Raw genomic sequence first — 72,089 nt, 5'->3', positions numbered from 1 at the left:
GCAAACGGCAGATGTCCTTACCAAGGGCCTACACCGTCCAGCATTCGAAGACTTGATTGGCAAGTTGGGAATGATCAATATTTACCTCCCAACTTGAGGGGGAGTGTAGAAAATTAGAATTCAAACATGTTTCCGTTTTTATTTCCTATTAATTAGGATTGATTATGATTGATTAGGATTGATTATGATTGATTAGGATTGATTATGATTGATTAGGATTAATTGTGATTGATTAGAATTGATTGTGATTAGGATTGTGATAGGATTGATTAGTCATCGCTTAGTCATTCTTAGCGATTCTTTCTTGTATAAATACTCACTCATGTAATTTATTCAATATCAATATACAAAAACTTCTTTTCAATAATATCAAAATAATTATTGACCAGAAGTTACCTCATTACGTGCTTCCATGCCTTCAGGATTGTCAGCTCGAAAAAAATCAGCAGACTGCATAGAAGAACACATGGACTGAGAATAAGACCAACATTTATGGCAAGAAATCAAGTGCCCCATGATGATCACATGATGTAGCTCAATTTAAAAATTGATGACCTTGCAAAGTACAAGAGATTACATTTAAACATTGATGATGCTACATTTAACAAATTCATTCTTAGGGTCAAGCCCCAGTTCTCTTTGATTGGAATAGAGTTCAACACTAGCCACCTCCCATCTTATTACTATTCAGTGCGTAATAGTTTTAAGTTCAGTACAAGGAAACAGTAACCCGATGCATTCTTCACATTTCCAGCCCAATAGGCTGTAAGTTGAAGAGATGTATTGGAATTATAAAAACATTTTGGTTGCAAAACTTAATAGCATGAGCTTTTGGATCAAGTGGCTCATATGTGGATCCTCATGAGTACCATTTTAATAAGGATGAACAAATTGAATTATTGAGTATTTTCAGCCATGAAAAGTTTTGACAGCTGTTTAAATAACTCATACTGTATTGCAAACATTAGAGAACACCAAAAGCCCAAGCCTCTGGCATCATGCACATAATTTCAACCATTGCCCTTAAGAAATAAAAAAAGTCATGAAAATCAGCAACATATCTAAAATCAATATAAAGTTCACAAGAGCATCAACAACTGTGGACCTTCTCAACACTGTAAATTCCCTTGCCTTTCAAACCAGTATTATTCCTCCCTTCAGATCAATTTTTTTAGAAGAGTGAGCTACAAACCATTTTAGGAACAAAATTCACACCCCTGCACAGTATTCCTTTTGATGATAAAATGTGTCAAATCAAAGTCTTGTGCAAGTAATACTCTTTGATAATCAAATGTATCATATCAAAGCCGTGTGTCAAATATTAAGAGATTGTGTCAAATCTAACAGCTAGGAATGGGGTATGTCTTGGGTGTTGATGTGTGTGGCATTACGTGTCCAGTTGAAAAGACACAATCACAAAGAGTCCATCCCTAGATGTCACTCACTGAACTTAACCAAATATCTTCTTTTTATGTTTTTGACTCCAAGTATTCTCGTCGCATCATCATAATCAACTATGAGAATCCATACCTAGGTGTCACTCATTGAACTTTAGAAAAATAACAATCTTCAGATGAGGAATTCTTACACTGGAATTATTTCTTTCTTTATCTCTACTTCTTTCCTTTATTTCACTTTCTTCCCTCTCTCTTTGTCTTCTCTTATTAATTGATTTTTTTTTTTATCTCTCTATTACTTTTTTCTCTCTCATGTTATTTTCTTTCTTATGTATCTTTATTTTCACTTTATTTTATTTTTTTATTATTATAATTATTATTTTTGTACTTATCATTTGGGTTTACCTGTCACCCATCCCAACTAGTTTGGGATAAAGGTGATGTTGATGTTGTTGACCATATAGTCTGCAGTTTGCACTAACATGAACCATGTCTACTCTTATGATAAACAGTATATACAGTACATCACGCAATAAGGGATATATGAAACAAACATTAAAAAAAGAAAAAGAAAAAAGATGCACAACATATATAGTAATAGTACAGAGAACAAGTTTCTAGACTTATGAGAACTTTTGTGTCAATACAGTCTATAGAATGTAGATAATCAGCAAATGAGAATGCATAAACTATTCCATAGATTCATATACATTAAGTTTACCTGATTAGTTCCATGCTTAAGGCGACGGTACTGCGATATCAAAATGTAAGTGTGTTAACTTCATACTTGACATATTTCCAGTCTGCCATTAGGTACACAAGACTACTGATTGCAAAGAAGAATCAAGTCAAGAATGTGAACAACCTTACCAACATTGAAGTGTTTGGTATCATGGCCTAACCAACGAAGATATCTTGTAAGTTTAGCTGCAGTAAAAGTTTTACCTCGAGCTGGTAGACTCACCTAAATAAAAGAAATTAGTTATAATGATTCATTTTGAAGATATATTCTTTCATTTTGAATCTCAATTAATTTACAATTAAAACTCCAAATTGAAGAAAAAAAAGGTGATAAAAAAGAGTAGCTTAAAAAAGTTAAATGAGTAATTATTCCTTGAGCTAGAATAATACCATGACAATTGCCAAACGTCTATCCTGCTTGGGATCCAGCATCTGATCAGCAATGGCAGCAGCTGCAACAGCTCCAGCAGCTGCTGGAATAGAATTCTATTGGGGGGAGGAGGTAGAAACAACTGTTTGTGAACAACCTCAATTGACAGTTTGACACAATATAAATGCGTCCATTGGAAAAAAAAGAATAATAAACAAGAAATGGAAATCATTTGAACAAACCTCCGTATCAGTATCAAAATTAAGATCCGTAGAGAAAGTACTTGAACTATAAGATTTTATAAGTCTATGAGATCCAACACCCCTATCAACAAAAAGTCCCCTTTCACCATCTTCCTTTTGCAGAAGCGAAATTGTTCCCGCTGACCAAGACTTAACAATTCCAGGACTTTGATTCACCTTAGATGGGTCTGTGGCACTAACTTCCATTTCCTAGTTGGAACATTAACATAGCCTATTAGATGTGATAGATTGCATAATCAAGAATCAACATTACCCATTAGCTTACTTTCTTTTTTCCTCTTAGCCTCAAGTGGCTTTTTGCATTTTGAATATCATATGTACTGCTATTTCTTACTTATACTTGAAAAGGGAGAAGAGATTTCTGAACTACTTGAGGAAATACTCTACATGATTTACAATCTCTGATGTAAGTGTTAGATTATCTAGAAGATATCACATAATATCTTGATTATATCTTAAAACAGTTTAGATGGTTTCTTAGGAACAATTTCATGATTTGTTTCCTTATTTTAGGAATCCCCACTTTAGCATAAATGGGATTATTACTTTGTCTTTTATATCACAACACAGTTCATAACAATACTAAAATCTAATCAAATATGTTGAACACTAAAATCTACTTCCCCATCTAATTGAAGTCTCTAACGTAAGTACAACTACAGATCCATCACAGCTGCTGGTTCTGGTAAAAAATTTCTGAAATGTTGTGAATAAGAACAACAATTTATTAAAATGATGACAGAATGACCCTTGACTGATTTTACAAGCTTTATTTTTTGTACTAGTCACCCATTTAGAAAGTATAATCATAAATTTGAAATGCCGAAATTGAAAGTTAAACCTTTACTGTTGCAGGTTGCTCAATAGGTTCATCACTATCTCTGATGGAATATGAATTGCTGCCAGACCCACTACTAAGTGATTTGGGATTCTCTGTCAAGTTAGCGGCATATGCAAGAGCTGAATTTGCAGAAGTTGAGGGAGCTGGGACAACATAATGCTCAAGATCAAGTTCCAAAATTGCAGAAGAGGCATTCTGAACAAAAAAATTAAAATTAAGCATAAGGTCCATAGTAATGGTTCATAAAAAACTGTTTCATAGACATAGTAATGTAATCATAAGTTGGAATAAGAAAAAAGCGGGAGCACATCAAGGCCACCAGTTAAGATACATAATTGGACAAGTTGCGGTACATGACATAGTAATGTAAGAGACACACAAGCACTTCAATGAGAAACTATTGTGTTTTACCAGACCAATCACTTGATCCTTGACAATAACCATTTTGCACTATCAGATTAGAAAAATACTACGGAACAAACTACAGGTCCATGAAGAGAATGACAGCTAAAATTGGCTTGCATTAAAGAAAAATTCCGAGTACTGATCACTGCCCACACAACTAAACGAGAAATTAATTAACTATTCATTAAAAAAAGGAGAAATTAGTTGTACTATCACATCGACCATGGTTAGAAACTAATTCAATTTGGCACTAAAAGCAGAAATATATTCATTATAACAAAGTTTGCTGTATGATTAGGCATAGGGAAAAGCATATTAAAATTGTAGAACACGAAAAATGAGTAAAACAACTATATGAAATATGCAAGCCACTTGTTTCTATATATTCTAAAGAATGAATATATTTTCCAAGTTTAAGCAGCTGTACACTAATTACAATATGTAACTATCTTAAGACTTGCACAAGAGTAACACTTTGTTCTACAGCTACAAGCAGGGAAGCAAAGTCAAAGGGACATCGGGAATCCCACGTACAGCTGAAAGATGGAAATGCTTCTGATAAGCCCTCCAACTAGCAGCAAGGTCAAAGGGACAAACTCTGCTTGCTTCAACAAATACTCGACACTCAATAACTTGATCATTATCAAGCCTAAACAAAGCAAGCCTTGCACCATCTTGCAATGCTCCCCCAGTGACTAGGCGACTTGGACCCTCCTCCACAAAACAAGGTGCATCGATGTACTTGGGCTTTAGGAGGAATTTGAAATCCAAAGCCTCTGAAAATCCCAAACAAAATCAACACATCTGGTTAGAAATGTAGTCTACACCCCCCTTTCATTTCAGTGAGACAATTACCAAAAAGTAAACTTCAAAAAAACCTTAATATCATAATCCCTGCTAGTGGTGAAGTCAATAAAGCTATTTCTCAATGCTAAGAACAACACTACGCATTTTTTTTTCTTCTTAAAAAACATTTTTACCTGTTTCTTTACCTCTGAAACTCAAGACATTATTATGTAATGTTTTACATAAATTTTACAACTTAAAAAGGCAAAGCAAACATAAAGCAAGTAAGAAAGCATTACCATGATTAGGCGGAACAACAAAGCTCAACTCCCACATTGAAGAAGATTCTCGTTCCATGGAAAGCTAAAAAATTTGCACGAAAAACAATAATAAGAATAAGAACTAATAAGAAGGACCCAGAATGATAGGAATGAAATGATGAAGTGGGTATGAATAAAAATTACAGCTTTGGAAGGATCCCAGGAAGAACCAAGAGGGGAGGAGCCATAGACGTGAGGGATGAGGTCCCCAGTGAGAGGAGTGAGGTTATGGTTCTCCATCTTCACCGAAACATAGAGCAATCCCGGGATTGGGAACGTTGTTTCCTCAAAGCTATCTCGCTCCGTCCCCATTTCTTGTGTAACAGTGTGTTTGCAGTTGCAGCAGCAACTGAAATAGAATAGAAGCGTTAATGTTATGAGAACAATGTACGTGCGTAAGAACAATCCTTATCCAAGTGTGTTACTGTTCCTAGTTGTTTGTGTGTGTGTGTGTGATGTAGATAGAGAAAAGAGAGAGAGAGAGAGAGGATAGAAGTGTATTATACTATTATTATCCTAAGACTACGTGTTTGGGATTTTTGAGGATTTTTAAGAAAGAGAGGGCGATAATGTGGGGTTTAGTGCGAGTGAAGCGGATCATTTGGAAAATGTAAACATTTTCATGCAAAAAATGACTTTATTAAAATGAATGAATTGCACTGACCGTTTCACTTCAGGCCACCACCGCCAATCGCCGAATCACTACTAAAGGGTTTTTTTATTGGATAGGGACCTATTGTATTTTTATTTTTATTTTGATAAACCATGTGTATATTTTAATAGAGATAATCTTATTTGGAGTGGGTCAATTTTAAATCTCTTCCAAAAAATAATATTGGAAAAGATCAAACGCATGCCTTCGTTGATGCACTTACAGTTAACCAATTGTACATGGCTCGATCGTTGATTCAAGAAGATCGTAGTCGACTAGAGTTTTTGTCTACTAAGTATGACCAAATTATTGAAAAGATAACAATAATTTGAAATATAACAAATTACAATCAAATTCAAGTCCCAATAAAGCAGCAGATGTGATTATGATTTGTTTGGGAAGAAAAAGAAAGCAACACATTTGACGTGATTTGAGATTAAATATTTGGGACGTATTTTGAATGATTTAATTGTAATTATTTATTTATTTTTAGAATCTAATTACTGTTATATTTATTTTAGGAAGTTTTCTTATTTTTAGAATTTTTAAATTTTTGAATTTTGAATCAATTTGTAATTAGTCTATAAAATAGTGCTTATGACCCTTATTTTAGGAGTGAAATTTTGTTATTTTGGTAACTATAGATGGTTACTCTTATGTGAAATCCTAATTTTCTGTTTAACCACTTTTCTATAAGCTCTCGGCATCATTTGGCATCAGAGCACTAAGTTGCTTTCAACCAATTGTTGGACAGGTGACTTCAATACTCAAAAGGGGGGGTGAATTGAGTTTTACAAAATCTTTTCGCAGAGTACCTCCTTTGATGTTTTAAAGACTATTTCTTCAATAAAGTGATTTAATAAGGAAATGTCTAATTGTAAAAGCAAGTGTAATGATCAACAAAGTAAGCAAGCGTATATATAAAGACAATCTAAGATGCATTTTAATACTTAAATAAAGAGATTAAGGTTAGAGAAATTGCAAACTAGATGTATCCTGGTTCGGTCACCACCACCGTGACCTACGTCCAGACTGAAGCCGCTCGATCAATTCTTTTCACTAACTATCAAGCTTGAGAGTGCTTGACAAACCACTATAACTTTTCAAGACTTCGGGCTCTTGATGCCTTACACTTTTTCACTCCAAATTTTCTTAGGAATTTGGTAACCTCTCAAATATAGGGTTCACTCCCCTCTCAAATCAAGAAGTAATATTGAGGTGATTAGAAGTGGCTAAGTACTCTCAAAGTACAGATTGAACAAATTGAAGAACTAAGAGATGTATAACTTCAAAGGAAAGATGAGCTCAAGTGTATGCAATGATTAAAATGAGTAATTAATGAGCAATAAATGGCTAGCAAGAGTAATAAAGCTTCAATAAATGATCTAGGGTCGTGTATTGTTCATCCCAGCTGATGTGGGTATTTATAATGACACCTCCTAGGAAAACTAGCCGTTTCTAGTCGTTTATAGCCGTTGTAATCCGTACATATCCGGATATTTGTCGGGCACATATCCGGATATTGGATATCTGGATATTCTTGGTTCCATATGCGGATATTGGATATCCGGATATTTCATAACAGCAGCCTTTTTGTACGAGTTCTGAGTTTCTACTTTTTCCAAATGATTTTTATGACGTGTAATGCATGTTATTGGTTATGGAAATTATCTAGAAAAGTTTGTATCACATAGGTACTTCTTCCAAACCAATATTGTACATGTGAAACCATTTGTCTTGACATTTCTTTTAAGGATGCATGCTTTTGAAATATATGATTGATGAATGACCATGAGCTCATGCAATGCTTTGTATCTATACATCTTTACATTTTTATCCTAAGTCCTAAATAAGTATACCATTTGAGATTCTGGACTTGGATTGATGCTTGAGACTTGGTGCATGTTTTCACATTTGCTTTTTGGATATTGCTTCGTCTTTGAATCATTCCTCTTTGTTATCATCAAAACCATGTTGTCGTGGAATCATCAAGTATACGTTGTATCCACATCATCACTTGGATTCATCACCAATGGCTGAACAGAATCATGAAGGTGGACGACGGCGGAGTCACGAAGGTAGGGAACGTGGATTCGTTTATGAAGAATATAGACAACTGCGTCAGATTGACCGCGAGATATAAAAAATGAAGAGCTCAGAAGGCAAATCCAGGATTTAAAGTAACAACTTGAGCAAGCGTTGGACAAATAAAACCAAGTTTTGGAGCGACTATTTGTGTGGGCGCAGAGAAAGAATTCAAGATTTGGAGACGGCTTGCGTGGACAAAGTTGGACATTCAATCCGAAGAAGAAATGGAATTAGATGACGCATAAAGAAGAGGACATCAATCCCTTGGGGATTCTAAACTAGGGACGTAATTGGAAAGCATGACCTGGAAATCAGTCCACTTTTCAAGATATCGGGTTGCAAATCAGGATTCCATAATCCAGTTTATGACGATTATCGGAACTATGATGATTATCCGATTGTTGATAATTATCCCATTTATGATGATTATCCATCTTATGATGAAGATTCAGTTTATGATGATAATCCAGTCTATAATAATTCTGATGGAGAATCAGATTATGAAGATCTAATAGAGGAAGATTTATCATTTGAGTTTTTGTCTAAAAAAATTGAGATAAGTGAAGATAAACAAGATTTGTCTAATACAGTTCGCCCATTGTACATGGCCCAACCATTGATTCAAGAAGCTCGTAGTAGACTAAAAAAAAAGTTGTGGCATAATAAGTATAACCAATTATTGAAAAAGACAATGATTTAAAATATAACAAATTACAATCAAATCCAAGTCCCAATAAAGCAACAGATGTGATTGTGATTTGTTTGGGAAGAAAATAAAAGCAACACAATTGGCGTGATTTGATATTAAAAATTTGGGATGTATTTTGAATGATTTAATTATAATTAATTATTTATTTTTAGAATCTAATTATTGTTATATTTATTTTAGGAATTTTTCTTATTTTTAGGATTTTTAAATTTTTGAATTTTTAATCAATTTTTAATTAGTCTATAAAAAGGTACTTATGACCTTTATTCTAGGAGTGAAATTTTGTTATTTTGTTAATTATAATTGAGAAACAGATGGTTACTCTTTAGTGAAATCCTAACTTTTTGTTTAACCATTTTTCTATGCGCTTTCGGCATCACTCATCCTTACATGTTCAGCTCTCATACGTCAACTACTGAACTATCATCATTTGATGACTATTGTATTTTTATTTTATTTTATTTTTGGTAAAGATGACCTATTGTATTTCTATCCATCTTAGGTACACTCATTTGGAAAAACAAAAAACGAAAATTAAGAGTTTAATTTTGATGTATTTATTGATTGTGTGAAAAAATTTATAAATAAAGCATTATTACATTGTTTAATAAGTTTTATAATTTATGTTATAAAACTTATTAAATAACATTACAACATAACATTTAATGATAATATAAAAATAATTTTATACTACCCGTCTATATAAATTTAATTCAGAAATTAATTAGTAATTCTTAATCTAACAATTAACTATCCAAATATGTTAACAAAAAATAAAAATAACTTTTAAGATAACAGTTTCATTTCAAATAATTAATCGAAACTAAAATGCGCAGAGAGAGTTTGAATTTGACTTGTATTGATAAGCATTCACTTGAACTTATTGTGATATATGGTGATCTTATATTCTTTCTTCATTTTTTTCTTGATAATCAGATCTTATATTCTTTATTTTGAAGAAGAAAGTGCTTCTTATACATAAATTTTTGTTATGCCAAATTATATCAAATAGTTAGTAGCACGTACGTGTAAATATACGAGCTTTTTTTTAGGTTTAATAATGTGTGTTTAATTATTATTTAATTTTTTTTAAAAGTATTATTTTATTTTAGATCGAATGAAAATATTATATATAATAACATATATATATATTTTTGGAAATAAAAGAAAAATTAAACAAAACAACTAAAGATACAATCTGGGCATAGCCACGCCAACAACATCATCCCTCAAAACGGATTCGCAATAATTTGGAGAAGCTGTAAATTCTTGCAAATCCCAACCAAAGGAATGAGCATGACCAGCTAGAGCATCCGCAAGACGATTTCCTTCCCTGTAAACATGAGAAACATGAACAAGTCAGTCATTTTGCATGTAATGACGAATCTGATGAACCAAAGTAGCCAGAGGGTGTTCCTGATTACAGTCTTTGTTGATAAAATCAATAGCGACCACCGAGTATCCTTCCAACCACACTCTACGATAATTTCTTCTCCAAGCTATCTGAAGTCCTAGAAGGCAACCCCAAAGTTCTGCTGTAAGAGAATTACCCCAACCAAAGTATTTTGAGAAGCCAACAATCCAACTTCCAGTATCATCCCTAAGAACACCTCCACACCCATTACGCATTCCTCCCTAATAACATATATTTTATACACGTATTCCATTGCTTTAGTTAGTGAATGAAAGAAGGTCTCTGTGCAAATAAGGAGAAAATGCGTACGTGAAGATAGAGATATAAAGGTTTATTTGTAGTTGGGCCGATTGGTAACTAGGCCACATTATGGGTCCAGTACACAGCCCAAAAAAAGAAAATACGTGTGATTATAAAATAAACAATGTATGTACCTCATTCTTAAAAGTAAAAATTCAAATTTGTATATAACCAAAAAAAAGAATTTCAAAATTGTTATATATAGTAGTGGATAATTTTTTAATCAACTTTATAGTGCGGACTTTATAATAGTAAATTTAGAATAATTAACTGATATAAACTTAAAGGTGATCAAAATACGGCACATACTTAAACATTTAGTAAATCTTCTCGAGTTCAAATTAATTTTAACGAAAATTTGAATGCATTCATTTAAAAACACAATGCTAGTAAGTATCACACATATGTACCATCTTGTATATATATTTCCAAAATATATCTGCTCAAAATACAGTCCAATTTTGTTGTAACTCTCATTTAGTAATGATACATGCACAAATTTATATTTAATTCTCTTTTATATATTTTTACGTAAATTATCAAATAACACCTCAGTCCCATGATAATATTTTTTAAATAATTTTAAACTGTATGCATATCTCTCGTATAATATGTATAAATATCTGTTATCTTTATTATTATTTGCCTATACTTAAAATATGTCATACATAATGTACCAACTGGTGATAACTCCTGTAATTAATTATTAACCTAACTAGCGAGTTAGCATTTTCTTGATCAATTGCAGGAACCTTATTAATAATTTTGATAGAAGAAGAAACCCAAGTAGCAGCAGTAAAAATTTCTAGTTGCAGCTATATATGGCTCAAGATTCCCATGCCACTTGATTTTATTTCATTTTTTATGTTTTTAATTATTAGGCTAATACGTGCCACATTATGGTGAGATTGGTTATTTCCTTTGTAAGATTTGGTAATCATCTGCCTGCAAATCCATTAAGGATCGATTTGGATGACCTTTTAGAAAAAGCAAGATCTATTTTATGCGAGTCTTGTGCAATCTATACCTTGGTTTGAATGTTGACTCCAATGAAAGTAGTGCAATCTAAAATATTTCTTTCACTAGTCCTTTGTTGCCAACCATTTTCTAGTATTTTGAGGAACAATATTTTAAGCACAAAAACTCTAATGAGGATTTTGTAAGATAAATTGGATCTAAGTGGAAGCGATCTCTCACAAACTCACAAGGCATACCTTTTGTAGCGCAGATCTATGAGGATCTCCTTACGTGTGAACTCCCTTCATTAACTAATCTCCTTTATATTGCAGCACAAAAGATCTCCTTATAGAAGCATTCTCTTATTTTCAGAAAGATGACCTTACCTCAACAAAACAACAGAATGATTGATGACTAGAAAAGAAGAATATATATGGGTTTCAAAAAACCCTAGCCTTAAATTGCTTGGACTCTTCTTACACACTGAGCCCAATTAGGTCTTAAGTGAAAGAGTATAAACCCAACGGGTTTATCTCACGACGTGTACTTATATAATTAGAAAAACATATTACTTACTTGCCAATAGTAGGCAATGGATTAAGAAATGTCATAAATAGGGAAGCATATACATGTTTGTCAATTACGCTGCTGATGTGTGCACAATGACATCAAATAATCATGGGAAGACAATTTATGTTAAGATACAGGTTTTTAGAAAATTTTAACAAGTTTGGAGCATTTGATCAGATTGCTATAGCTTGGAATAGCACAACCAATCTTCTTCAATTCTTGAAATGCTTGTATGGTCTCTGGATCAAAGCCACCTGCAAACTGAATATCTTGATGGCTTATGAATTGGATAAAAGGAAAAATTAACTTTGGGAAGTCTGAGGAGTATGCTCTACCTGGTGTACTCTGAATGCAAACTTAACTCCTTGTACCAAGAGGTTATCTTCCTGCAAAGCTTCATAAGACTCCAATTCCTTGGTTACCCGTTTCATAAATTCCTTTGCCAGCCTCAGTGAACTGAGCTTCATCTGCATTCAACAACGAGATAAAGCCTTTCGATTGGATTTTATGGTAATAACAAGATAAGCCTTCAAACAAATGTATCACTAACTAAAATATGGAACATTGTTTTTGAAAGCTTAATAAAGAGGTGGTGTTTTCTAGTACCTGACCAATGAGGCCTGTTTCCAGCATCCACTCCCAAGGGATATGAAAATTCCTATATCTCTTGCTTGTGCTCTCTCTCGTCCTCTCTTTAGTGCTTACACTTCTCTCCAATCTGCAGATTTGAAAGTGGATCTTTTAATTGATTTAAAGCATTGCTCAAAAACTTTAGTTAGTGAATTCTAATTTTTGTACATGCTTGCCTGTCTTGCAGTGCTTGTATCCTTTTTAAAGCCTGAGCCAAGGGCTCTTTGGGATTGTCCTCAAATGAAGAAACTTCGGATTCAAGGTTCTTTAGATCTCTGTAGTTACAAGCAGCTTCTCGGAGTGCATCTACTTTTTGTTCTGGCCAATGAGGAAAATGCTTTAGTACTGACCGTTCATCCACCAATGAAGATAGTTCCCCATCTAGCCATTTGACAAATGCTTCCACCTCAGAAATATCTGCAAATGAGGCAGACTCTACCTCTTTAACTAAGAAACTGATAAATTCCCCTTGTGTTTGAACTTCTGATTTTATCTGTCCAGGAATGTGCATTGTATAAATGAAAGGGTGTTCTTTGTTTGATAGGTAAATATATATCAAAATTAGAAAAATTGACAGCTAAATATGACAAATGTGGAACTAAACTTACAGCTGAGAGATAAGTTGAGCGATTTTCAATTTCCTCAATCATGTTTCTGGTAAATGCTACTGCGGGAATTCCATTGGTATGTGTTCTGTTTTCCATGTTGGCATCCTTTCTTGTAAGGGAACGATACAGTTCTATTACTTCTGGCACACGGCGCACGGCTTTTAACCCAGTTGATGATGATTTTGATGGTGTTGGAGGTGCTGGTGGTGCTATTGTTGTTAGCACTTCAATTCCTTTCTCATTTTTATGTGAAGGAAGAGGGGTGGAAGCAGGCATTGGTGGAGGAGTTGGTACTATTTGGGGTCTGTCCTTTCTATGTGCTGAGTCTTGGAAATCTGGATTTGTATGCGCATTCTTGTTTTCTGAACTCTTTTCTGACATGATTACCTGAACTGCTGCTTTATGTTGATGTACATCTGAATTGTTGTCATCTATGGATTTCTGTATCTTCTTCCAAAGTACTGATTTCCTCTCCACATTGTGTGCTTTAAGTGAAATTATCTGTGACTTTAAACGAGTTACTTCTTCTCTGAGTTCCTGGTTTTCTCTCTGTAGTAACTCATTCCTTGCTATGTGTACTCTCAAGATCTCAGACTCATTATTTTCCTGTAGCATTTTTCTCTCCTTCACTCATCAGGAGGATGGTTATAAGATGGTTATCAATTTGATATCTTGTTTCATTTTTCTTCTATATTTGGTCTTGCTTGTGAAGAAAGGTCGGTATGTCTATGAGTTAAATATGCAAGAATGCCCCCAAAGATGCTTGCAATGGCTTTATGGACATGCTGGGAACAATAGTCTTGACAAGGATGCTTTGGACATTTCACACAACTTCAATGCTCTTTGCTAAAAGGATTCATTATGATGCCTTTGTAACAAATTTTATCGGGGAATGGAAAGATAATTACTTGGGCTTGCTGGCAGCACTAGTACGTGATAGCTGCATTTAGAGTGCCATGTTAGGTACAACCCTAAATCCTTTGGTCACATCAACTCTAATGCTTTTGTTATTAGATTAATCTTTGCTTTCTAATCTGTTACGGTGCCATATCTTTGAGGGTTAGTGATACATCTACACTGCAAAAGTTTGATTAGTGAGGTCATTAGGCCTAAGTGAGTATATGTTTGTCTCATTTCTATTTTTTGAATCCTGTTCCCTCTTCTTCAATTCAATTTGACTTTATTAGAGTTTCACATTTTTTGTACACGTGGCCAAAAACACCAGTTAGTATACCGAACTGATAACACCTAATATACCTATATGGAACTCTCTTTACGAATCTCTCATGTCCAAGTGTAATTTGTAGAATGGTAGTGGCACTGTGATGGTTGCCTTTTCATTTCATCTTTTGAGACTCAGAGCCCTTATTGTAGTTGAATGGCATTTGGCTATTCTTTGCTTGTGAAGGAGGAAAAGACAAAAGAGGTAGGAAAATGAATCCCATATAGTGAGGTATCGGGAAGGGTAAAAAATTTCACTAGAAAAGGAAAGGTGTTGATTACTGCAACATACCAAATGAGATCCCTATAATATCTACATTGTTTTTTAATTTATGATGTTGTCTCAAAGCCCCTTATGAACAGTAACCTTTATTTTGCTCCCTTTCTTCCTTCCTACTCCATCCACAAACTTCAATCACCACCCTTTCTCCCCATTCCACAACCGAAAGTGTGAAGTGATGTAGATTGGTTTTCTGTGATTGTTGAGGCTAAGCTGCTGTAATTTAGTTGAAGAACGTGAGAGTAGTCAGAGACACATAGGGTAGTTCCAAGAAGTGAATGTATAAAGCTACAAATAATAAGTTATTGCATTACATTGACTTGAAGTCATTCTCTTGACCGGCACTGCAATTCTTTTTTCTTCTCTTTTCTTTTTTGTTTGTTTCACTTTCAACTTTTCTTTTAGGTGCAATTTCTGGGGCCTAGATTAGAGATTTGGTTTCACACATTACTCTTGACAAAGTTGTTTACTTATTGGCCTTAATAAGGAAAGAAAAGAAGTATATTCTCAAACAAGAGAAAACACAAAATTGGAAACATAGCATCAGCGGGTTGCATAACATAAAAGTAATAAATAGTCGTACGCTTTGGGGTGTCTAGCTGGAGCTTTACTTCGAAGTAAATTGTGGGTTTTTGCTATTGGATTTTTACTCCTATATAATGTGCTTCAATGCCTAAATGGGTATGTTCAGTCCCTCAAATTCAAGGTGTGGGATAGGGAATAATATTTAGTTTTATTGAGTAGGTAGCTTGTCTTTTCTTTCCTTTTCTTCCTTTTCTTTCTAACTCGAAAAAAGGAAAAAAAAAGGTATAGAGCGAACACCCTACAAAATTTGCATTAATTAAAATATAGTGTCGACATAAAGAAATAAGAAATAATGTAAATTGAAATGTAGATGCCCTTAATATGAGGGAAGAAATCTGCACCTCATGCAAAATTTGTGACTTTTTTTATGAAGTTTGTTTGACAGAACAGCTATGATTCTCTATTAACATTTATTGTGCAGTTGGAGCTGTATAGTTGGTTAGAATGTATACATTGAATGCTGGTTTAACACATCCATGACTGAGATATTAGATGGGGTTGCTACAGAGATTAATATGAACATGCATAACCTTTACCTGTGTCTATTGTCCCATTATCCAGCCTTCTTGTTTTTCCACAGCCTGTTCTAGCATTGAACTTGAGCAATCATATTTTTCACCCTAAATTTTTTCCTGTGGAAAAAAAAAATGAATTGATAAAAAGAGAGTAAGGAACCTTATTAGTTCCCCTCCCCACAAAAACAACCAAAAAAACGTTAGTTCTGAATAAAAAGAAAGATGGAAAAAAAAGCTTAATGAGAAGCTAACTCGTTTTTTGTATGGATAATCTAATTTTACCAACCAAAACAATTCAAAAAATTATAAGATAAAAAAATTCTTAAGTAATTTAAGTTCAAGAGAATTTTGTTCTATAACATCAAATATATATGGGAAATGTAAGAGTTATGTAACATAAAGGAAAATTAATTTCTTACATACACAACTTTATGGGACCCATGAATTTAAAAAAAAAACTCTGTTATCGATAAGACTTGTGAGTACAGGGAAAAAAAAAATTCCTTCGTCTTACATTTGCCAATATATACACCACATTAGCAAAGAGAATCATTATTATTTCATATTTTAATTACATTTTTTAATACTGAAGCGTTATTTTCGATCACAGGTAAAGATTTATCTAGGGGACAAACTGCAGCGTCATGATTAGCACAAAAATATACAGATAACAAAATGGATTTTGACTGATGTACATATCCGGTGAGGTAGGTCGGGCTTCTAATTTAGTAGCCCATTTACCAACCAGGCATTTGGACCAGGCCCTAATAAAAAAAAGCTGAACCTGGATAGGGCTGGCCCACATAAAACTGCTATCCTCAGCAGCATAGTATAATTCTTCACAAAATCATTGTATTTAAATTAAGGAAAAAGTGTATATCATTCTAAAGGATATAAAGTTGTATTATTTTAAGTGAGAAGAAAAGATAGATAAAAGAGAAGAGAGTGGACAAAAAAATATAAAAATATGAATCTCACTTCTTTGTGAGAATAAAATAACACAAATTGTGTTATTTTAAAAAACAAATATTTTTTCCTTAAATTAATCATGACTCTTCCTCGTATATAGTATGGTTGCAATATTTGTGGATTTTGTTGACTTCTGTGCTAAAATATTATAAGCTAAAATATTCTTCTTTTAGTTTGTTATAATATTTTTTTAAGAATATCATCTCTAATTATCTCTTCGAGAATGTTATAATACTAGAGTTGATAAACCCTAAGTAGGTATATCAACCCTAATTAGGTATATTCTTGTTTTAGTCTGTTATAATATTTTTTTAGGTATTTCTCCACAAATTTTTTTTTTTGGTATAACCTGGAAGGTATCCCAATTCAATCTTCTCTGGTCACTCTGTCCTCGAAGTACGATCCAAAAGTTACTTCTTATTAAAACAGCGGGTACATTAAGCTTCGCTACCGGATGAAGAATGAGACTAATTCTATCACTTTCACAAATTTTAACTCTGTGTCAGTTACAATATTTTGAAATTTTGCATAACAAAATTCTAACTAGTTTGTAAAACTTTATGCATTACTTCATTCAAAATAAATATTTTTTTGACAAGTTAAAATATGTTTTTAGTCGCTATTTATAACAGTTATTTACAATTTAATTTTTACATGAATTTTTGTGGGTTTAATATTTCTCATGTTATAGAGAATAAATTTTATCTTATATACATATATAAAAATGTGTGAGGCCTATATTTTTCATTCTCTCTTTTTCTCACATTGACCCACATATATTTCATATACTTTTATGTGTGTAAGAGATATGATAGAGAAACATAAAAGCCTTTTTTAATTTAGTCTTTATATGTATAATCATTTTCCATGTCATTTCTATCGTCTATTGTTGTTATAACACTGTGAGATTAACATAAAGTTATGATGAAGTATAGGGCATAAATTGAGAATGACTATCACCTACGAGGACTATAAGTATAATTCTTTTGGCAACCCTCATTTTTAATTTAATTTTTATATTTCATTACATTTATCTGGGTTTATCAACTCTAATCTCAATTAATTTAAGATAAAGATGATGAGAATGTTGATGTTCTACACTTCATTGTATTATAACTTCAATAAACAATTTTATAATAGTAATAGAAGATGAGTATCATGTTTGAGAACAAAAACATATTTTCACCTTTTAAAGTTTAGTAGAATGGCAAGGATTTTGGGGAGTTCAACAAGAAAGATGTTAAGTAGAAAAGAGAAAAGCGAAAACCTATTCCTTTTCTTTTTGTTGATATTAGTAGGAAATTGGATTTGCAAGGGACATCAACAAGAAAGAATTGTTAAAAAAATAAAAATAAAAACTAAAGATACTTGATAAGTCAAAATCCCTCGTAAATCATTTTTATTTGAAGAAAAGACTGCATTGGTTGGAGAAAGATGAGAAAATGGATATGAAGGATCATTTGGATGCTTTGTATAATAGTCCAGCTTAATTAATTAGTAAATCAAGTGTGATTAATTAATTAAGCATGTAGTAGTGAGGAAAATTAAGTATAAGTCTTAATTAATTGAGATGGGGTCAATTCTGAGTTAAAAAGTGTACTCAGTGAAAATTAAGGGTATAAATGGGTACAGGCAAAGTGCCCAAAATATAAAAATAAAAATGAAAATATTCCTAGAATAATATTCCAGACTTTTGGGTAAAATTTGGTAATTAATGGAGTTGAATAGATAAATGAACCAATACCCACTTGATTCCACTTAACCTATGTTAAGTCATAAAACAACTAAAAGAGCCCCATTTCCCACCCAAAACCGTCGAGCACCAGAAAGAAAAGAAGGAGAAAGAAGAAGAAGGAGAAAGGAGGGAGAAAGGAGGGAGGAAGAGAAAGAGAGAGTTATTCTCAACCGATTGGAGCGATTCAAAAGCTTAAACCACTCTAAATCTTCTTCTCTTTCATAATTCTAGCTTGGTTTTGAGTGGGAGTCCTTGTGGAGAGAGATATTGCCCCCCAAAGATTCGCCCCTTTTGAAAAGTGTGGGGTTTTGGGAGTTTCTACCTCCATGGAAGCTTGAGGAACGCTCATTCCTCTATTGTGTGATCATTGGTGGTAAGTTTCCACTCTTTTTCACATGATTCTTGGAGATTTGCATGAGTTTAGGGTTTATGAATAGTGAATTGGGGTTTTTTATGAAATGTGATTAAATTAGCTATGTTCTAGGAAGAATGGAGCTTAGTGTATGTTATGAGAAATGCTAGGAATGATGATTAATCGGTGAAAATGAGCTTAGATAGTTATATGACTATACTTTGAATATTGCAAGAATATGATACTTGGTTGTGAGTTTTCTTGCAATCATGATCAATGGTTTGGCTTGGTTGATTGATGATTGTGTCCTTGTGATGTCTAGGATTGAGACATTTGGACCAACCGTGAGTGATCAACCATTGGAGCAAGCTATGGAGCTTGATTAGCTCTTTGGAATAGGTGAGCTCATGTTAAGTTAATATGTAGAGTTGATGTGGTAGTAATGGATATAAGTAAATATTCATTGGATAGTATGATTGATGTTATGGCACCTTGGTGTAGGTGTGTTACTTGTAAGTCATTGTTGAAACCAAAGTTGATTGGTTGCTGAACCTGTTGGTGGTGAACAAAGGTTGAACGGAAGCTTTGAGGTAAGCCTTCGGACCTTGGGTGTAATTCCCTTGATTGTTTCACCAAGCCCTGAAAGGGTAGTGGTAATTATAGTGTATATAAATGCAATGAAATAGTGTAATGCTTTGTTATACGTATGTGTATGCATTTGGTGTGGCATAGGATGGTGTTTCCCTATGTGGTATGTTGCATGACGATGCGTAAATCATACTTGGTAGTTTAGCTGGCCAATAGGACTATTTGCATCTGAGTTTCCTTAGGACAGCTTGAGAGCTCGAGGGATTTCTCCTGGAGATGTTATTGCACTTTGCATAGATATGTATTTACTGCATTATTATTGTTATTGTTATTACACTGATATGGAACTGTGGGGTGGAGAGATGCTCCAAGGACCCCTGGTTTACTGGATATATTCGTATATCTCACTCCGTGTTATGGGGACCCCCTTTCAGGTAAGGATGCTGCAGGAGCCACCAGTGGCAAGTGGCCATACTTGGACTAGTAGTGATGCATGAGGATCCTGTATTTTGATATTATACATGTTGTTTTGTAGCTCACATGTATAGGATTGTAATTAATAGACAATTGATAGATGTATGTTCTGTTTATTTGGAATGGACTTAGCCTATGCTCATGCCTTTGGTTATCACTTTGTTGATGGGAGCCAATGGAGTGATCATATTGTTTTGTAAGCTAAGTTCCATGAATTGTAATGAACATGATTTGTAATTGATGATTACTTTAATTTCAATATATGTATGCTCATTAAGTATTGGATTGTTGAACTGGAAACTAAATTAGGTACCTAGTGCTAAATTGGGAAATGTTGAGAAAACAAAGACATCCTGTCCGGTTGACCAATTTTCATACCCAATGTGACGGAATTGGACTTTGATGTCTCTATGGAAGTTGTAGACATTTCTCTTAGCTTTCCATAGAGACCAAAATGGTGTAATTTGAGTGAGTATAGCTCAAGTTATGAGTGGAAAACCATAGGTAGGTTAAATGACCTTGTTTTGGGTCACCCAGCCCTGTGGATGGCGCCTAGGGCGCCAGATTCACGCTTGGTGCGCCAAATTACAAAACCAGACAGTAGCATCCACGCTGAGGGCGCCACTCCCACGCTAGGGGCGCCAACTTTCTGTTTTCCCACGCTCTGGGCGTGGATCCCACGCTACGGGCGCGGGGTTCTGGAGATTTTGCACCCATTTTCTTAGAAAATGCATAACTTTGGCTACGGTGCTCCGATTTGAGCGCGGTTTGAACCTAAGTGTAGCTAATGAAAAATCCTATAACATAGTAGAAGATGGAAATCATAAAAGAAGTGTAGAATTAATTTGATAATTAAAGAGATGAAGACATTCAACGACGTTTTGTCTAATATACGGGGAATATAATATTAAGTTTAGTCTCATTATTCCGCAAAGCAAATATGGTTATGATCACACACTTGGTTATATTAAATTTGGCACGTTTTAAAAGGAAAAATTTATCCGGAATTTAATTGAACCATGTGATTGTAACTGCGCTTAATGTCGTACGCAATGATAACAATCTGGTTCTAGAACGGGGTGTTACACTTTGAAAAGTTGATTTCTTAAAGAGACAAATATGAAGGGTTTTGTTGGGCAAGTCGCTTATTACACAGGACGCTTACGGAACACCTAGAGGGGGGGTGAATAGGTGTTCTAAACTTTTTTAAAATCTTTTTGAATTCAGTAAACAATTACACAATTTTTCTTCAATCCCTATATGCCCAAAATAGTTTTTCGCAATGCTAAGAACAATGTAGTAACAGAAAGCGTACCTTAGCAATTTATAGAGTATAAACGCAGCAATTATAATAGAATTAGTGTAATTGTCAGTCTCTAAACAAAATAATCAGAAATTAAATGAGAGACAAGAGACACACGATATATCCTGGTTCACACCCACTAAGCCTAAGTAGGGTGCTACGTCCAGACTGAAGTAGCTGCAGATATTTTATTTATCACAAGTGTACCAGTTTTACAAACACGCGTCACACATGAAATCAAACAAGATATCAAAAATCTTCCTAGTGCCTACACTGCTCCAAGCTCTGAGAATACTCTCAAGCCGAACCTACGAAGTTCACCAACTCCTCTCACACAAGACCTCCACTCTCCCTAGTGGATTCTTGAGGCTCCAGGCCTTGAGACACACTCTCAAGCCAAGCACAAGGTCGCCAACCCACATGGTTGCACCCACACACCTAAGACAGATTTACAGCAGGCAACTACTCCACTTTAACAATCAATACAGAATTTTCAGAATTGTAACAAGTGAAATAAACCAAAATTACAGTGTCCTATCACACCAAATATATCACAGTAATATCAAACTAAGCTCCACAAATTTATGCCATATGCAGAAAATTAATCCAATGACATATGTATTAAAATCTCTAAAATTAATGCACAAAGGAGCTTGGATATTACACAATTATTTTTCTAATCAATGGACACCAAGAAATCTGATTTAGAAAGAATATCACAATTATAACCAGAAAAATCAGATTTGAAATTTATCTCAAAATTTCACATAAAATTCAGTATTAATTCTAGATAAATCTTTTAATAATAAACCAAAAGAAATCTGAATTTTAATCACAATATACTTCAATTAAAACAGAAAATTCAGATTTAATATTCCAACAATAAAATTTCTAGAACAATTAAAGATTAGGTTTCTAAACAATAAATCCCAAACAAAAATCTGAATTAACACAATGTATACCAAGGTGTAAAGATAAATTCAGATTTAATATTTTTAATCAATATTTCACAAAAATTAGAAACACAAATCTTACACAAAGAGCATCAAGATTTCTAAGATATTCTCATAAAATCAAAACAGAAAAATCAAGATGCAAAAATCAGATTCCAAATTTTAACAGTAAATTTTTATACTAATGAACAACTCAAGAATTTAATATTCAGATTAAACAACTCAAAATCCCTAAAGCATATGAAATAACAGATCTGAAAATTTCAGATAAAATGCTTCAAACAAAGATTCACAAAGGATTTGAGTTGATTAAAAAATACCACAATGAAGACCTAAATTCTTTATCAAAGATCCCCAAATTCTTCTCCAAGAAAATATGCAGCCACAACAGTTGAAGAGTAACTGCAAGACAGAGGAAGCGAGGAAAAAAAATTTGCTATTCTTTTTCTTTTGTTGTGCCTTCAAATTGATTAACCGAGAGAATGTGTTTCGCTTCTGTGTGCAGGTAGAGATTTCTCCAAGAAGATTTTCCATAAAAAAAGACGGTGGTTTTTGGTGGTTTCCGTATATATGAGAGAGAGAAACTTTCTTTCAGTTTTTTTTTCAATCGGATTATCTATGTAAAAAAAAATGAGGTGCAGCATTTATATGAATTAAAAGTAATACCCCTTTTGTTTCTTAAACCCACTTGAAACTTTTGACTTTTCCTATTATTCAAATCAAAACCACGTGACCTGATAGTTTTTTTTTTCTTTTGAATTTATTAATATTATCTTATATGCAATTAAAAGCTAAACCACGTGAAGCTTAAAAAAAACAATGTAAACCTGATAGCTTTATCAAAAAGCTATTTAAAATAGTTTTATTATAGTAAAACCAATCAACGTAACATTGAAAAGAACGCTGTACAAATTTTTAATATATATATATATTTTTTATTAAAACAGATTTTTAACATGAAATTAAATGCATGAAATGCAATGGTATATATTGTATTGGCATGCAATGGAGCTTAGGTAGATACTAAATGATATAATATAATGTGTAACATAATTTCTAAAAATACCTAATCACTTGTATCTTCATAACTCCAACTTCAATTTGAGACTTTTTGTAAACCCTTTGTCATCATCAAAATATATATTCCATATTCCATAATGCATAGGAGGATGATCTGGAGACTGTGCTTTGCTTCTTGGATTTCCACCCAACTAGTGAAGAACCAAGAAAAATACAAAACCCAGTGATGGAGCGCCTAGTGTCTGGACATGTTGCCCAATCGGAGTCTGCAAAGGCACTAAGTTTGAGCTTAGTGTCAGCAGAAAAAAAAAAGGCCACGACCAGGAGTTCCCTTAAGATATTTAAGAACTCTGAGTGCAGCTTGCATATGGAGATATGTAGGACAACTGACATATTGGCTTAATTGTTGGACGACATGACAAATATCAGGTCTAGTTGTTGTCAGGTACAACAATCTTCCCACTAGACGTCTGTAGCTTGCAGCATCCAAGCAAGGTTCTCCTTTATCTCGTTCCAATTTAATCCCTGAATCCATAGGAGTTGAGACTGGCTTAGCTCCCAAAAGGCCACCATCAGTTATTAATTCCAAAGCATACTTCCTTTGATTCATTACCAAGCCTTCTTTGGAACGACTGATTTCTAAACCAAGGAAATAGTGTAGTTCCCCTAAATCCTTGATGTGAAATCGACTATTAAGAAATTGTTTGACAGATATGATCTCCTGCATGTCATTACCAGCCAATACTACATCATCAACATAAATCAAAAGGGCAAATGAATCTTGCCTCTTTTTAATCAGAAGTGAGTGATCCGCTTCAGACTGCTTGTAGCCAATGGACAGCAACGCAGAGGTGAGCTTGGAATACCATTGTGTACTAGCTTGTTTTAATCCATATAAGGATTTTTGCAATTTGGAAACCTGATTAGGCTTTGAACAACTAATACCAGGTGGTAAAGACATGTAAATTTCCTCATTCAAATCACCATGAAGGAAAGCATTGTTAACATCCAACTGCTCCAAGATCCACCCCTTCGATGCAGCAACACCAAGGAGTGTACGAATGGTTGTGATTTTTGCAACAGGTGAGAATGTGTCCAGGAAGTCTACCCCTTCGAGTTGAGTATAGCCCTTTGCAACTAGACGGACCTTGTAACGCTCAACACTTCCATCAGCATGATATTTGACTTTATATACCCACTTACATCCTATAGGATGCTTACCAAGAGGTAAATCAGTGAGGGACCATGTACTGTTTTGTTCTAAAGCTGAAATTTCAGCTTGCATTGCATCACGCCAGCATTGCTCTTTCACTGCTTCTGCGAATGACTGAGGTTCAACTATGGAATGAAGATTGAAACATAATGTCTGATGTTGAGAGGAACAATTGTCATAACTCAAAACTGAGGATAAAGGATATGCTGAGTGGGAACTAAGGGAGCTAAGGGAGCAATGGAAATCTTTTAGGTAAGTTGGAGGTTGTCTAGTTCGGCTAGATTTTCTTGGTATGTGTGTTGTGTTAGGTGTGTGTTATGGGAAAGGATGGGCAGCTGATGGAGATGTTGTATCAGGTACTGTAAAGTATGGTAAGGGTGGGGCACTATGAGGTACTGTGAGGTCACGGTTAAGTTCATTAGGTGAAATGAGAGAGGTTGTCGTGCATTCAGTATTGTGAAAGGATAGGTTTGGTGAAGTAGATGGTGAATTAGGTGGTCTGACATCTGAGTTTACAATGAGGAATGGGTCATCAGCTAAATTGTTAGGAGCCATAGGAACAGATGAGGTGGTGTCAGATACAGTCACATGCGTGGAAAATGGAAAAGTGTTTTCATGGAAAATCACATTTCTAGATATGAATACCTCCCTAGAAGTCAAATCATATAGTACATATCCCTTTGTTTCTTCTCTGTGACCAAGAAGAATGCATTTTCTAGCATGAGGACTGAATTTTTGCCTGTTGGATACAAGGGTGCTAGCAAAACAAAGGCAGCCAAATACCCTTAAGTGAATCATAATGGGAGGCATACTATACAGCAGTTCGTAAGGAGAACTATTCTGCAATGTGGGGCTGCTCAACCTATTAATCAGATGTACAGCATGCAGTACTGCAAATGACCAAAATTGGAGAGGCAAATTGGATTGAAACATTAATGCCCTGGCTGTGTTAAGAAGATGCTGGTGTTTCCTCTCCACTACACCATTTTGTTGTGGACATTCTACACAAGAGGTTTGATGGATGATTCCTTTGTGAGAATAAAATTCAGGCATTAAAAATTCAGCACCATTGTCACTTCTGATTATTTTGACATGTGTATCAAACTGATTTTCAACCATTGCCACAAAATTTTTCAAGTGGCCTCGAGCTTCTCCCTTATTTTTCATCAAAAGTATCCAAGTAAACTTTGAAAAATCATCTACTACAGTCAGAAAGTACCTATGACCAGTAAAGGAAGTGGTTGAAAATGGACCCCAAATGTCCACGTGAATAAGATCAAATGCTTTAGAAGAAACAGTATTACTCAAATCATATGGAAGTCTCTTTTGTCTTGCCATGTGGCATACATCACAGGGAGCACATTGTTTATTTTGGGGAATGAAAGGAAACTTAGCACACATTACTTTCATTACTGAATCAAAAGTATGTCCTAATCTTAAATGCCATAGTATAGAGTTATTTGTAACAATATTATTTGCAGAAGCATATTCACGAGCAGCAGCATTCATGTCTTTATCCTTCCTGTTGTATGAGTTCAAAAGAAAGAGCCCATTGCACAATCTAGCTGTACCAATCACTTGCTATGACTTGATCTGCTTAATACAACATGTACAATCACGAAAGGTGAGCTCACAGTCAAGAAACTGGACCAATTTTACCACTGATATCAGATTAACACAAAATTCTGGTACATATAGCACACCAGTTAAAATCAAGCTTGGACTCAATTCAATGGAACCTGACTGTTGTGCAGTTACCTTAGAACCATTAGGTAATGTGATAGAAATAGGTTTGATCTCATGCAAATTAATAAAGTGTGATGATACACATGATATGTGATCTGTTGCACCCGTGTCAAGGATCCAATGAAAAGATTCCTTACCAGACACTTAAGAACTAACGGGGGTGGCAAAGGCAGTGGATGATGTGGTATGAACCATATTGACAGTAGCATTGGAGTTCTCTTCTCCATTCTGAATCTTCGCTTGCTGAAGCATCTCCATCATGTCCTTGTATTGTTGCTGTGAAAGGACCACTGCATCATTTTTGTCTGTCACAGTTGATTCATCATTCAGAACGACATTAGCAGATACGTTTCTAGGCTTTGGCTTGTACCCTGGTGGATACCCATGCTTTGCGTAGCATGTATCTACTGTATGGTTGGTCCTTCCACAATAGGTACAGAGTTTGGTACCTCTAGGCCTTACACCCCTGCCTCTGCCAAAATTTCCATTACGCATGCGACGCTGATCAGCGGAATATGCCTTTGATTCACCAGCAAAGTCACTATGCATTTCATAGTTCAATTGACGTTCCTGCTGTGCAACAAGTGAATATGCTTTGTTCATGTTTGGAAGCGGTTCAATCAGCATAACCTGTGACCGTATGTGAGAGAATTGGTCACTGAGACCTTTAAGAAAACGAATCACCTGATCTCACTCCCTATTGCGTCTTATTTCATTTAGAGCTCCACAGTAGCAGTTAGGAAGTGGATTGAGATTATCCAATTCATCCCATAATGTCTTCATCTCCGTGAAATAATCACTCACGGATCTATCTCCCTGTTGTAATCGATGAACATCTTCTTGCAGATCTGCAATCCTGAAGACGTCAGATTGTGAAAAACGCTCACGAAGATCGCGCCATACATCAGAAGCTCGTTCGATCCATAAAATGGATTTGGAAATCGATTCATCAATCGAGCGGTGGATCCAAGACAACACCATAGTGTTGCACCTCTCCCAAGCTGGATAAAGCGGATCATGTACATCTGGTGGAATGAAGCTTCCATCTACGAAACACATCTTGTTCTTCGAGAGCAGTGCCATTTTCATGGCGCGCAGCCAGGTGTGGTAGTTACGACCATTGAGAGGTGGAGCAACGAGGATCATGGATGGATTCTCATTAGGATGAAGGTATAATGAGTTCGATGGATTGGAAAGATAATCTGGAAGAGAGTTCTGGTTCGCCATTAGAAGAAAACAGAGATAAATTGCAGAGAAATTGCTGAGAAATCGTCTCAGAGAAACAAAGAACTCCTGAAAAACAGAGGAGAAAGAGACCTATCGAATCACAGTGATACCAGAGCTCTCTTTAGAGCTCTGATACCATAACAGAATCCAAGGAACTCATGAGAATGATTGGTTTGATGAGAAAGAATGTTTATTCAATAATCGAGAAAATCTGATTCGATACATATATATATATATATACTTAAGCAAAAAGACTAACTAACATTTAAACTTCACTAAGTTAGTTACAACTAATTGCTAACAAACTAACAGAAAGTGCAAAATACACGTGTGTGCTGTGTCAGCAGAATAACTGATTTATATTACATATATCAATAAAGCGAGGAAAAAAAATTTGCTATTCTTTTTCTTTTGTTGTGCCTTCAAATCGATTAACCGAGAGAATGTGTTTCGCTTCTGTGTGCAGGTAGAGATTTCTCCAAGAAGATTTTCCAGAAAAAAAGACGGTGGTTTTTGGTGGTTTCCGTATATATGAGAGAGAGAAACTTTCTTTCAGTTTTTTTTTTCAATCGAATTATCTATGTAAAAAAAAAATGAGGTGCAGCATTTATATGAATTAAAAGTAATACCCCTTTTGTTTCTTAAACCCACTTGAAACTTTTGACTTTTCCTATTATTCAAATCAAAACCATGTGACCTGATAGTTTTTATTTTATTTTATTAATATTATCTTATATGCAATTAAATGCTAAACCCACGTGAAGCTTAAAAAAAGCAATGTAAACCTGATAGCTTTATCAAAAAGCTATTTAAAATAGTTTTATTATATTAAAACCAATCAACGTAACATTGAAAAGAACGCTGTACAAATTTTTAATATATATATATATATTTTTTATTAAAACAGATTTTTAACATGAAATTAAATGCATGAAATGCAATGGTATATATTGTTTTGGCATGCAATGGAGTTTAGGTAGATACTAAATGATATAATATAATGTGTAACATAATTTCTAAAAATACCTAATCACTTGTATCTTCATAACTCCAACTTCAATTTGAGACTTTTTGTAAACCCTTTGTCATCATCAAAATATATATTCCATATTCCATAATGCATAGGAGGTCTTAGGTTTGGCCCCCAACCAAAAACATACATCAAGATTTTCCTTTCAATTTCAATATTGATTTTTTTTAAATAGTTTTAGCTCATATATTGTATATCAAGAAGGAAGAAAATATAACATTTTTATAAGCAAATTTGTATGATTGTATATTCCACTTTTCTTGTATGTTACAATCTTTTGAACTAAATTCCTAGATACAGAACCATGGACACCTAAAGATCAATGATGAAAAATTTACAACCGATTGATCATGATCATTGGCTTTTAGAAGCCAATGTTAATGTTTTGAACCAACATTTACCAACCGAGTATTATCTTCTGTGCGAACACCTATGAACAAAGGTTAGTGTTAGACATGGTAAACCATACCAACTTCTAGCAAAGAGGTATGAGCTACATTTAGAACAACATCAGGGTCTCTGCAATTCTTGCTTAGAAAAGCATAAACAATATCTATAACGAACTTCTTTAGAATGGAGGATGATTTCTTTGCCTTTGCATAAGAATGTCCAATTATATAGGTAACACCTGACTCTTTGGCTTTTAAAATCTGCAAAGACTCATCTTTGTAGACTGACTCTAGAAGATGGCCACCACCATTATTCATCACCCGCAAAACACATGAAAATGGGAAAAAATTCTCTTCATGACATGACCTATTTTGTGAAACACCAAGGTCTTCCACATTTAAGTTTCCATCATCCATAGACAATTCGTGTGTTGATTCTGGAACACTCTCCTCTATTTCTACAAACTGTATTATTGCAGATACCAGTTTATTCTCAAAATTGTAGTTCTCTTGTTGCAGATCCTTGTAACCATATCTAACAATGCAGCGAAACATGCCATATTCCTTTTGACCAATCCTACTGATGACCAACCGTTCATTTTCACAGACATAAGGGACTTGAACAGATTTGACACATACAAAAACTAGCACCTGATGGAATGCAGGCAAGTTTGTAGCAAAATGGCCAAAAATAGCAGGGACACCTGAAGTCAGATTATTGAAAATGAGTCCTATTCCAGGTACACGGACCATACCTAGACAAGGTCCCAAGGATAGTATCTTGCTCATTGAAACCTTGTTTTCCACATCAAATTGGTGTTTCTTCATTGTTCCGTAGTTCCAAGTAAACATTATACCCATAAAGATAAAAGATAGCACAAGTGGGATCCACCCTCCTTCAAAGACTTTGCAGATAGAAGCTGATATGTAAAGCAGTTCAATCGATCCAAACAATAGCAAACATATAATGGCTTTTAATATTCCTTGCTTCCAGACAATCACCATTACTAGTGTCATCAAGCATGTTGTCACAAACATAACAGTGGTGATAGCCAGCCCTACAGACCCAGCAAAATAGTTAAAGTTTACTTGTCAATACTTCAAATATCATAAGTAACCTAGTAGTGGAAAAGAAGTATACCATATGCATGACCCATCATGTTTGTATCCCTCAGGCCAATTGTGACGGCTAAACAAAGGCACATTAATATCCAATTGACTTCTGGGACATATATCTGCCCATAAATTCTGCTTGAAGTATGAACAATCTTAACCCGAGGAAAACAGTTTAATGCACAGCACTGGCTTATGATGGAAAAAGTAGCAGAAATTACTGCTTGACTTCCTACAACGGCTGCAAAAGTGGCCACTATGAACACTGGCCAAAATACAGCTTCTGCAGAAAAATAGTGGCACAGTTACACTAGAGATACCATAAATATCATTGATAGTTTATGGTTTCTTAAAATAATTTCTTGCCTGGTATAGCTCTGTAGAAACTTCTCTGAATGTCATAATGGTGCTTAGAGAGAAATGCAGCCTCACCCATATATGCCAAAATCAGGCAGGGATATACTAGACACGTGAAAGCTATCTGAGATTTAAGTGCAACTGTTAGCAGAATTCATTTTGGTATGGTAAACTAACAAATTGGGATCAAATTTTAACTATTCTAGATTCTAAAACTACCTTTATTGAGAGTGCAGAAAAATGACCCAAGTCAGCATACATAGTCTCCACACCTGAGACAGTATCACAGAGGAAAATTAATTTCAAATCTCTTTAGATTCTAATAAAATTGACTATATTATAGGTACCTGTGATTGAAAGCACGACTCCACCTAATGACATCCATCCCTCAATGCCAGTGGTTCTGAGGAACCTCAACATGTAGACTGGAGAAAGTGCACGATATATTTGTGGGTTCCAGTAGAATATGTTGTATATTCCAATACCACTGATACACAAAAGCCATGCTGCAACAACTGGGGCAAACATGAAAGCAACTCTATGCGTCCCGTGATGCTGAATGGAGAAAAGACCCACTAGAATGACACATGACATTATAACAACATAATCTGCAAGATAAATCATGTTGAGTTTTAAAAATTGTGAATAGATATAAAGGTAATGAAAGAAGTTTGGTGGTCTTACTGTCATGGAGTTGATTGATCTTAACTTGAACGCCTGAAACTGCTGAAAAAACTGAAAGGAGACATAAAGGAAGTTCATAGAGCCAAAGGATAATCAAATGCTAAAGTCTTCACAGTTATCAACTCCAGAACTAACTCATAATCTCTTAATATTTAAACTAAATAAAAAGAAGAAAAAATACAGATCCAAGAACTTGGCGAAATGGCATAAATCTCTTGAAATGTAACAGAGTGGTAATTTCCTTAAAGTATCAGTGTGTTCAAGGAGAGGTAGGTTTCTTTACCCCTTGCCCCTCCATATTCTTAAAAATGCCCAATTACATCCCTTAGCATATCTTATTTTCTCACTTATTCTGCAAAACTAGCTTAGGTTTGTAACCTCCATAGTATAATACTTGCCTAATAGTAACCACCCATAACAAATTCACTAGTACCATCCAATTTCCTCATTATTACATAATAATTAACAAGCTCCTCATTTGACAAATGACAACCTAAAATATTGCACTCCGCTAGAGTCGTGTGCTAGTTGAACATGATACTCGTAATATATAATGTTCTTTTGTAAGAGATCCCTAAGAAAAACATTTCACTGAACAAATCTTCCTCGAAAAGAGAATCATATTTTCCTTTTCAACCAAACTTAAGAAATTATTAAGTAAGTACAGAATATCAATAATCTTCAGTGATTGATTTTCCCTTTCCCTGCTAACAGGTGTTCAGACTATCTACACCATACATTACATCACGAAGTACACAACTATTTGATGATGATTGAGAAGTATGTCCAGAATTAGTATATTTTTCAGTAAACAGTACAAATATTTAATCTAAAATTTGCTATTATCTGATGAAATTAACAATAAATAATCAATTCTGGCAATCAGTAAACAGCTAAAGTTATCATTTAAGGGATGCATTCACATTTCACATATCTGTAACAAACTCAATGATTGCTCATATGCTTCGTGTGTTTTCATATTAGACTAAGCTCCCTTGTACAAGTAACACCAGACAGCTAAGTTAAGGTGATAGCTTACAAGGAGTCATGAAGTAAACATCATTATAGAAGATCAGGGGCTGCTCCTGGTCAACTACCTGATATTGCAGGAGTAATCACTCCATCACCAATTGTCATACAGGTTCCTAGCAGAACAAAGATTAGCAGTCCTTTCTGGAACCTTGGGTGCTTTTCGAAGAACAACTTCAAAAGAGCAGATTGCCATGTGTCTGCAGAATATTCTATGGCATAAGATGACAACTTCTCGTCTGTGGGTTGCTGATTTGGTAAAATGCTTAGCCTTGCATGTCGGCAGAGAAGTGAGTATAATGCAAAGGTACCTCCTGCACAATAAGGTGAACCAATGATTCTAGAAAGATTTAACTAATTATCCTCATCAACATGAGAACTTCTTAGATTCTCATGGAGAAAAAGATTTCACTTGCACTGTACCATTAAAAGATGAAAATGGATTATGTAGCTAGCTGTTCAACTTACAAAGTAGGTGAAAGTACATTGACAGGAAATTTCTATTTTAAAAACAAAGAATGATAGTTTCGTGAAAATTAATCCTGAAATATTATTCTGCTAATTAATTAATCATATCAGACATGATTATATTTCAAGAAACTAAAGATAAAGGGGAAAAACTATGCTCATACTTAAATAAAGACAAAAAGAACAAATGGCAGAATATAGATTGTGCATCTTTTATTTATCAAATCAGAAGTCAGTTGCGTGATTTTTGGCTCAGTATAAGAATGTGATTATAAAATTTTGTATCCTTCCCAAACAGTTATAATTAGCTTGGCTTCAGCATCTTGAAAAACTGAGGAAATGGACAGACACACATCATAATAATAACAGGCTTCAGCATGATTCAAGATTCAAGATTCAAGATTCTACCTTCCCCATTGTCATCAGCAGACATCACAATGAAAACATATTTGAAGAGAGCGATAATGGTAAATGTCCAGAAGATAAATGAAAGCACCCCAAAAATTTCCTCGTCATCTTCTTTGAGGCTCAATTTCCCAGAGAATGTGGACTTGTAAACATAAAGAGGGGAAGTACTGAGGTCACCATAAACTACTCCAAGACTTTGGTAAGCCAGAGTGAGCACTGTTGCGCAAGATGTCCTCTTTAAATTCTGACACAGGAAGCCAAACATAAAAAATTAATAATATACACATTTAACTTTCCCCAGATGCTATACTATACGCCAAAGTAAATAAAATTTCTACACAATTTCATCATCACGCACTTAGCATTCTATCAGCTTACATATGTCAGAGCAGCATCCATTTCATTATCTTTCTTTTTTTTTTTTTAATTTAAAAAGGGAAATGCTAGAAGTAAGATATCTAGTCAAAATCTGTTAAGATTAAGACCAACGTTCTCCATAATTTAAAACACAAACATTAATCAAACATGAAAATTTAAGAAATGAAATAAATAGAGATGTCAGAAGTAGTTCATCATAATCAGCTGTGTCATATTGTACAAATAGCACAGTGAGGACCCTATGTAATGTTAATAAGACCCACATACAATCCCCAATAAGTTCCACCATTAAAGCCAAAAAGCTAGTAAATAACAGAAGGCATTACGAAAGGACACTGATGGCTGTAATCCCAAGCAGAACCTGGCAATGCCCTTATAAACTCCATTTAGCTTAAAATATCATACATGTCCATGGAAGTTCAGAACCTTAAACATTTCAGAGAACATGGGCACACATGAAGACTTGCACTGAATAATAACTATGTAGGAATGGACAAGTGAATAAAAAGTTAAGGGGTGATAGTTCCTAAGTTTATGACTTCAGAGTGCAAGAAAGGAAAGGAAAAAAAAAAGGACCTGCTGGGATATTCCATGTTCCACAAACTGCTCAGATGGGTTCATGGTTGAAAGAGAATTAAAAGTGAGGGTGGAGCAGAATCAAATATGAGTTCAGTTATCAAGAAAATGGTGAGACAGAGAGAATATATAGAGGTAATGAGCAGTAGAAGAACTGAAGTAGTAGAAAGGCAAGTGGTGTGTGTGTCCAAAGAAGTTGCAAAATGCATTCAATGCTCTTTTAACTCTCTTGGTGGACTTCATTAACCAACCAAACACCTTCTCCTCACCCCTCAAAATGAATGGTAAACAACTTTTTCTTGACTCTTATTTTTTGTCCAAAATACTTATAAATAGTATTTTCACATCAAGTGTACATCTCACATTTGGTTTATGTAAAAATAATTAAAGTAAATGTACATGAGACAGTTAAATTTGAAGTAATTTATTGTCATATAAGCAAATGTAAATGTTGGTATATATTTACAAAATGTTTATTCTTTTTAAAGAAAACTATCCTTCCATTATATATCCATTGTACACAAGATTAATTTCTTTATTTTGAATAACAACTACAAACTCCCTCCACTGTAAACTATGACTTGAAAGAGCTGAAACCCAATCTTAGGCTCTATGTTGGGTAGATATAGGTTTTTTTTGGTACAAGGTACTTCACGTTTTCTGATTAGGTATATATCTCCTTCCTTCTTTTAAATAATTGGGATTTGGGATTCATATTTTTATTATTTTAATTTGTACTTACCTTATAAGTGGTTAAGTTCTAGTCTGTACAATATTCATATTGTTCCTTAAAAGCCCATGAAATAGAATTGGAGTAAGAAAACTCTTATAAAAAAATAGAAAAGAAAATCTTCCCATTTAGTGAGAAACTTGAGTAATTTATAAAAGATTATAGATTCAAATTTTAATCTCATGATTATATTTAAAAATAAAAAATAAAACCTATAAAGTTAGTGACTAGTGAGCTTTCACACGGGTGATTAACAGTGACAAGCTAATATATAGTCACCACACCAGTGAAATCTTTGATTATTTTACAGTAACAATTAGTCATTGGATTTCGGCATCCCATTAGGATATATAGTCATGGAAAAACACTAGTCAATAATTTTGAACCTAATATTCATAATCATTTATTGTTTTTTTTTTTTTTTTGGTCTGATATATAACTGGGGTCTAATCGTACATCAATTATAATTGCTCGTACATTGCATATTTGAAAAGCGCTAGCTAGAGGAGAACTTCAAAATCAAAGGTATGGAAAATGAAAAGGGAAAGAGTAGGCAACCCCACCACTTTTTGGTATGCTTTCTATATCAGATATTAATGACTTGTCCCCACTTTCATTCACTCAGCTCCAAATCTTACATAAAATCTACCCTCTACTCTTTGAAAGAAGGCACACGGACGAAGTTGACCAAACCTTTCAACCTTATCCAATGCTCGCTTTTCTTGGAGCTTTCTTACGTATTTTGTCCATAAAAAAATGATATTTAGTTTGAAATTTTATAAATATTAAATCAAATCCCAACCGTTAAAAATGCTATTCTCGTAGTATCTTAGAAATTCTTCAATTAGGTGAGAGTTTTGGTCTCGTATCTGTGCACTTTTACTTTCCCTTCGTTTTCTCCGTTTTCCTTTGGTTTCTTTTAAAAATAAAAACAAATAAAATAAAGTTTTACAAAATAGGCTGAGAAGTAAAACTAGTGGAATCCAGTCGCTAGCTACAAAAATATAGCCAATTACAGCATCAAGAAGCAAATAAACAAATAACGAGTGAAATCATAAAAAGGGCAAATTACATTGTTTGCCGTGTTGTGATTTGATCCGGTTTCATTTTTACCTCCTTTTTATACAGAAATTGATTCTTTTCTATGTTAAGTTCCAGCTAAAACTTTAGGATATAAACAAGGAAAAAGCAAGAAAATATAATTATCAGATGTGAGATGCAAAAATAGGTGGATGCAAAAATAGGTGGATCTCTCACAATTACAAGAAAAAAGAAAAATGTGAGATGCAAAAATTAAAGTGAGAGAGCATAAGAGAAGTTATCTTATGAAAAAAAAAAGTAATATTTTCTTATGTTATAATAATATTATAATCGAATACTTATATTTATACTAATAATAAGGTAAAATAAATTATAATCAAGTTATATTTGGGTAAGAATAATAAATTTTATATCAAATCTTAACTATTGATTTTCATGAATATAATGATTATAATTTATTGAGAATTAATGATTAATTAATAAATATGATCCAATAATTTTAACTTTTAGATTCACAGAAATTAACGGTTAAAATTTGATGTAAGACTTATTATTCTTACATCGGTGTAAGTTGATCCTACAATGACAATCTTTACATTGGTTTCAGGTATATAATTCGATTAATCAAATTTGAACATTACTAGACATGGCTCTCCTAAATTATTATTTTTGTTTTCAAGGCTCAAACTCGAAATATAAGGTAAATAAAAACATTACCACTTAAACTAATAATTATTAGATAAGCAAAGTAAATTTAAGTCCAATACTAATAACTCTAATTTATTTTAGAGGTAGGATATTCATACTACTATATGTTTCTATTACTATCCCACTATCACCTTAATGATTATTGGATTCAAAAGTTATTTTTCTTTTCTCTCTCTTCACTCAATTTTTCCTCTAATCCATACTGGGGTGGTAAATAAATTAGAACCAAGGACAAAATTTCTTCAACCGTTCATTTTTATTTTGTCGAAACTTATATAAAAATTGATATATTTAATCCAAAAATCGAAATTAAAGCTAAAATTTACCATTTATGTATGACTTGACCAATTATTGAAAATTTCCTTTATTTTAATATCATTCTTCAAAGTTAAAATTAGGGGTGTTCAAAAAAACCAAATGATCCAAACCAATCCATAAACTGAACCAAACCAGTTCCAAAAACCGATTTTTATAAAACGGTTTAAAAAACCAATCCAGTTTTTTAATTTTGGTTTAGGTTCGGTTATCCATTTTCACAACAGTTTGGATATCCAACATAACTAAACCATATCTATTTTTTTAATAATTTTTTATTTTTACTTTTTAACCCTATTTTCAATATTCAGAATCTCTTATTTTTTAGCCTATGAACCCTAACTCCCAAATTCCCAATTTTAATTGATTTGCAGTAACTCTTGAATTAAAAAAAGAGCAGAGATTATGCTTTTTTTTATTTGGAACAGGAAAGAAAAATCTGAATCTGTAAAAATTACTTGCTTTGCTTCGATGCAGTAACATGGTGTTTGATTTTAAAATCGATTTTGGTTGTGAATCGTTACAATCAAAACCGATTTTTCATTTTGAATTTAAAAAGGAGTAAACATTCTTATCTCCTCCCATTACATTTTACCGTTTTTCTTTTTGAATCGTTACAATTAAAACCGGTTTTGATTGATTTTAAATCAAAATCGGTTTTTAATCATAAACCGATTTTCGAACCGGTTTCAAACTGATTTGGATAAATAAAAATTGATTTTGAAAAAAAAACTGGTTCGGTTTTAAAACCAAACCATTTAAAATCGGTTCGGTTCGGTTTTTGTCAAAATCGGTTATGAACCGCTCCATGCACACAAATACTTAAAACTTACTGCTTTCTAGGTTTTAAGTTTATCATAAGTAACAAGGGAAAAATTATTCTCATGTTACATGGGATAAGTTTTCTCTCCTACACATTCTTCGATAATTGTGCTACTTTTTCTTTTCTTTTCTTTTTATTTTTTCAGGTGGTGAAACTCACAAGTTTGTCTCTATGGTGTGAGATAACTTATCTCCTTTAACATGATATTCACAAAACTCAAGTAACAAACTCAGATTAAAAACAAAGAATACTAGCCAATTTCAAAATAGAACTTACTAACTAGTTCTCCCTAAATCACAAATCTTGCCGATGCCTATAGTGGATAGCTACTAGAAGTCTATGACCTTTCTCTAAGTCTAAAGTGATATCCTTGACCGATACACTAGTATCCAAAACATTAAATCGATTGTTATCCACCTAATAATAAGCTCTAACTAGGTTTCCAAAAATACTAATTTGGGATTATATCCCTTGTTAACACAGACAGGTCCTTTGCTAGTGCGCAAAGTATTCAATTTACAAACCCTTGATAGCGAAAGAAGGAAACCACAAACCATAACCTTCAAATAATCCAAACCACAAATTATTCCAAAGCCTGAAACAGCTTCTTAATTCGATACCAAACTAGTCAAGCCAAGATGGAAGAGACCCCAAACAATCCGAACGGAAACAAAACAACAACCAAACATTACATACAGAAAAGTGGATAACAATTTTTTTAGCAACCAGAAGTGCAGTCAGCATAAAACAAGCCTAATATATAGCAGAGTTCAATCTCTAAACTTTTGGAACATATTATTAACAAACAACGCAACCTGAATTAAATTGCACTATACAAGCACAAGTACCACGAATACGAAATTAGTTAACAATATTCGAATATGGATCAATCAACTGAAGTGCTATATATGTTTTGCCCTTTGAGCAAACTCTGGTAGATGATTTTTATGTACAAGTATTCTACAGAACCCCATGAGAGTAATCCACGATGTTACATATCTCTCTCTATGTGCTTAACCTGAATGCTGCCTAAAATTTGAAGGAATGCATTCAAAAGAAGGACTTACCAGCAGGGTGTTCAGTTCAGATTAATGGGAAGCTGGAAGTTGGAGACTTGGGGTTCAGAAGAAGAAGATAAAGTCATCAATGACAATAGATGTGAGACACTGAAAGGATTTGTTAGAAATAACCAACTATACATTATCTTATATGTTACAGAAGAAGCATACAAATGGATAAAAAACATATAATACTGATGGAAAATGAAGTTAGTTTAATTTTAATTATGATTATATTATCATGATAATCACATACAATTATGAACATAAAGAAATACACATTCTATAAACCACTCCCCGTAAAACCCCAAGAGAAATTATAAATAGCATGAAAAAGTTGTTTTTAACCACCTGAATTAAGTCTTTGTTGTTTCATTTTTAATTTTTTGTTGGACTCAGATATGAATTACTCTAAAATGGATCCAGTCACATGATTTACATTGATTTAACTATATATCTGATATCAGAATTTTGATCGTCCGCAGCGTTGCAGTATGAATTTGAAAGGGTCAAAATCAAAAGAATAAAAAAATAATTAAAAACAAAAACGTGAACCTAAACCTACGGGCTCCTGCTAACAATTTTATACCTGATACACTGATACCTCGATCTGCCACATCCCATAAAAAGTCAAGCTTCTCTCTTTCAAAAACTGATTACGTAATTATTTAGAGTCCACTTTTTTTCAAGTGACCTCACCTGCTTAACAATTAAATTATGACGCAGAGTGCGGTGGCTCAGTTGGTAGCATGGGGACTATGGAAGAGGATCTTAGTTTGAATCCCACCAACATCATCTAGGGAGGGGCATAAATACCGTAATCTTTGGACTCGCACCCGAACTCTAGATTAATCCCATAGGCAGCTCAAAGAGTCGAACTTGTGGGAATATCAGGAGAGTTCTGATTCGCCTCAAAGAGGTAATTAAGATCAGTTTCCAAAAAAAAATAACTAAATTAAATTATGCTGAAAAATATTCCCTGGTGGTTCTTCTTTTTGTCATCATCGCAACTACCTTAGGGTGTATTGGATTAGAATTTTAAAAGATTTTTTTGAGATTAAAAATCCTACAAATTTTAAAAGACATCTTAGAATTTGAGAGACTTTAAAGATTTTTTTTACAAATCAAGATTTTATAAGGTTGAATTTTAAAGAATTTTAATAGAATTTATAAGATTTGAAAGGACAATATGAATTTATAAGATTTTAAAAAACCATATGAATTTTTAACAACGAATTTTTTTGTCCAAAAATTGTCCATTAAAATCCTTTGAAATCTCAATCCAATACCCCCCTTAATTCTTAAATAAATATAAAAAATAAAGCCAATTAGTTATGCAATTAATTAATTTAACTAATATAAAAAAATCTTCAAATTAAAATACCTATTTCATAGTTGAAGCCCTTGTGCACTACATGAGTATCTTGGTCATTCGTTCTACATATAGCTAAACCTCCTTATAATTTGCAAGCTTCCTAGATCTCGAAGAGTACTCCCAAGTCTCGGAGCACTAAGTTGTTGGAGATTATTTTCTTGTTATAAACCTTGTGGGTATATAATGGGGTTGCATCTTCACCATTGCTCCACGAATAAATTTAACAATTCATTACGCTAGACAAAAAACGCTTTTAATTTATCTTTTGATTTATAGTTGTAGATTCTCTAGATCTAAGAGGAATATCATAACACCAGTTTCTCAAGAATGAATAAATTGCGCAAAATGTGACATAAATGAAAGAAGTATCGTGGTGATTGATATTGTAAAGTAGAGACAGTTGAAATATAATAAATATCTTCTTTGATGCAAGACATGGCAAGTGTGCTATGACTTTTGCATAAGTCACTATCACTTGCGCAACTTAAACGCGCACATCCCAAATGTGTCTCACTACGTAAAAGACTACGATTTTGAACACTAAGCCATTGTAGATCCTCGCAAAGAGCTATTCATGCTGATACGTGTTATGAAATGAAAGGGAGAGATGGGAGAAAAATATGTTACAAGACAAAGTAAAAAAGAAGGAAGAGTGAAGACAAAGAATTAAAGAAGAGAGAAAATAAAGAAGAATAGAGACGACAATATAAAGTAGAATTCTAGTTTTCATTCATCAACCATTTCGAATACAAGCATGGTCAATATATAAAAATACAAGCATGAATAAGGGAGTAATGCTCCTTTAATGTGGTGGTTACGAAATCATAAATGATGGATAATATGGCACCATTAATGTCATATATAACTCAAAATTCAAGTCATCCATTATTTTACAACACCACTCATTTTTCCACTTCAATTACTATAGACATTTCCACGTTCTTCTCCTTTTTGCACAAGTTTTTTGGTTAAATGATAGTAACCTTTAATTTTCAAATAATTTTCTCAAAATACAATTATATAACGTCAATTGTTATAAAACAAAACTAAACTTGACCAGTGGCAGAGCCAACTGATATGCCCTTTAGCATATAGATATTTCAGAGTAAAAAGAACAAGGATTTGACAGTAATTCAGTAATAAAAATTATTAATTTTAAGAAATTATTGATAATCCATCTTGAGGCACACTCTCACTTTGATTCTTTGTTTTTGTAGGAAGAAAGCATGTAAAAAGCCACTGTTGCAGACAATCATCTCGCGCGAACAGCATGAGAATGGCGCAGATCGTGCCATGACCACTGCTTCACCGCGCTGATCGTGCCACATGGCGCTAATCACGCGAAGAAGGAAGATAAATGGCCAAATGCACTGTCCTTTCACGCAACTGGCGTGGATGCCACGCTGATTGTGCCAAATACAGAGATTCTTCACTGATTGCCTGCGCGGATCGCGCGACACTAGCGTTGATCGCGCAAAACTAGCGTTGATCACGCGGGCGTCGCGAGCGCAATTCCTGATTTGTGGATTTTACTGAAAAAAAACTGAAATTAATTCAAATAATTCAGAAGATTATGACCTGATTCGGAAGTTGGATATAAAAAGGAAGCATAAACCCTAAAAAAGGGATCTTTTGGGAGGAAGAAAATTCCAAAAACAGAAATTGAGAGAAAGCTCTAGGATTGAAAAGGCTGAAGATCAATACTCAGAGAAGTTGAAGATTCAAGATTTCTTCTTCATCTTTTTCTGTCTCCGGTTTTATTCTTTCATGAATTCTTTTTCATTCATTAATTTGTCAGACATGAATATGTCTGGCTAGTCTTATATTATTGTGGTAAGGGTCGCAACCTTTAATATGAACCCTTTGTAGTTTGGTTAAAATTATGTTTATTTATTTAAATTGAATTTATCTTGCTTTGTTCTTCATCTCATAATTCTTTTAGAATCGATCACTCTATTAGGATTGTGAGGGTTAGGGTTTTCAATAGGAATATTAGGATTTTAATTCCTGACAAAGGGTAAGATAATTGATCATGCATGCACTACGAATAGGCTACATGAACCGCAAACGTTAAAGATTCACTAATTCTAAGGCTTAACTTGAAAAGGGATTTATAAGGGTTTAGGATTCTAATAGAGTTAATAAGGTTAAAGTCATTAAGGAATTATGACTTAACCAATTAAATAAAAGATAGTGGATCGTTTGAATAATTAAAAGTAAACGTTAATCCAAGTTACAAGGTGGGGATCATAAATGTGTTTGTTTCTCATTACTGCAATATTTTCTCAACCATTAATTTGTGTTCTTGAATTTAAAAAGAATCTTGGAAATTATTTTTTTTCTTGATTTGTTCTTGTTTTTCACAAACTACAACTGTTCTTTGAACCAATTTTATTAATCTGACAAGAAATTGATAGTTATAATAAATTCGGTACTTCAATCCTCGTGGAGACGATACTCTACTCATCACTTATTACTTAGAACGATCGGTACACTTGCCGATTACGCAACACCAGCAAGGCATTTTAGCTAATGCTGGAAAATTCAGCTGGTGCCAAGGTAACTAGGTTATATAACTACTTCCAAAACGTGATTAATTTTCAAAAAAATTGAAATGTGATTTGCTATGTTTATTTACATACGCTTGAAACGTGGCTAAATTAGCCAGTGCAAGGTACCTATAGACAATAACGTGGCTTCGCCACTGAATTTGATCCTACTATTAATTTAGTATTAACCATATGAAAACTTTTCTCACGAATAACATAAAGCAATCTTATGGCACAAATAAATAAGAAAGAAAGATAGAAATCAACACAACGGAAAAAGTAAGTAAAAAAGTTAAATCCGTTTGTACAAAATTAACAAATTAAATTTTGTAACAATTAGCATAATTGTTTATTAACATAATTTAAATACTATCATTTCAAAATATTTTTTATTTAATAGAAAAATCAAGATAAATTGACAAAGTTGAAATAAAAATCATAATTAAAATGCAAGAACTAGTCTTATAAAATATTCAAAATGAAGGGAATATGTAGGAACACCTTGTGGTCTCACAAAAAGAAAAAACTAAGGCTATTTTTGTCTAGGAAATATCTTTAAATAACATCTCCCTAATATAAAATAATTTTTCAAAAATTTCAAAATCTATCTTAAAGAAAAAAGAAAAAGAAAATTTGTGCCTTTTTAGCACTGTAGTTTTTTTAAAACATACTTTGTTGAAATGCATCAAAATAACATGGGAAAATGGATTAATTAGGGATTACTGGATGCATCATGCAAAAGGAATCATAAACCAAGTTATCATTATCTTTGAAGCACTCTGTTTATTTATTGGTCTGATTTTTGAAATACTAAATTTGGGCTGTTTTTCTAGTCAATGGTCTCAGCCTAAATAGAGGAAGGGAACAATGGGTTTTTGATTTTTGGTCAGAAAGCATAGCATCTCTCAATTTTAAAAGATTAGCCCCAACCCAAGCCCATGAATGATTAACCCAAGCCCATGTTTTTTTTAGATTATCGGGCCATATCTGGTTTGATTTAGGGGTGTATTGGATTGAGATCTTAATAGATTATTTTTGAACAAAAAAATTCGCTGGTATTCGATTAGGATTTTAATGAATTGAAAAAAAAAAAGTCACGTGGTATTCGATTAAGATTTTAAAAGATTATTTGAGAATCCGTTCAAATCCGTTGGTATTCAATCAGGATTTTAAATAATAGAATCACAATCTCGTGGTATTCAAAAATCCGACGATTTTAATGGATTTTCCATTGGTGTGAATTTCGTGAAACTTTTTAGTGAAAAATATAAATAGGATGTCATAGTATGAATCTCGTATTCCGTAACAATACATTCATGAACGGAATTTTTTCACTATAGAAGAGGATTTCAAACAATTTTTGTGTAGATAGATAACTAAAAAATTATTTTTCAAAAGTCCAAAAGCAATTTAAGGTTTCAATGTATCAATTGAAAAAAATTTGAGAAATTTTCTAAACTTTCATGTAATAAAATCCACAAATTTATATTTGAAAATTTCTTAGAATATTCCATGAAAATATGCATATGATATATAGTTAAAAAATTCTCATCACACAGAACAAAAACTCCCAAAGTTTTCAAAATCAATTGCAAAAAATTCCAAACAAAAATTTACCATGAACTTTAGGTTCTATATGTAAATTTAGAATTATTTAATAATTAAAAATTTTGGATTTTATAATCATATATGCATAGCTTTGATATCAAATGAAAAAGATAATTTTCAACCAATTGATCAAACCCAAGAGCATGAACGAGAAAATGTTAATGCGTGGAGTACTAATATAACTTTAGATATGTGAAAAGCTATTGCTTAGTAATTTTGAAGGCTTGTTAAAAATTATATTATGTTTTACTGATTGAGAAAATTATATTAGGTTTTACTTTTTTTTTATTAATTTCATTGCATTTCTTTGTTATTATTTTTATTGACTTTGGTAATTTTAAATGTTTGTTAAAAATTTATATGATTTTTTAAAATTTTATAAATCCATATCGTCTTTTTCAAATCTTATAAATTATATTAAAAAAAAAAAAAAATTACAAGAGTAATTTTTAAAGTCACTCTAGTTATAAAATGTCTTTCATAAGATTTTTTATCTCAAATTTTTTCTAAAATCATAATCCAATACATCTCTTAGAATTAATATACCCTTCCTGCTGTTCTGTTCGTTCCACACACTCTCCCTGTTCTCTCTCTCTCTCTCTCTCGCGTCTGGGGCTTCGCTGCTTCAGATCTCGCACTCGCAGCTTAACAAAATTTTCAAAACTACAACATTCTCTCTCATTCAATTCCCTCTATCTGAAGCTCTAGTTTGCGCGGCATGGCTGCAAACGCCCCCATTGTCATGAAAGAGACTTTAACGGTTAGTGTTTCCCTTCCTTCCCTCTCTCAATTTCTCATTCCCATTCCAAAAATCAAAGTTTTTATTTTATTTTTTTTCAGAAAATGGGGTTCTTGTTTTTTGTTTTTTCCTTCTTCAGATCCCAATGCTACGTAGAGTTGTAACCATTCAGTTACAGTTACCCAATTGTGAAATTTCATTTCTTTTGTGATTTCTATTTTTTGATTAGCAATTCGGTATTCTTTTGCAGCTGGGAAGCGTTGGAATCAACCCTCAATTCATTACATTTACTCATGTGACGATGGAATCGGATAAGTACATATGTATTAGGGAAACGTCACCTCAGAACAGTGTTGTTATCATTGACATGAGCATGCCGATGCAGCCTTTGAGACGACCCATTACTGCTGATTCTGCTTTGATGAACCCCAATTCTAGAATTCTTGCTCTTAAAGGTAACATTAGAGGCTCTGATTTGTGTTGGTAGCTCCCAATTGCATCTTATGTGCGCTCTGATTTGGTGGTTCCGGTGAGAACCAAAATGATAGTGATGTCCCAATCCAATCAATAATTATGTATAGACATCTTATGATGGTTAATGAACGTTGTGGTTCTTGTCATTGTGATAGTGAATAATTTGGACAGCTGCAATGTGTGTGCAATGTGTATATGGGTTTCGTTCGTTTCATGAATGTGAGGTTTCTGTATGCAGCTCAAGTTCCAGGGACCACTCAGGATCATTTGCAAGTGTTTAACATTGAAATGAAAGCAAAGATGAAATCACACCAGATGACCGAGCAGGTGCAAATTTGTGAATGATTTGTAAGAATCTTCTTGCCTGAAAATGCGTTAGATTGTATATGTGATTATTAATTATCATGTATTCGATGTTCCATTTCCTTTAGGTTGTCTTTTGGAAGTGGATAACTCCAAAGACAATAGGAATTGTCACTCAGACGTCTGTGTATCATTGGTCAATTGAAGGTAAGGTTTTATGATTTTCCATGACTGAACATATTGTTTTATTACCTGTTCTCTTCTGGAATTCTACTTAAATTTGACAGTTGAACATCTTGTACTGTAATTTTATACATATACCGGAACTTTTCATATTTGAGAGTTTAATATTTTAATCATTTCTCATATCTTAGGTGATAGTGAGCCAGTGAAGATGTTTGACCGATCAGCTAATCTGGTAAATAACCAGATTATCAATTATCGTTGTGATCCGAATGAAAAGTGGTTGGTTTTGATTGGAATTGCTCCTGGTTCACCTGAGGTATGTGATTTTTTTATATTAGCAACTTTCAGGGGCTGCTTTTGAGGTATTAGCAATTCCCCGTCATCTCACTAATTGGCTGTAAATTTTGGTAATCCTATGGGTTAATTGTGGCCATTTGTAAGGTTGACATTGACATTTCTTGAAATGTAGTGGCTATAAGTGCTATTTTTATTGCCTCACCTGTGTAGTTTTATTTCTACAAATTATGGGATGATCTAACAAACCACCCCATTCCTGTCTCTCACAACAATATGTGATGCACTCTAAAGGTCTTTTTGATGGGCATGTGTTGGTAATGTAGTAAGTAGGCAGTTCCTATCTGATCTTTTGCCAAAATGTATTATCACAAGCTTGTTTATGAATTATATGTTGATGAAACTCTAAGGATTAGCATATATTTCATGAATTAAATGTTGATGCATTCAAGTTAAAAATTATTAATGCCTCTGGGCAGGTTGGAATTTAATGAATTAGCTTTATAAATTGCTGTCTATTTGATAAGTTTTTAAGTGTTTTTTTTTTTTGGTATAGTCAATATTAAGATATCTAAGTTTTTCTTATGAAATAAATTTACTTGACCCTTTTCTAATCACTCGTTTGATAGTTCATATCTATATTTTCTATAGCTTTTTATTTTGGTATTATTTTTGCTCAACCCTTGTATATTGTCTCTGCAGTGCTTATATTTTTTTCCCTTTAATATTTAAAGGGTTTTCTTTACTATGTGTACTAATTACAAAAGGTTAGGAATGCTCTTTCTAATTAAGCTAACAAATGTTTCTGTTTCTTATCTTTCTTTCTAAGGAGGAATTGCTATCCTGCTTAAACTAGTTCTTGTACCTTTCTTAATAAAATTTTCTTTTATTGAATTAACTAATTGAGTAATTATCTATTTATTTTATAATTGAAGATTGCACAGTTTTTAAAAAGAAGTCCCTGAATGTTACTTCTTTTTATGTGATTCAGATTTCAGAACATCAAACCTTGTGAGATTATTACTTGTTAGAGTAAATTTTATTGCATTTTATTGATCGCAGAGACCACAACTAGTAAAAGGAAGCATGCAGCTCTTCTCTGTGGATCAACAGCGTAGTCAGGCTCTCGAAGCGCATGCTGCCTCATTTGCTACGTTTAGAGTAATTTTGTCTCCTTTGTGATTTATTTATATATAATGTGTGGCTTTGAAAGCGAAAAAGATTCTACAATCACTAAGAATAATCCACTTATTTACGAATCACCCATGCCAATTCAATCCATTAATTGGACAATTTGTTCATTGACAGAAAAAAAAATAGTTTTGCTGCTAATTTAATACTGTTTGATATTTTAATTTATGCAACATGTAGGTTGCTGGGAATGATAAGGATTCTACTCTTATTTGTTTTGCATCAAAGAGTGTGAATGCTGGACAGGTTACATCAAAGATGCATGTCATTGAACTTGGTGCCCAGCCAGGTATAAGCATCGCTAGATCCTTGTATAGACTATCTATTACCAGCCAGTTGGTGCATGCCTATGCTTTAGTATGATTATAATAAACCTATATAATCTTCTAAAAATATTTTTCCAATTGGAAATTCTTTTCAGTATATCAATTCAACTAATTAATTAAAAAAGAGATCATGCATATAAAGTGGCTGAAGTTTATTATTGTCATTATTATTGTAAAGAACCAATTCAACTAAAAAGCTTAAGCTGGTGGGTGAGGTTACATTAATTATTTTATATAACTCTAACAATTATCTTAGACTACCCTTTCCAAATGGAGTAAAAATTAAAAATACCTTGCAATAAACTATCACAAAAGATTTGTTTGAAAACTATGATAAAGTATCTTTTATTGATATTATATCTTAACGACTTCACATGCAGTCTGAGATTTAGGCTCCTCAATTTATGCTTAATTTATAGTTGGTTTAATTTTTTATTTTTGATGCTTTAAGAATGTGAAACTATATGGAGTTCTTTTTGAGATATGCTCAAATAAATGGTTATTTTCCATGACAACTCATACTTCTTGATACCATCTGGTATATTTGTGGCATTTGTTATCAGGCAAACCATCTTTTACTAAGAAACAAACAGATCTGTTCTTCCCTCCGGACTTTGCTGATGACTTTCCTGTGTCAATGCAGGTATGTGTGTAAACTTCAATAATCATTTAATATTCTAAATTCTTGATAGACATGCCGTTAAATGTTTGATATGTTTTTGTTGTGCAGATTTCAAATAAATATGGATTGATATATGTTATCACAAAGCTGGGGCTTTTATTTGTCTATGATCTGGAGTCTGCAACAGCAGTTTATAGAAACCGAATCAGTCCCGATCCTATATTTTTGACATCAGAAGCATCATCGGTCGGGGGTTTTTATGCCATCAATAGACGTGGCCAGGTGTTGCTTGCTACTGTAAATGAGGCAGCCATTGTACCTTTTGTTAGCGGCCAGGTAATTTGTGAATTATGACATGTTTTTGGTTAAATGGAATCTATGGATCCTACTTCTAAATGTTTCTTTGGAACTTTTGCAGCTAAACAATTTAGAACTTGCTGTTAATCTTGCTAAAAGAGGAAACCTCCCTGGCGCAGAGGAATTGGTAACATGAGTTGCTTTTGGTTAATTTTGTGCTGTTATCAATGTCAAGCTTCACAAATGGACTTTCGAAACTGGCTGACTTTATTGAGTTGGATGATTGTTTTACTATAATATTTTTCAATTTTCAGCATATGCTCTCTGCCTTTATATATTATAGTTGTCTGAAAAGTATTCCATGAGTATAATATAGAACAATTATAAGCAAGGAAACTAGCATAAAATTGCAAAAGAAGTATAAACAATATATTATTTGTGTTTGTGGTAGATGCTTGTGTGCATAGGTTTTTTGACTTATCATACTTGAAAGGTCATTTTAAAGTTTTTAAGTTCAAGTTATTTGGGGGAATCTTGATAAAAAATGTGCCAAAGAGTATAATGCTGGTGAAATTTGTGCACCACAAACATGATTTTTATGCCCTTCTGATATAAACTGAAAAGATTTTAATTGTGTTAGCATATAATTTACCTCTACCTTTTTTTTTTCCCTTGTTGATTTGATTTTTTTTTTCCCTTGTTGATTTGATCAGTGGGAAGCTTGCCTTTTCTTTTTCTATTATTTTTATTTGCCCTCATTGATTGTCAAGTTTCTGTTTTTTTTTTTCTCAGGTGGTTAAGCGGTTTCAAGAATTATTTGCTCAGACCAAATATAAGGAAGCTGCAGAGCTTGCTGCAGAATCTCCCCAAGGAATACTCCGAACTCCTGACACTGTTGCTAAATTTCAGGTATACTTTTGTGTTACACGTGGACCACTTGATGCTTCTTGTTCCTGTTAATTGTTTGCATTCAGTTGTGTATGTGCTTAACTGCTTATTAATTGTGGGGAATTTTATGGGAGCTTAATATGCTCTTCTCATCAAGGTCTTAGTTTCTTTTGTTAATTTTCTTCAGAGTGTACCCGTGCAAGCTGGGCAAACACCACCATTGTTGCAGTACTTTGGTACTCTGTTAACTAGGGGAAAACTCAATGCTTTTGAGTCATTGGAGTTGTCACGACTTGTGGTAAATCAGAACAAGAAGAATCTTTTGGAAAATTGGCTGGCAGAGGACAAACTTGAATGCACTGAGGAGCTCGGCGACCTTGTGAAGGTTCATATAGAAATTTAAATTGATTCTCTCTTAGTCTGTTTATCATTTGAACATATTAAAAACTTTTTTTGGGGTTGGGAGGACGAAAATACAAGGTGTTGCCTGCAATCCCTGTCTCCTTTGCTCATTGAAAATTTTGGTCATGATTCATATAAATTTAAAACTAATTATTATGAAGAAACAAAAGCAGTTTTTCTTTTTATAATTGGAAATAGAGAACACTGTCATATAAATAAACTATAACGGGCCACCTCTTACACCCACTTCCTGGCTACTAGTTTGGTTTACTCTGAGGCTACAAATATTAAGTTCAAACTCTAGGCCCTGTTTGGATGAGCTTATTAAAATAGCTTTTGAAACCCAAATAATGTGTTTTGGGCTTATTTTCAGTAGCTATAAATTGAAGCTTATGAAAATAAGCTGTTGCAAAAGCTAAATACAGCTTTAGGATGTAGTTGTATCTGCATTAAGTTTTGGCTAATTCAACCTTACCAAAATTTCATTCCTATTTAAGCACTTATTGAAGTATCTATCCAAACACTATTTAACTTATTTAGTTGTGTAAAGAACCAATTCAACCCAAAAGCTTAAGCCATTGGGTGAGGCTACATTAATGGTTTTATATTTCTCTAACACGCTCCCTCATAAGAGAGCCCATTGGGCTTGAAGGGTGGACAATGCACAGGCCCACCTACCTGTGCTAAGAAACTCTACAAAACTTAATTAATTAATAATTAAATGAGGGGCAGTGAGAATTGAACCCGTGACTTCGAGACTCTGATACTATGTAAAGAATCAATTCAATCCAAAAACTTAAGCTATTGGGTGATGCTACATTAATGGTTTTATATTTCTCCAACAAGTTGGATTGTTGTTATGACTGTAGAGCTTATTAAATAAGCTCTAATGAAATCAGTACTTCTTTAAGTTGTTTATCCATACAGGAGTCTAGTTTACCCCCTCTTCTTTGGATTTTTACTTTTGATGCTTGGATTTCCATGTATGTAAAGTAGGGGTGTAAATGAGTTGGGCCGAGTCAAGCTTTAGCTTAAATGAGCCAAGCCTATGAAAAATATTTTGAGCTTAAACGAGTCAACTCTGCCTTTATTTTAAAAATAAAATTATTATTTATCTTTATATTTTTTTATTATTTGTATTTTTTTTAGGTGTTATTATTTTTTTAATAATTTATTATGTTACACGCGCGCACACACACACACACACATACATATAATTTGTTTTTTTAATAAATATATATTTTTCGCTATTTTCGCAACCGCAACCCGCAATAAATCTATAGCGGTTTTGAGGGTTGGCCGCATCAGGCCGCAATCCGCATTTGATAACTATGCTACGCACGAGCACATGCTCTTGCACACCGAACACACATTTATTTATCTTAGTGCAGGGGGAATTCAATCTCTGTTCATTTTCTTTATATTTCTTTCATCTGTATTCCTAATGTTATGAGACATGCATATAATGCAGACAGTGGATAATGAGCTTGCCTTGAAAATATATATCAAAGCCAGGGCCACACCAAAAGTTGTTGCAGCTTTTGCTGAGAGGAGGGAATTCGACAAGATTCTGATATACTCAAAGCAGGTAATGAAACAAAAAATTTATTAAGTTTTTTGAATCATGAAAATAGTGGTACTGATTAAATGTTATATTTTTGTCTCATTACCTTGTTTGATTACTTTTGTTATATAGTTTATGCATTTTTCTCCTTTTATTTGCTGAAGGTTGGATATACGCCTGATTACTTGTTCCTTCTTCAAACAATATTGCGGGCAGATGCCCAGGTAAGTGATTTCTTTCTGAAATTAGATTTGAAATGATTATGCCTTATCTTCTATGAAATACTTCACTTTTGTGGTACACTCGTTTCTGTTCTGAATGAAGTGTAAACTGCCTAAAATAATAGCACCTCATGATTGATAACAAATGCGTCCAAATGGAAATTGTTCCACATTGCTTATGATGTTTACCTTTCTACAGTGTCTATTATCTTGATGTTTTACTCTTTCTTTATTTGTTTATTCAGAACTTGTTTGATTGCAGGGTGCTGTAAATTTTGCTCTGATGATGTCTCAAATGGAGGGGGGTTGTCCTGTTGACTACAACACAATAACTGATCTCTTTCTTCAGGTTTATTTAGTTCTATTCTTCTTTATTTTAATGATGTGGGGTTCATTGTGCTGTCCTATCATTTGTAGTTCAACCTAATTCAAAGAAAGAATTATCATATACACGATTTTTTCCCTCTCTCCATTGGATTCTTCCTTTTACTTTTTAGAACCAGTAATACTTTATTATTTGAGCCTGTTCTACTTTGTTTTCAAAAACCAATAAAGCATTGTTTTAAGTGGAAGAATGAAAAATGTTTTTGAGAATTCAGTAACTTTATTTTCCACTTAATTGAAAATGGAAAATGAGAAAATCTATATGAAATCAGTCCTTCTCTTTCTTAAAACTTGCTTTGGTAATGGTTTTTGATAACTGTTCGCTTTTGTTTTTTTTCATATGCTGAAAACTTTGACTCTTATTTTTGTTCATGTTACTTCTAGAGGAATTTGATCCGTGAGGCAACTGCCTTTCTGTTGGATGTGCTGAAGCCAAACTTACCTGAACATGGGTATCTTCAAACCAAGGTTCTGTTCTCTTTATCCATGAACTCGATGGTATTATGTAGTTTTTTTTTTTTTTAATTTTGTGAAAATTTTCTATATTATTTTTAGGTGCTGGAAATTAATCTTGTGACCTTTCCAAATGTTGCTGATGCTATATTGGCCAATGGCATGTTTAGTCATTACGATCGACCACGTATTGCTCAACTTTGTGAAAAGGCTGGCCTTTTCATTCGGGCTCTTCAGGTTCTTGACTTCTTCAATTCCAATGACATACTGTAATGTCTTGTTAGAATAACTTATTGAATCTTCTTGTTTGTCTCTTGTGCAGCATTATACCGAGTTGCCTGACATTAAACGTGTAATTGTGAATACGCATGCCATTGAACCGCAGGTTTGGATTTCAAGTGTTCAAGTGACTGGATCTATCCAAAAACTGTTATATATTCTTACTATGAAATGATTTTCAGGCTCTAGTTGAGTTCTTTGGAACCCTTTCCCGAGAGTGGGCACTGGAGTGCATGAAAGATCTTTTACTAGTCAACCTCAGGGGCAATCTTCAAATAATTGTGCAGGTACTGTATTATGGCTTGGTAAAATATTTCCATGAGACTTTTTTCAATTAATTAATTTTTATTTGGGCTTTTGGTATTTGTATATAAAATAATCTTGCTAGCATGTTATTTGCAGACTGCCAAGGAATATTGTGAGCAGCTGGGCGTTGATGCATGCATCAAAATCTTTGAGCAATTCAAGTCCTATGAAGGACTATACTTTTTCTTGGGTGCATATTTGAGCTCTAGGTATTCTGTGATGGAGAATGAACATAACATCAATTCTCTAGACCGACTACTTTTGCTTTTTTAGTTTTCTTTTTCTTTTTATAATTTTGGCTTGTGATTCTGTTTTGCACAGTGAGGATCCTGATATTCATTTCAAGTACATTGAAGCAGCTGCTAAAACTGGACAAATTAAGGAGGTAGAGCGTGTGACTCGGGAATCAAACTTTTATGATGCTGAGAAGACAAAGAATTTTCTAATGGAGGCCAAGCTTCCGGATGCAAGGCCATTGATTAATGTGTGTGATCGTTTTGGTTTTGTTCCGGATCTCACCCATTATCTCTACACTAACAACATGCTTCGTTATATTGAAGGATATGTGCAAAAGGTAAAATTGTGGTGAAGGGTTGTATATAATTTTTGTGATTCTTGGTAAAGGGGTGTGTTTTAAATCTTTTTTAAGTTAATATTAAACGTTAATCTCTTACATTATTCTTCTTGCTTATAGGTCAATCCAGGAAATGCTCCTCTAGTTGTAGGACAGTTGTTAGATGATGAATGCCCTGAAGATTTCATTAAAGGTCTTATACTTTCTGTTCGTTCTCTCCTTCCAGTTGAGCCTTTAGTTGAAGAATGTGAGAAGAGGTGAGCCGGTTTTCTCTCTATGCTGTATCTCTGCATTACCTTATTCTCTTTTCTCATTTCACTTTCTATGTGCAGGAATCGTCTCCGCTTGCTTACTCAGTTCTTGGAGCATCTTGTAAGTGAGGGAAGCCAAGATGTACATGTACATAATGCTCTGGGTAAAATTATCATTGACAGCAATAACAATCCTGAGCATTTTCTCACAACGAACCCGTATTATGATTCTCGTGTTGTTGGTAAATATTGTGAGAAACGAGATCCTACACTTGCTGTTGTTGCTTACAGAAGAGGGCAATGTGATGATGAGCTTGTTAATGTTACCAATAAAAATTCCTTGTTTAAACTCCAAGCCAGGTGTGTATACTGTCCTTCATTAGGTAGGTATCATTGCATTTCGCAATGCTAGTCTGGGACACTCATGTTATTTCTTGATGTTTGTGTCAGATATGTTGTGGAACGTATGGATGCTGACCTCTGGGAGAAAGTTCTTAATCCTGAGAATGAGTTTAGAAGGCAGTTGATTGATCAAGTGGTGTCCACTGCTTTGCCTGAAAGCAAGAGTCCTGAGCAAGTTTCAGCTGCAGTGAAAGCTTTTATGACTGCCGATCTCCCCCATGAGTTGATTGAGCTTCTTGAAAAGATTGTGCTACAAAATTCTGCTTTTAGTGGAAATTTTAATCTGCAAAATTTGCTGATCCTTACTGCAATCAAGGCAGATCCTTCAAGAGTCATGGATTACATAAATAGGTTGGACAACTTTGATGGCCCCGCTGTTGGGGAGGTGGCAGTCGAAGCACAACTATATGAAGAAGCTTTTGCCATTTTCAAGAAATTTAATTTGAATGTTCAGGCTGTTAATGTCCTGCTAGATAACCTTCGCACCATTGATCGCGCTGTGGAGTTTGCATTTAGGGTTGAAGAAGATGCTGTGTGGACCCAGGTTGCTAAGGCACAACTAAGAGAGGGCTTGGTGAGTGATGCAATTGAGTCATTCATCCGCGCAGATGATGCCACTCACTTCTTGGAGGTTATTAAGGCTGCTGAAGATGCAGATGTATACCATGACCTAGTGAGGTACCTTCTCATGGTTCGGCAGAAGACCAAAGAGCCCAAGGTGGATAGTGAGCTCATTTATGCTTATGCAAAGATTGATCGGCTTGGAGAAATTGAAGAGTTTATATTGATGCCAAATGTTGCTAATTTACCAAATGTTGGAGATCGCCTGTACGATGAGGCTCTCTATGAGGCTGCAAAAATTATATTTGCTTTTATTTCTAACTGGGCTAAGTTAGCTGTGACATTGGTGAAGCTTAAACAATTCCAAGGTGCTGTTGATGCTGCTAGAAAAGCAAACAGTTCAAAAACATGGAAGGAAGTTTGTTTTGCCTGCGTTGATGCTGAGGAATTCCGCTTAGCTCAGATTTGTGGTCTCAATGTCATTGTTCAGGTGACACACTTTTCTAGAATAAGTTGACATTTTTTAATTTCTTCTCTTGATAATCCAATGCCTCTCGCCTCACTCCAAATTTCAATATAAAGATTTACCCCTTATGACACACACACACGACTTATGTTTTGTTAGTTGGTAGTCTCATTATAATTTGCTTAGTCAGGTTCTGTTAAGATGTTGAGTCAGATTCTGTTATGTGAAGTTAGTTTTGATTTTACTAAAAATGTAACAAACCCAACCGACGCAGAGAAATTTTAACAATCATCGGATTTCATATCACAAACTCTCCAATATTCTCTCTTGTTATTTGCTCTCACTCTCTTCTACTATCTGTCGTTTTTTCACCTGAGCACGAATTCTATCATAGAGGATCTTGATATTAGTAAATGCTACAATGGCAGGTGAACTGTTGATTAGTTTATTATTCTATGTTTTTTGACTAGTAATCATTCTTTATTGTTACGAAGGTGGATGATTTGGAAGAGGTTAGTGAGTTTTATCAGAACAGAGGATGCTTCAATGAACTCATATCTCTAATGGAGAGTGGGCTTGGACTGGAGCGCGCACATATGGGTATCTTTACAGAGCTGGGAGTTCTTTATGCAAGATATCGTCCTGAGAAGTTGATGGAGCACATTAAGTTGTTCTCAACTCGGCTTAACATTCCCAAGCTTATTCGGGCCTGTGATGAACAGCAGCACTGGAAGGAACTTACATACCTGTACATCCAATATGATGAGTTTGATAATGCTGCAACCACTGTAATGAATCACTCTCCAGAAGCATGGGACCACATGCAATTCAAAGACGTTATAGTTAAAGTTGCAAGTGTGGAGCTCTACTATAAGGCTGTTCACTTCTACTTGCAAGAACATCCTGATATTATAAATGATCTTCTTAATGTGCTTGCCCTTCGTGTGGACCATGCCCGTGTTGTAGATATAATGCGGAAGGTCTGTATGTCTCATACTCTGTTGCTTAATGCCTGCAGTTTAATCTTTTTTGGTGAGGTAAATAGTTGGTTGTGAATGATTTTATGCAATAATCTTGTTTGTTGCTTGAATTTTCTGGTTTTTAGGCTGGCGACATTCGATTGGTTAAGCCATACATGGTTGCAGTTCAAAGCAATAATGTTTCTGCTGTCAATGAAGCTTTGAATGAAATTTACGTTGAGGAGGAGGACTATGATAGACTTCGTGAATCAATAGATCTGCATGACAACTTCGATCAGATAGGTCTTGCACAGAAGGTGAATCTCTCTTATCTTTTTGTCTTTTTTGGACAAATTGCTAAAATTGAGATCTGAATATTACTGGGAAACTTACAAAGTTTGAATGATTATTGATTGACTTTAACAATATATATAAACAGATTGAGAAGCATGAGCTTCTTGAAATGAGACGTGTTGCTGCTTATATTTACAAGAAAGCAGGAAGATGGAAGCAGTCCATTGCTTTGTCAAAGAAAGACAACCTTTACAAGGACTGTATGGAAACTTGCTCTCAATCTGGTGAACGAGAACTCGCAGAGGATTTACTTGTTTACTTTATTGAGCAGGCCTGTATTTTCTTATCCCTTTCCTTGAAAATATCAAACTCTGGCATTCATATATTAGATCCTTGCCGGGTTAGGTTGGCTCTTTTGCCATTGTGCAAGTTTGATTTCTGCTTCAATTTAAATACCTTTAACTCATTCTTTCTTTCTACACCTCACTATTGTTTTGTTCGTCATGCGTACTTCCTGCCCTTCTTTGGTCTTAAATTAACGAAGGAATGATATTCATATTATTCTCTTGGACTCTTTTACAGGGGAAGAAAGAGTGTTTTGCTTCTTGCCTCTTCGTCTGCTATGATGTGATACGGCCAGATGTTGCTCTTGAGCTAGCTTGGGTGAACAATATGATTGATTTTGCTTTCCCTTATCTCTTACAGGTATATTTTTCACTGAGATTTCTTTCGGTATATTTATTAATGTATGAATTTTCTTCCTTTTGTTGATAACCATTTTTCAAAAAAAAAAAAAAATTCTAGTTTATTCGAGAGTATTCTAGTAAGGTGGATGAACTTATCAAGGACAAAATTGAAGCAAAAAAGGAGGAGAAAGCTAAAGAGAATGAGGAGAAGGACATTATTGCTCAGCAGGTACCTTTTTTTTTTTTTTTTCTCAATTCCTTTTATAAGAAGAAGTCAGATTTTATCTTTTATTTGACAATTCAATTAATGTAATATTTTCAATGGTATCCAGAATATGTATGCCCAGTTGCTGCCACTTGCTTTGCCTGCACCACCAATGCCAGGAATGGGTGCAGGGTTTGTTCCCCCACCACCACATATGGGTGGAATTGGGATGCCGCCAATGCCCCCTTTTGGCATGCCTCCAATGGGCAGTGGCTCCTACTGATCTCTCTATTGAAGACAGGAGAGAATTTTGCCATAAAATTTTACTGGTGAAGCTAAATAGATTGTTTAGAATCATATGCATTGAAGATGAGTTTCGTAGGGTCAACGAATTTGACATGGTGGATGGTTAGCATCTGCCTTGTGTAGCCTTTCCAATGACTGCGGCTTTTTGCATTGAAAGTTTTAGGTTCTTATTTCTTATGTCTTCTCTCTCTACCCTCTAGTCCAAGGCTGAATATATTGGTTTGTTTGATCAGTCCTGTGAGAGAGATGGTCAAAGTGAACTTGGTTGCCGCATGTATAGTTGATTCTTTTTCACCTATTAATTGTTTTCTAGTTGTGTGTAGGATTCACAAATTTTATTCTTTTAACTTCGTATATAAACTTTTATCAATTATTCAACATTGTCTTAGTGGTTTATTTTATTTATTTATTTTGTTATTTCCTATTAACTTCCCATGTTAGCATGTTCTGAATATCCATTTTTGTTTGGGGAATTGAAGTTCGTAATTCATGGTAAGACCGTCAAATACCACTAAGAATCTTGTTTGGCATAAAACAAAATGAATATGAACCACTTCACTCGATCCTCTTCAAAGTTATGACACACTGTAATTAAAGTCGGAGACATTGATGACTCTCTCTCTCTCTCTCTATATATATAGAGAGAGAGAGAGAGAGTGAATGTGTGAGTGTTTATGCATTGCATTTTCTAAAAATATTATTTTCTTTTAAAAGACTTGAAATTACAAAAGTCTAATTTATATATAAGTTAATAATCTCTCTCTCTCTCTTATTTATCAAGTTCAATAACCATAATTTTAAGTGTATTATCCTTTTTAAAATTTGACATTTTTACCAAAATCGCTTTGCTTCTACTCATATGCCAAGAGTCGAACCTCCTTTGAAATCAAAAGAAAAAAATCAGTCATGATAAACATCAACATACTCATGTTTTAATGCATTTAAAGTTTAAACAATAGTTGCAACTGTATAATTTTTCGGTGAGACTGAGACCACGGGATATCCTCTCAAGAGGTTCATTCCATTTTGAACCGTAACTCTTATTCGTCAGCAGGAGCACAACACTAAGCGGTCTCCTCATAATAATTGTTTCACTGATTTTTAATTCTATGAAGTCGAAGTTGGTTACTACCTCTATCCATATCCATCTTTTGTGGGTTAGTGCACACTTTTTTCTTTTTCTTCCATTTCACTCTTATGTTATGCAAGTCTTCTACTTTTTTTCCCACAAAATCCTAAAAATGTGATTAAATTTATCATTAACCCTGTAAGCATCTCGCTCTTAATGCATATTCTACTTTATTTATTATTTTATGAAAAAAAAAGCTTTTCAGCCAAAATCTCTCTCTCTCTCTCTCTCTCACACACACACACACATTTTAATTATAAACTTATTCTAAATACAAAATAATTATCTGAACGCATATTCAAAACATAACCATTTTAAGTTTGCACTTGCATTGTAATTACTTTTTTTATTTTTAACTACATCAATTCGTCTGATTTGAATGTTATCGGACTCATACAGATTATCGCTCTAATAATATCATTTTTTTATTCATATTGTTCGAATTGACATTTCTAATTAAAATAAATACATTTTTTTATTACTCAAGTCAATTATTAATATTATATTTGATATATGTTTATTTTTATTTTTATTTCTTGCTACTTTGTGGATAAGTTTGCCACTTGAAGTGATGGATTAGTAAGCAGCACTGACATTAATTCGTGGCTAAAATATCTCGAGAGTTGTAAGGTAACAAAGGTTCAAGCACAATAATCCAATTTCGTCTCGCAAGTTGCATCCTAATTTGTCAACATCTTTTTTGCCTTTTTCATTTTTTTTTTCTCTTAAATTTCTCCTTTTTCTTTTTCCTCAACACTCACCTCAATGAATTGGGTTTTCCCTCAAAGCAAAAAAGCGTGGCGGCGGTGAGGCATAACACACGTGTGTTGCCCAATTGATGGTAAATTCAACGAAGAACACCAAATTGCGAGTTACATGTGCTGCTGAGTGCTTACCCTCCTCATTAAGTCTTATCCCACTTCTGTTTTGTGTGCGTTTTAAGCCGCAATTACAACAGAACCCTCTCTTTTTGTCTCTACCACATCCAAAAAACAGTTAACAGAAAGTGCACTCTTCCATTTCATTAACGGGGTGACTGTTTCTTAATTGCTGCGTCTTTTACGGTGAATTTTATATCATGCTGGATATATCTTTAAAATGATATACAAGAATATCAAAAAGGAAATTCCGGTATGAACACATGATAATGTAGTGAAAAAAACAGAGTAAAAGTGTAATATACAAGACACTTTGTGTTTAACCATTGTCCGAAAATTCTATAGTTTTACAAAATTTAACATGGTGTAAGTTTTGTAAAAAATAATAGAACTCTTGTTGATAACCTCATTAAAAGAACATAATAAAACATGCTAACTTTATGATCATCGATATATTTGGTATAATTTCTTACATAATTGATGTGATCTTCAGTGTTTAAAATTTAGAAAACTATAAGGATACAGTAGAAAGCGTATTTACAAACGTTTTACCAAGTGTAAATTATACTGTTAAAGTTACTGCAAAGGTTAAAACATCAAAGGAGAAGGGTGGTCTCTTGGATCAATATACGATAATCTAATTTCATTGTATTTTTGTTCGTTCAACCTTATCTTCTTTTTTATTCTAATTTTCCTTTTCTTGATTTCCCAACCCAGATCTTCCACATTACTAAAGGCAGCATCGCGTGTGGACACTGTGCGTCATGGAAGTGGATCCTCTCATAAGAAAAATATATAATTTTTATGAGAGATTGTGATCAAATAATACGAGGATCCACTCTTGTGGATCATATATCTCGTTTCGCACCACCCACTCAATCCTACAATCCACCCAATTTATTGTCCCATGCCTAAGGTTCCAACCATCAGTCCACGCGATCTCCATGCTTGATTACTTTATTTACTCTATCATGCCTCGTCTAGTGGCTCAGTTGCAAACATTTTTTCAATTATTTAATTTTGTCTTTCTAATCTTTTTTTTTTTTTTTCCCCTTGACATAGTAGCCCGTTTTTGTCACATGCAGTAAAAGGGAACCAACATAAATAACCAATCGAAAAGCATAGTATATATTGAAATATATTATTGATAATAAACAATATGATTTGAAAATTTTACAACATAGGCTGTAAATGCAGAATATTCCTCTTATCCTATCCAACTTTTTCAACCCATACCCATACCGACAACTCCAACCACCACGGTTGCGGTTGTGGTTAAACTTATCACACTCACGCCGCCACACCAACCTGTTCCTCTCTCCCAACTTCCACATTTCCCGATTTAACCCTTCATTTCTTGCTGTTTCTGAACCAGAATATTCCAAACGAGTCCCTAACTCTATTCCCTCTTCTACCCTCAATACATTCTCAAATTCCCAACCTGCCCCTCCTTCTTCGTCTCCACACCCACCATCACACGCTTTTGTTTCTGTTGTTGTCGTTGCTTCTGCGTCGGACGCAATTGCCCTCACCTCTACCCAACCCTCCGTTTCCCAATTTGCCCTCGATTCTGTTGCTAATTTACCAATCCTATTTCTCACTGAAATTTTTTCACTATCGTCCAACATCATCTCTTCTTCTTCTTCTTCTTCACCGTCGTTAACTGACTCGGCGAATTGTGAGTCAACCCAGTCCAGAACGCACCGAGGGGACGATTCAACAACCTTATTGTGAAGCAAAAATGGATGCTGTAGCAGCTGATCACAGCTCCACCGCCGGCTCGGTTCCCTCCTCAGACACTTCTCGACGAAATCGCGGCCTAGCTCCGACAACTTGCTCGGAATCTCCGGCAACTCACCGGAATACCCGATTCGACTCAGCGTGTCAACGCCGCGATCCTCCCACCCCGGTTTTCCGGTGATCATCTCGATCACCGTGCATCCAAGTGACCACACGTCGGACTCCGGCCCCTGATACTCCCGGCGAATCACCTCCGGCGCCATCCACATCGGGCTTCCACGCGGTAAGATCCCCGCAGGACAATCCCTGCCGGAGAATTCCACCGCCGATCCGAAGTCGGCGAGCTTGGCGACTTCGCCGTCGCCGGAGACGAGCACGTTCCTCCCTTTCACGTCGCAGTGCACGACGCCACGCTCGTGAACGTGACGCAGCGCGCTCACCAAGCACCAAGCGTAGCGCCTCACCAACCGTTCGTCCACGTCAGCATCAGCGTCCATGTCAGCGACGGTTCCACCTGGCATGTACTCCAAGTGCAGGTTCCGGAACGACGACGTTGAGCCTTCCTCGCACGTGGCATCATCGCCGAGAAAGGACACCACGTGAGGCGAAGACATACGCCGGAGGATACGAATCTCGTTCTCCAACGCCTCCAGCTGACCCGGGAGACCCGTTTTGCGATCCACGGACTTCACCGCAAAAACCCGACCGTCCGGTTTGGAAACAGCTATATTTACGATTCCGAACGCACCCTTTCCAACGCACTTGCCTCTAACCCACGAAGCCATTGCACTGTTTCAGCTCAACTGCACTTCACGTAGTTCAAACTTCAAATTCTGTTTTGTGTGTAATTGAACATGTGTGTGTTTTTTCCTTGAGGACCCAAATGGTGTGTGTGTATGTGTATATATATATATAGTGCGTGTTTGTTCTGGCACTCGGTGTTTCGTGTTTTCCTAAAATTTTTAATGTTTTTATGGTACAGCGTGGAATTTGTGAAAGTGGATAATTAAGAAAAGCGGTGGTGACGTTGAGGTTTTAGCTCTTAGAAGGTGGTAATGTTTTTGACGGAAATGGAGAATTGTGGGAATGAAATACTGGATACTGTTCTTTTCTTATGGTTTGGGGTTTTTAATCCTTATCCAGATTGATTTTCCCTTCTCATTTTAACCTTTTTTTTATGTCACCATTAAACATTAATTACACGTGGGTATTATTCATAATTTAGATTTAAGCAACAATATGGGTATCATTATTTTATTCGATTTTTATTACCTTGCAGGTTTCATTTTTTTAGTTATATTTTGTCGTGTTGCGGATGAATATTAATTTGGACATGTGGTTGTAATGGGGAAAGTGGGCTTTTCTGGTTGGAGAGGTGGATGCTAATAGTTGGCTGAGGGGAACATGACGCCGTGGCGGTAGGGGGAGAGTAAAATAGGAAGTGGGTTGAGAAAGTCCCACGTGGCACAAATTTGTTGGTCCACGAAGTGTTGAATACATTACTAGAGGCTGGTAAAGGTCTCAACGAGATGCGAAGATGTCTCGAGATATAGCCATGATGTTTGTAATTGTGTGTGGCTTTGGCCTTAGTGTTCTAGTTAAACCAAGTGTATGTGACGTGTACCACCACGCTTCCATTAGATATCATATTATTATGTCGATTTTTTATTCTTATTTTCATTTTGGTTGTAATTTTGGGAATTTTGTTTGCATGTGAATTGGACTTGGGTATGGTCCCAAATTAAGTCGTATCGTATCTGTTAGAAGAAGATGAGGAACGAGTTTGTGGGATGTTCCCTCTTTTGTACTGGAGAGTGGAGATATTAGTTAGGACAATTTGGCACGCGGTTCTTCACTTCCTCATTAAGCATGTGGCATCTGGTACTACCGTATTAGACCTGGGTTCTATAGATAAGATTTTACCTTAAATTGCTTTGCGTGGTTCAGCCTAAATTATACAAAAGAAAATTCACCGAATTCCAAGTTCAAATAAGTGCAATACTTCACCCTAAACGGCAAAATGGTGCATTTTCCAACTCCTAAATTTTTTTTATCTGTTCTTTCCTTTCTTTTGGCAAATTATTTTAATTAAAAAAGTAATTATGGAAATAGGTACGATTAGATGATTGAAATAGGGGGAAAAGATAATATTTTTTATTTTTTAAAATATTAGTATTTTATTTTTTTGGTCTCGTGTACGCAAAATTTAAAATTCAGTATGCTTTTCTCCCTTACTGTTGTGCCACTTGTCAGCGTGTGAAAGCTTGGGAGGAGCATTAGAATTGCATTGATCGAATGGGAATTTTAAAAAATGGACAAAGCGTTACGGAGAGGGAAATGGAAACGAAGGAAAGGGTTTTGTCCACACAAGCATGACTTTTGGCATGAAACTAGCTATGTAGAAGAAATTAAAAAAAGAAAAGAAAAAAAGGGTTGAAAGGGAAACCCGGGATTCAATTTCAACACGATTATTCAATTAATTTTCCCCTGAATTATTTTCAAAACCTTTTTAAAAACAACAAGTAGAATCAAATTGGATTTCAAGAACCTTGCCATTTGGCGTGCCAATGGGTGTCCACCACCACCATAAGTAACCCAACACGGTGATGGTGACTGGTCTCTATGTGGCAAAATTGCGAGGAAGGATAGAGTGACGCGTAGACATGGTTTCTTAGTAGGTTCGATTTTGATCCTTTCACACAAAGACACGAAGCATAGAATATATTAATGTGGGTAAGCTTACTCGGTGAACTACTTGCTTTGGATAAGGTGGTAGTTATTTATGAGGGTTAAGCAACGTGCTTCGTGACTTGACTTGCATATTGCCGCAAAGCCATCGCGTCCACATCTTTTTCAAACCAAATTGACCATAAAATTTTGTAATTCTACTATACTACAGTAGTTGAAAGCGGGTAAAGAGAGCACAGAGATATATAAGATTATTAATTAATACAATCTTATTTAATAATTAAATTTTTTGGATTGAAATAATTTTTTACATAATTAAAGATATATAAAATTATTAATGTAACCTCATCTAAAATTCTTTGTTGGCAAAGTTTTAAAAAGTTTTACTATGTTGAAGATATTTGAACGAAAAGTGTAAAATTTGAGTCTCTATGCAGTCAAGTTATTTTCAAATTAATGTTTAATGCAAATTATATCTCTGAAGAATAAATTAAACATAATTGTTTTGTTGGATTTGAAATCACTATTTATAATCTTTACTAAGAAAATCATTATTTATAATTGACTTTGATTCATATGATTTGAATATAATCATTAAAAAATAATATATGCAAATAAGTTGAAAATAAATTAAGTTACGTTGACCATCGGATATTACACTAATATAAAACCAATGCAGACCTTTTTTGTTTTAAAAAATTATACTAGCCTCGAGTATACTGTCAAAACCAATATAATATAATATAATATATATTTTGTTTAAAAAAAATACAGATACTCTTTACCCCTGTGTAATTTTTTTCTAGATACTAAATACCTTAATAAATAAACTACAAGGAAGGTTTCTACTTTCTACATGTTAGAAATAATATTGTATTATTATTTTTATTAGTTAAATTATTCTAGAATACTTTAGAAGTTTTTTTGAGCTTAGCTCATTAGTTCTTTTAGTCTTTTTAAATAGAGAGTCCTTGTACAGTTATTCATACAATACAATTCATTTTAATATAATATATTTCTATTCTCAATTTGGTGCTAGAGCTTGTGTTATGAGAAATTTAGTTTCCGCAGAAAACCCTTGTTGAGCATCATTCGACAAGTCATCTGTGTCGTGCATCATACCAGCAACCTATTTTCAGTACATAACCCTCAGTTGGTCACCAACCACTTATCCTCAACCTCAGATCGTCTGAAAAACCATTGTCGAATCGTTCATCATCAGAAACCACCGTCCGCCACTGTTCATTGCCCTCGAAGCACTTTTTCGGCGAGTTTTTCGGCAAACAGCTACGTGACCAAGACCGGCTCGAGGAAGCGACCTCATCTGCCCAAGTCACGTCATCACCGGAGCATCCATGCGTCGGTGGAAGATTCTCAAATACATATCATATAGTACATATATGCATGATCATAACATATCATGCTCTCAAAACTCTACAGTCATCCACTGCTTATAACACAAAACATATACATATATGTACAATCTTCAAAATCTCAGATTAGCAAATTGATCCTGTTGTATTTGCTAACCATCTTGAACATGTTTCTTACCTTTTGAAGACTCACTAGCAAATGGATCACCTGAAAAAATGATCCCAAACGGGATAAGATATAAAATCTTAATAAACTCAGAGTTTATGGAGAGGTTCTCCGCCTATGAGTTCATTTCCTGCATGAAAGATCAAAACACATAACATAGCAGAAAACATATATCTTAATTCACTCAAATCCTAAATACTAAACATAATACAAACACATCCTGAATACGTAACTTAATATGCACAAAATCCTGAACCATGTACGGGTTATCCTAACGGGTTTATACCTTAAGGATAATCTCACAAGAAATAACCATTATCAAATCAATTGTTCTAAGCATCATATAATACTTAACAAAACTTCCAATTCATTTCCTCACCATATAACTTAACTTATACATATCTCAATCTTCTACAGGTTATCTTATGGAATAATAACCTGAAACTAAACCTCAGACATCACATTACTTCCAAATACTAAATCCTAAACAATTCTTGGCGGATTCATCACATAATCTCTCATCACACCAAATCACATAGTCTAATCATACTTCCTGGTCAAATATATTGTCAGACATCAAATCCTGATACTAGTCAAATATCCAAATCATCATATCAGTTCCTAATACCAAACAAACATCTAATCATCATATCAAATACTGATACCCAGTTAGATATTCAGTCATCACATCAAGTACTGAAACCCAGTCAAATATCCAGATCCGTACATAATGATACATAATATAAATGATATCATATAAACATAATTAAGAATATGACATCTTGTAACATAAGTTCTTACCGAGCAACCAGAGCCAATCGAGGACCGGAGCACTCATGGAAGATAACAAAGATGTTCATTGGCCAAGAACCACACACACACACACACACACATATATATCATACTGAATCAGAAAAGTCATATTCATAAATCGGATCATCAGGGTATATATATACATATACATATCTGTATATAATAATATAATGTGTTTCTCACACGTAAGGTATTCCCCACAATAGCAATAGTGGCATGTATATATATATATATATATATATATATATATATATACACCTCAATATTGTTGGACAATTGACTTTAATACTCAAAAAGGGGGATTAATTGAGTTTTATGAAATCTTTTCACAAAATACCTCATTTGATATTTTAAAGAATATTTCTCCAATTAAATGATTTAACAAGGAATATTCTAAGTGTAAGTACTAGTGTGTGATCAATAAATACAATCTAGTGAATAAATAAACACAATCTAAAATTGTAATTTGAAGACAGAAGTAAAAAGTTCAAGGTTAGAGAAATTGCAAACTAGATGTATCCTGGTTCGGTCACCACAACTGTGATCTACGTCCAGACTAAAGCCGCTCGATTAATCTTTTTCACTAACTATCAAGCTTCAATGGTGCTTGATAAATCACTACAATCTTCCAAGACTTCGAACTCTTGGATGCCTTTACGCTTTACACCAAATTTACTTTGGAATTTGGTAACCTCTCAAATACAAAGGGTTTCACTCTCCTTTCTTTTCAAGAAATCGAATGGAGGTGTTTAACAACGGCTAAGTACTCAACGTACAGATTATACAAGTTGAAGAACTAATAGGTGTATAACTTTAAATGAACGATGAGCTCAAGAATATGTAATGATCAAAGTAAGTAATCAATGAGCAATAATGAGTTGAAAGGAGTAATAATGGTTCAATAATTGATGTATGGTCATTCAACATTGATTACTGTAGCAACAAGTATATATAATAGCATCTCCAACAAAAACTAGTCGTTTATAGCCGTTGGGGTCCATATATATCCAGATATTTGTCGTGCCTATATTCGGATATTGATATCCGAATATCATTTCTAGATATTGAAAAATGAAAATTTGAATATTTCATGGCAGCAGCTCTTTTGCAAGAAATCTTGAATTCTCTTCAAACAAAATGACTTCTAATGCATTGAACACATGTAATTGGGTATGGAGAGTGTTTCTAAGCATTCAAATCATGTTAAGATCATTCCAAACCAATTTTGACACATTAAACCATACAAATTTTTCTTTTTCAACCTTTAGTGTGTTCAAGATGCATTCTTTTAAGTTCAATTAGATTTTCAATAGTGTGAACAAGTATATTTAGGTTGTGCAAGGCTGCTTGTATGCTCAAATCATGCTAAAAAATCTTTTGATGCAATTTTGACTTAATAAACCAAGGATTTTAAGCAGTTTATGATTATGCAATTATATGAATGACTTAAGCACATGCATTGCTATATGATATACACCTTTACATAACTTCCCTAAGTCCTAAATGTGTATTCTAATGAGATCTTGGACTTAGGTTCATGCTTTGAGACTTGATGCTTAATTTTGCATTGCTTTCACATAGGCTTAGATTATTTTTGAATTTTGCTTCTTTAAAGCTCTTAAAGATCCTTCTTCAATCTTATTTGTTATAATCAAAACTATATTGACGTGGCATCATCACATGTATCAACTTTGAGTTCGTAGCATCCACATCATCACCTTGATTCTACAAATACTTGTATTATAACAAGGTCCATAACGTATCCACCATCACATCATCTAGCTTATCACTTGTCAATCAAATCAGCCCAAGATCATAGAACTCATTTATTTTATGACGACTTTAAAGAACTTTGATTGTTATAGAGGTGTGATGGTATTAATATATGTCCATAACTTATCCACCATCACATCAAAATCAGCCCAAAATCATAGAAAACCTAAGTTCATATCTCAAAACTCAGCCATTAGAATTCAAGTATCTTACCACCAATAGCTTTCCACCAACTAGAGATTGTTCTCCAACTCTTAAAAATCCAAATCATCATCTTCCCCCCCCAAGACGACATGTAGTTCGAAGCATATAGAGGGAAAGAACTCACTTAATTCAGCCTCTCATGAAGAACTAAAGGTATGATTAAGATCACAAGAGCATAGGCTTCAAGTTTTGTGTAGAAACCTAAGCTTAAAAGTGTTTTTTCTTCAATGAAGTTCGACCAACATAGAGAAGAAGAAAGAAGGCTGCGTGAAAACTAAAAAAGAAGGGCCAACCGACTTGCATGGAAACAAATCAACTAGGTAACTTAATTTACTAACTTTCCTTTCTTGTTTTGAATTTTCACTTTAAAATGAATCTAATTGGTCCATAATTTTCAAGACTTTGACTCATTTTTATAATTTTCTCTAATCATAATTAGATCAAATTAAGATCACTTTGAGTCTACAAAATTTGCCAAGCATTAAATTAAACAAGACATCAAATTAATATTGTAGAAAATATTTCTTTAGACAACTTTACCTACCCTATCCATGACATAAAATTAATTATGGTTGAATGGGTAACCTAAATATATTAGAGTCAATATTATTTTATTTTAATTTTCTTTTCATTTTATTTTATTCCATATCCATAGATGTAGGGTTTCAGTTTTATATTATTTTGACCATCATAGATCTTATATTTTCGATATGTAGCAATTAGGGTTGGCACCAAAAATGAGCCGGGTTGGGTTGGCCAAAACGAGCTGCCAACCCGGCTCGTTTCAACCCGTGAAAAAACGAGTCAACCCGGGTCAAACGAACCAGCTCGCGAGGTGAGTTTTTTTTTTATAAAAAAATACAAAATATAATATACAAAAATGAACAAAACCCACATATGTTGTCATCATTTTTTTTTTCTTCCTTCTATAAACTTAAGTCCCTAATCTTCTCACATCCCTGCCATTTTTATATTGTTAGGTTGTGCTGGCTCTGTTTGGTTCAAATATCTCACTCACTTGGTAGCAAGTGGTTCTGATTGTTTCTTGATATTGATGCAAATTTGTTGTGAAGAAAATTCTAAACTAAAATATTTTGTTTTTATTTCTCATTTTGTAACCTTTTGTTTAAGCTAATGGAAGCCACATAGCTAGTGCATTAATACTACATGGTCATTTAAATAGGCTGAAAACGAGCCAACCCACGAGCAATTTCGAGCCAACCCGCGAGCCAATTTTCGAGCCAACTCGCGAGCTATTTTTTCAAATCAACCCACGAGCCATATTTTTTAGCCAACCCGCGAGCCAACCCTAACCCGACTCAGGTAGGGTTGGGTTGAGTTTTCTGACTCGTTTTTTTTTTGGAGCCAACCCTAATCCGGCTTGTTTTTTTCGGGTTGAATGCGGGTCGAGTCGGGTCGGGCCGGATTGGACCGTTTTGCCAACTCTAGTAGCAATTAATCTAGTTACTTTAATTTGTATAATAAATTTGCCTTTGGCTGGATTCTGAACCGGCTCGTATAGGCTCATTTCTCTGTCAAAAGCTCATAAAAAGGGTTATACTTATTTTTGCATCCCTAAAGTGAGACAATTACAATCTCATTACATTGAATCTCACTTCCTGAATACATCCACCTCATGCACCGGATAAGAATGTTTGTCTCATACCTAATAAGGTCCACAAAAGTAAAACAATTACAACTCCCTTACATTCATTATTGAGGAATTTTCTCTCTCGATATATATATATATATATATATATATATATATATATATATATATATATATATATATATATATCTCTTCTGTCAATGAAGAAGCACATTTGGCATACCTATTCTTCATATTGTTATTATGCTGAAATATTTGGGAGCCACTAGAGATGTTTTTCCTATTGAATTTAGGTTTCTGCCCCTTAAGATCACTATATATTGACATAATTTATCCATTTGAGAAAAGAAAAAAAAAGGTCGCTTCTTAGTTGTTCTTTTTAGACTTGCTGTGTATTATATTGCACATGTTGATCATTTGTTGATAAATATACCCTTTATTCTACAGGAGAACATTTTTACATAGCTTAAAATATTCTCTCACAAACAAAAACTTCGATTTTTTGACTCTTATTTCTCCAAAGGAACGAGTGCTAGTACGGGTGTTGCACAACTTGACTGATTCATCGCAAAAGCAACTTCAATTTTTCTTTTTAATCCACCGAAAATAGGAAGTATCTTTTTTTATGGAGAAAAAAAAAATGTCAATTCGGTTTTAATTACCGTTACCTGATACAACGGCAGATGTGGTTCTTTCAAAACTCACGCACAGAAAAAGAAAATAATAAAAGGGGATCATTTATGTTATGGTTATCTCATGCAACAGAAACAAAGTAGTGGGATCCACTAGACAAAGTAATGAGATCCACTAAAATAGTGAATCCCACTACTTTATCTCTGTTGCATAAGATAATTATCTCGTATAACATGAGATAATTATTTCTCATAATAAAATTATAATAAATATAGGACAAACCAAACAGGCAGAGATGCATGTTTCATAACGTACACAAAACACAATAATATATCATTGTGAGATGACTGATTCTTCTCTGACTCAGTAGTTTATGAGATCGTATAGATATTTGCCGTATGCTACGCGCGTACTACATTCACTGCATATAACAACTGTTGGTTGGTGATTGGATATTTGGGTTTGGTTGCATGTATATTCTCCTCTTCTCCAATCTTGTAGCATGTCAGTGGGTATCATCTAACAAATCATCATTTGGTGTTGTACAACACTTACTAAACATCATGTGCCTTCCGCGAAGGATCCCCGAGTGAGAACGTGTCATGTGCGTGTATACTGTACAGTCCCACCTTAATCCCAAGTCAATCTCAAGTCAACCCACAATAATAAACATATTATTGTGGCCATCACTTCATTATTATAATCCCCATCTGAATTTGTACACTAAATTCTTGCATTGTTTTTTTGTGTAGTAATAATAATAATCACACAAAATTAAAATAAAATCCAATCATTATCTAATAAAAAAAGTAAATCATTATTCAGTACTCATGACACCATTAACGTTACATTACATATTCGTATTCTATGAGTAAGTCAATAACTTGGAATATCTTTGTATATTTTCCATTCTTAATAAGTAAAGTCTAATCTAGAAAAGGTGAATTAATAACTCATATTCAGTGTGCAAGACAAATGAGTGCGGCGGATATGGTTGTAAGTCTTTATTCAATTCGGTGGTCGGCAGGGGACGTAGTCAGTGCTCCTAATGGCAACGAAGCTTCGTCAACTTCCACCGACGCTGCTGCGTATAATTTAATAGTAGTAATGTTCACATTAGTTTTCACAAGAAATTCATGTAAAATAATTTAAGATTCCTACTTCTAAAGCTCATGGAGCTTATGCCAATCTCTTTCACCCAAACCAAAGCAACAACAACTCATTTCCCACCATTCTACTTCCACCGTTACAAGCTTTCCCCTGGTCATCAAGGTCAGCGATTCGAGAGAGAAAGAATAGTCTTAGTAAGAATTCGGCTACAGTTATAAATTAGCGAAAACTTGCATAAATTTAAAAAATACAAACGTACTTATCACATGTAAGAAATGTTTACTTACATAAAAAAAAATAAGTGAACAATCAAGTTCTTTCAGTTTCTTAACTCTTTTTTTTTTTGGTACATTGCCTCCCAGGAGGTATCCTCTCATTCAACCTTCTCCGGGTACCATGCCCTCGGACTAATCCCCTAACCGAAGATTTTTGGCTTATCTCCTGGTCCCCAAAGATTTTCTAAGAATCT

The 72,089-nt window shown here is 34.1% G+C and overlaps 4 protein-coding genes and 1 pseudogene across 4 annotated transcripts in view; 1 reads left to right on the top strand and 4 right to left on the bottom strand.

Moving 5' to 3' along the window:
* The window catches only part of LOC133292740 (6-phosphofructo-2-kinase/fructose-2,6-bisphosphatase-like), a 17,959-nt gene extending 12,510 nt beyond the window's left edge, over nt 1–5,449 (bottom strand). Inside the window, exons 1-9 of the mRNA XM_061491184.1 lie at nt 5,268–5,449; nt 5,103–5,166; nt 4,552–4,793; nt 3,613–3,807; nt 2,751–2,960; nt 2,529–2,624; nt 2,263–2,361; nt 2,119–2,148; nt 397–450 (exon numbers count right to left, since the gene is read on the bottom strand). Coding sequence (XP_061347168.1) covers nt 397–450; nt 2,119–2,148; nt 2,263–2,361; nt 2,529–2,624; nt 2,751–2,960; nt 3,613–3,807; nt 4,552–4,793; nt 5,103–5,166; nt 5,268–5,435 — 1,158 coding nt within the window. The 5' untranslated portion in view covers nt 5,436–5,449. The remainder of the gene's footprint in view (nt 1–396; nt 451–2,118; nt 2,149–2,262; nt 2,362–2,528; nt 2,625–2,750; nt 2,961–3,612; nt 3,808–4,551; nt 4,794–5,102; nt 5,167–5,267) is intronic.
* A 6,505-nt stretch (nt 5,450–11,954) lies between these two features.
* On the bottom strand, nt 11,955–13,666 carry LOC133292719 (INCREASED PETAL GROWTH ANISOTROPY 1-like protein 1; annotated as a pseudogene).
* Nucleotides 13,667–28,685: 15,019 nt separating this feature from the next.
* LOC133292738 (potassium transporter 1) lies at nt 28,686–33,739 on the bottom strand. The gene is made up of 10 exons (XM_061491181.1): nt 33,665–33,739; nt 32,711–32,954; nt 31,903–32,148; nt 30,806–30,856; nt 30,469–30,729; nt 30,341–30,393; nt 30,131–30,245; nt 29,793–30,047; nt 29,035–29,709; nt 28,686–28,941 (listed from the first exon to the last, which is right to left on the bottom strand). Exons 1-10 carry the CDS (start codon nt 33,707–33,709, stop codon nt 28,712–28,714), a joined length of 2,175 nt encoding a protein of 724 aa, XP_061347165.1. The 5' UTR covers nt 33,710–33,739; the 3' UTR covers nt 28,686–28,711.
* A 10,781-nt stretch (nt 33,740–44,520) lies between these two features.
* Nucleotides 44,521–57,822, top strand: LOC133292782 (clathrin heavy chain 1-like). The gene is made up of 30 exons (XM_061491240.1): nt 44,521–44,631; nt 44,861–45,065; nt 45,323–45,411; nt 45,516–45,594; nt 45,762–45,889; nt 46,930–47,028; nt 47,239–47,347; nt 47,948–48,027; nt 48,115–48,342; nt 48,425–48,490; nt 49,096–49,212; nt 49,379–49,576; nt 51,065–51,181; nt 51,322–51,381; nt 51,641–51,727; nt 52,147–52,230; nt 52,318–52,452; nt 52,538–52,600; nt 52,677–52,781; nt 52,897–53,009; nt 53,122–53,374; nt 53,495–53,631; nt 53,707–53,985; nt 54,076–55,078; nt 55,549–56,034; nt 56,160–56,330; nt 56,453–56,638; nt 56,890–57,012; nt 57,112–57,222; nt 57,326–57,822. Exons 1-30 carry the CDS (start codon nt 44,590–44,592, stop codon nt 57,479–57,481), a joined length of 5,109 nt encoding a protein of 1,702 aa, XP_061347224.1. The 5' UTR covers nt 44,521–44,589; the 3' UTR covers nt 57,482–57,822.
* A 1,835-nt stretch (nt 57,823–59,657) lies between these two features.
* Nucleotides 59,658–62,297, bottom strand: LOC133292718 (mitogen-activated protein kinase kinase kinase 18-like). The gene is made up of 2 exons (XM_061491152.1): nt 60,621–62,297; nt 59,658–59,714 (listed from the first exon to the last, which is right to left on the bottom strand). The coding sequence occupies exons 1-2, from the start codon at nt 62,034–62,036 to the stop codon at nt 59,658–59,660; spliced, it is 1,473 nt and encodes a 490-aa protein (XP_061347136.1). The 5' UTR covers nt 62,037–62,297.
* Between the last annotated feature and the right edge of the window lie 9,792 nt (nt 62,298–72,089).

Source organism: Gastrolobium bilobum, unplaced genomic scaffold (assembly GCF_033153095.1).
Source record: "Gastrolobium bilobum isolate Gb01-03AN ecotype WA unplaced genomic scaffold, APGP_CSIRO_Gbil_v1 utg6105, whole genome shotgun sequence".
NCBI lineage: Eukaryota > Viridiplantae > Streptophyta > Magnoliopsida > Fabales > Fabaceae > Gastrolobium > Gastrolobium bilobum.
Note: the sequence above shows the minus strand (reverse complement) of the source record. Positions and strands in the feature narration are given on the sequence as shown.

What these genes read in the sequence shown, in the direction of transcription:
- LOC133292738 (XM_061491181.1), bottom strand. Translation starts at nt 33,709, where the DNA reads ATGAACCCATCTGAGCAGTTTGTGGAACATGGAATATCCCAGCAG. An exon ending in AACATGGAATATCCCAGCAG is followed by an intron (nt 32,955 to 33,664) that starts GTCCTTTTTTTT and finishes TTCCTGTGTCAG; the next exon opens with AATTTAAAGAGGACATCTTG. An exon ending in GATCAATCAACTCCATGACA is followed by an intron (nt 30,730 to 30,805) that starts GTAAGACCACCA and finishes TTTATCTTGCAG; the next exon opens with ATTATGTTGTTATAATGTCA.
- LOC133292782 (XM_061491240.1), top strand. Translation starts at nt 44,590, where the DNA reads ATGGCTGCAAACGCCCCCATTGTCATGAAAGAGACTTTAACG. An exon ending in TGAACTTGGTGCCCAGCCAG is followed by an intron (nt 47,348 to 47,947) that starts GTATAAGCATCG and finishes ATTTGTTATCAG; the next exon opens with GCAAACCATCTTTTACTAAG. An exon ending in TTGTTTAAACTCCAAGCCAG is followed by an intron (nt 53,986 to 54,075) that starts GTGTGTATACTG and finishes TGTTTGTGTCAG; the next exon opens with ATATGTTGTGGAACGTATGG.
- LOC133292718 (XM_061491152.1), bottom strand. Translation starts at nt 62,036, where the DNA reads ATGGCTTCGTGGGTTAGAGGCAAGTGCGTTGGAAAGGGTGCGTTCGGA. An exon ending in TATACTATGCTTTTCGATTG is followed by an intron (nt 59,715 to 60,620) that starts GTTATTTATGTT and finishes AGATATATCCAG; the next exon opens with CATGATATAAAATTCACCGT.